This window comes from Cibotium barometz, chromosome 23 (assembly GCF_041138505.1).
Source record: "Cibotium barometz isolate CiBa-2024 chromosome 23, ASM4113850v1, whole genome shotgun sequence".
Lineage (NCBI taxonomy): Eukaryota > Viridiplantae > Streptophyta > Polypodiopsida > Cyatheales > Cibotiaceae > Cibotium > Cibotium barometz.
Genome location: NC_141068.1, coordinates 54,584,438 through 54,656,526, shown reverse-complemented (window position 1 = coordinate 54,656,526; position 72,089 = coordinate 54,584,438). Strand labels below are relative to the sequence as shown.

Below are 72,089 nucleotides of genomic sequence, written 5' to 3'. Positions count from 1 at the left end.
AAATGTGAGAGAAGTTGTGAAAAGGTGAGAAGTATCTACTGGGAGAGAATAAAGGGTAGCATGAGAAGATTTAGGATGTGTGGAGATATTCTAGGAAGAGGTGGAGAGAATCAAGCAAAAGAGGTGGAGTGAATCAAGGAGAGATCAGTGGGATTAGATGCTTGGATGTAAACTCTATAAATTGAGGCATTGGCCTAATGAGAATTTGCTAGTTTTTTATTATCCATGCCTACATTAAGCTATCAGTTAATTGCTCACTAATCACATCTTAATCATCTAATCTCTTTAATGATGATTCTTCTAGCATTTGATCCACCATAGCTCATCACATTGCTGCAAATTAAACACGGTATCAGAGCCGAGCCTAAAATCCATCAAATTTTTTAGCCCATTATCTTGCTAATCACTTAGCTAATTAGGATTAGTAGATAATTAAGTTTTTTTTACCTCTTTTTCAAAGATCTCTCTACACCCCCAGCTAGTGGAGGGGCTTGATCTAGGAACATAGCCACCTTGCCCACGATTCAGCCCATCCAATCGGCGCGCCAAACCGCTGCTCATAGCTGCTGCTGTTGAAATTCACGAATCTGCAGGTGCCTTTTTCTCTGAAGAAAATGGAGATCTTGTCTACACCAGGTACAATGGCTCTAATTCCTCTTGGCCCTAGGGGTTTTCAAGGGTGCTCTACAAGTTGGTGAAGATAATTTTTTATTTGATTAAGTCTACAGTGAGATCCAACCTCTTCATAAAATCTGTAGGTGACTTTGGTAAAACAGAGATTAAGCATTCAATGTTTGGTCAAATCTTGTGTTTCTTGGCTTCATCCTCTACTAGACTAATCGCTATTGATGGCCTTGAAAGGATTTGAGCTCATTTGAACTCTAAGGCCCCAGATCTGGACTCCCCGCATACTCTGTTTTTCGCACACAAAATAGAGGATTAATTTGCTAATCAATTTGATTAATCAACACTAATCACTATATTTTGGTACAATTGAGGGTTCACATTAACCATTGGGTATTTGATACAATCTCTATAACTTCAGATTGCAATTCGGAGATGGTTTGATACTCCAACCATTCCGTACAAATTTGTTACCCTTGGTTTAATGTAATTTTTGGTGAATTTATGCTGCTAAATCTGTTGTAATCATCACCTAAACACCAGATTGAGTTGTAAAAGGGTAGACACTGCCCTTGAATCTTGAAATTAGATCAAGGTAAGACCCCCTTCACATCATCATGAGTACGGCACAAGAGATAGCTAAATTTAATGGGGAGCTATTTTACACATGGTAGACAAAAACCATGTATTTGCTCGTGAGGAAAAATCTGTGGGGGCTAGTTGAGGGAAGAGATGAATGCCCAGAGGTAAGAGGGAAAAATGAGTGGAAGAGAAAGAATGAGAAAGCATTAGGACTTATCGCACTTAGTTTAAATGATGAAAGCATTCATCACATCACAGGGATACAATGGGCAAAAGATGCATGGGATGAACTCAATAAATTATTTGGCACTCAAGCAAAAAAATTCAAAAATAAATTTGTTAATGCAATTCTACAAATTGGATATGAAGGAAAGTGAACCTTTAATCACACACTTGAACAAATATAAAAGCATTAAGCAACAACTGTCGGCCATTGGCAAAAAGGTAGAAGATGATGAGGCACTAGCAGTGCTTCTGAAGAGTGTGGACAAAGGTGAATATGAAAACATTGTAGCACAATTAAAGAATGTACCTGAATTGAAGCTGCACGAGATAGAAGGAGCTCTACTAGAGCAAGAGACCAGAGTCAAAGAGAAGAAATGGCTAGACTCAACAGCTGTGGAGAAGAAAAAGCATTCTTCACCCGAGGAGGATTCTCTCGAGGACGAGGACGAGGACGAGGAAGAGGCAGAGTAGGAGGAAGGACCTTCACTTGCCACAACTGTGGAAAGCCAAGACACATGGCAAGAGATTGCTACAGCAAACCCAATTGGAGAAGGAATGACATCGGCAAACTTCATGGAGGCTCCTAGGGAAGTGGAGTCAGATCATCTTTTCTGAGAGAGAGAGAGAGAGAGAGAGAGAGAGAGAAACCCCACAACCCAATGTAACCTGCCCCAACAGAGTAAAACCACCTCTGAGCCACCGATGATGTAGGCCATGTGGTAGATGTATGTGTGAGCACTTTAGTCAAGGTCATGGGCACTTGTAGTAGCCTTGGACGCATAGAGAGAGAGAGTGTCAAGGACTATGAGTTTAGGGACTTGAGGCACTGGTCGGGGCACTGGTCGCGGACTATCAAGTAAGAGGGAAACTTGTTGGTATAGGGTCCAGGTGTGCTAAGAGTATTCACTTGAGGGGAGGTGTTAAAATATACAAGTGAATAGGGTGTGTGCAAGAACAAGCCCTTAGCAAGAGGCTCTAAAAGAGAATTTGTAAATGTGAGAGAAGCTGTGAAAAGGTGAGAAGTATCTACTGGGAGAGAATAAAGGGTAGCATGAGAAGATTTAGGAGGTGTGGAGATATTCTGGGAAGAGGTGGAGAGAATCAAGCAAAAGAGGTGGAGTGAATCAAGGAGAGATGTAAACTCTATAAATTGAGGCATTGGCCTAATGAGAATTTGCTGGTTTTTGATTATCCATGCCAACATTAAGCTATCAGTTAATTGCTCACTAATCACTAATCATGTCTTAATTATCATCTAATCTCTTTTCTAATGATAATGATTCTAGCATTTGATCCACCATAGCTCATCACACTGCTGCAAATTTAACACTATTCTCCCTATGACTCCACATAATTCAAGCCACATGATGGGTAGATCCATCCCTTCCTAATTATTTTCTAAATATCGTACTCATTCATAATTTCTCTGTTATGTTCCTACTAGCTACAGTCTTATCGTCTTGATAAATAAAAATTGGTAACCTATTGGGGATATAGCTAGCCATGGCCTAATATCTTCAAAATCTAAGAGCAATACGGTCTTAATAGTCTCATCCCATTCCCAATCATAATGATATGATATTTGTATGACATAAATTAATCTCTTTTCTAATTGGAAGTATGTAACTAATAAAGTATAGGCTCTATTGCAAAGGGTTCCCAATGCTCTATCTACTCTAAATTCACTTCTAAACTTTCTCCACGCACTTTTGTTGACCAATTCTTCCTACTGAAATCAAGTATTTCTAATTATACATCATTGGGAAGATGTGGAAAATAGTTGGCTAGAATCCTCATTATAATCACACATACTAAACTACCCCTTGCTAAAGCATTGCTATAGGATTCTCGACAGACACACCAAAAATGACCCATAAATATTATACTCCTAGTAGCCAGCCAAGTGTATTAGGTTGTTACACTATATAAGGGTTAATTAGGTAATAATTATCATTTACTCATGCATTGATATAACACTCCTTTGTAGTCCTTAAATACTATTTTGCCTTCCTAGATACTCTATAATGCTAACATTATCATTTAAGCACTAAGGATAACCCCATGCTACTCAAATAATACACAACCTACGTTTATGGAGCGTTTATGCAATGAACAGGCTTCCTTTACAAATAAAATACTACCAAATCAATTCATTTAAAGTTCAAATTTCATGCACATATTATAAATCATAAAATAAACACTTCATCTTCTCTTATCAACATCTAATCACTTCTAAATTTTCAATTATTAACCCTCCAACATAGAAGTGATTAAGCCCTTTTACAAAGCAAGTACAAACTAAATCTAATCAAGATAAAACTTTTCAAGCCACAAGAACTCACCAAAATAAACACTTTACCTTCAAAAAGTATGTGGAAATTCATTACCTAACTCTACTTATTAATCCTCCACTAAACCACTAGTTAACCCCATTTGACAAAGAAAGTATCATCAATTTAAACTCTATCATTCTCAAACCTTTACCAACTCCATAACTCATTGAAACATTAACTTTTCATGTTTTATTGCCCCCATGAATTCTTTATCTATCTCTACTTATTAAGGCTCTATGCAAAATGTAATTAATCCCATTTTACACTACAAGTACATGCTATATTTTTTTCTATAGAAATCCTTTTACACAATGAAACTTCATGAAAAATAAAGCCTAGTTTCTTTTCAAACCCTCCCTAAATGTTATAAAGATAACTAATTATTAATTTTCTATAAAAAAAAGTCTAAATATTAAGGAAATTATATATTATTTTTTAGAAAAAACATATATGTGGTTAAACTTCACCCAATTAAGAATCCATAAGAGTAAAACATACAATATTTGTTTATTTGATGTCATTTACTAGGTATGACTATTTACCTTTAAAAATCCCAAAAATAGGTAAAACTATAATTTCTACTAGTAAACCACCACTAATCATTTCCATAATTTTTTACTATTAAAGCATGTTTGAAATCATGACTAAACATATCTCTTAGCTGATCAATTAATGCACTTTTCTTGATTAATTATAGATTTATTACATAATTTTTAAATTAATCTTTAATTAGTAAAACTCATCCAAAAAGTACCAAAAACTCAACATAGTGCTTTCTCATTAAACTATTTCTCTATTTTAAATGAAAAGTTCCAAATGATTAATATAATTAGTACTTCCTTCATTAATCTAGGTGCACCCATAAATCACAAAAAATGATTAAAGTGATCACTAATCATGTTTAGTTTGCCATCAAACACTTGTATTCACTACTTTATAACATAATTCTCTTTGGTAATCATCAGCCCACTAATTATGCATTAAAACTCTTAATAAATACTAATTACTACTATTTCTTGCATAAGGACACAATGGAATACCTCAAAGATGAGTTGTTTCAATTGCTCTGAGACCAAGGAATGTGTTGATGTGGCTCTCTAAGCTTCTCCTCCCCACTGCTTTCCATAATTATTTCATCCAACAAATAGCTCTCAAATGATCAAACACTCCTCTCTTGAATCCATTACTTATCTTTAATTTAAAAACATAATTAATATTGCTAATAACTTTTCCTACATGTCTCAAAACATAGAATAGACACTTCCATTACGTTTGTCATGACCTAAAACCCTAATATTGTGAATATCTCCTTGCACTATTCTTACATATCTAACTCCATCTACCTCTCTTCCAAAATGGTGCTACACTCAAATTTGTAATTTCCTTGAACTTGAAGGACACCACAATAAAAATGCACCCTTTCATGACTCAAATGTCTAGCCACCCAAAAATGGTCATTTCTCACTCATTTATAGCCTCTACTTTGAGATATTTACTAAATCTACTCACTTTTATGGTTCCTACACTCTTGTCAAGCTTAACAACACATTCTTGGGCTCCCATCAATTTATTAAAAATAAAAAAAATTGACTGAAAATACATCAAAATTGGCCATAAATGACCCATACATCTTAAAAATAGGTGTAAAACCTAAAATAAATCTAGATTTTGAAAATTCTCAAACTGGCTAAAAATTTACTAAAAGAAGCCCACTTTCGAACTTTGACATAAAAAATGCTAAAACTAAGAAAATTTGTCGAACATTGCTAAAAACATATGACAAAATAAAGCCCAAATTTGACAGTCATCACACATGCTTGGGTGATTTTTGATTTGGGTTTACACATGGCACCCTTGCATGCAAATATGGAGGTGTACTAGAGTTGCTATATGACATCCATATAGGTCGACTTGGAGGCGTTCTTGAGTTGCCTTAGGATATGGATGACGTTTCCATATGCATTCACCACCATGAGCATCATCTATGTGGAGTTTTGGGATGGTTTGATGCTACAAGGTCATGATTTTGGTGTTGGTGATACATCCGACGACATGGCAATGATGATTATGATGGTCTTTCATGGGAGACACTTCACAAGTTATGGAGCAAGAGGATTGGATCCTTTGAGGACACATGTCGAGCATGCTTACACATACCATTTCCATATGCGCTCACCATAGGCATGACCTATGTGGAGTTTTGAGATGGTTGGATGACGCATGGTCATGATTTCGGTGATACACATGGCTACATGGCAAATGATGAGATCATGATGGTCGTTCATGAGAGGCATTTCACGAGTTATGAAGCGAGAGGATTGGATCCTTTTAGGACACATGTCGAGCATCCTTACACATATACCGTCTATGTACTAGAGTTTGCATGTCAAGCATGCTTACACATATATTGTTTTTGCAGTGGAGTTCCCATGGGCCATAATAGCTTCTACGACTCAGCCTATGACATCTACTGGCCACTATCATCCCATTGATTTCCATACTCCTATTTTGACCCATTTATTATATTACGATGCGAATGATGATGATGATTTTTCATGCACACACACGTGATGATATTGATACATGTGCACATGGTGATTCTCATGCACATGATGATATTGGTACATGTGCACATGGTGTTACACATGCACATGATGATATTGTTACCCATACACATGGTGATGATGTTGACACATGCACATGATACACATGTTGATGATGCATGTGGTATTGATATATGTGTGCTAGGTCATGTGGACATGATCTCGAGGGTAGGGATGACATTGAACACATCGGGCATCGTAGACAATGATACACCTAGTATGGCTACCTACTTCTCTAGAGATCATAGTGATGCATTAGATGATCGTGAGGGCTAACTCGAGGATTTTGAATATTCGATTAGTGATGTATCCATTAGTGATGTATCCATTACACATGAGGTTAAAGATAATCCATAGGATACACATGAGCATATGATGAACCATTGCACACGAGGTTAGAGATACTCCACACACGATACCCACATGAGAATATGATGGACCATGAGGAGCATAGACTTGAGGTTCTTATGTGATGGATCATGAGGAGCATAGGCTTGAGGTTCTTATGTTAGATTTGTTGCGCTATTCCTCTAAAGTTTCCTTACATGGGGATATCTGTGGTTTGACCACTACTCCTAGCTATTATAGCATACTTGGCAGCCTTATTGTAGTCCATATTTTCCTTAATGTGATGTGTTGGGCTCCATGTCAACAAAATACCCATTGCTATAGAGGATTTTCCTAGTCCACTAAGTATGTGTGATTGTTACTACTCTCCATTCGTTGTAGCCATGGTGTTGCTAAATATGAGCCACCTCTATGGAATCCTTCACTGGAGTATACTGGCTACTTATCAATCATAGCATCCTTTCTCACTTGCATCTCATACGAAGTGGGGTTATAGCATGTATAACCTTTTTTCTCAATAAAATATCCAATAATAAAGATACATTTTCTTAGGAGTGCACCTATACTTTTAGTGTGCCAAATCTAGTTTTTTCAACCCTATTGAACTTTTACAGGCATCATGCGATGAGAAGAAATGTTGCAATGGAGGTTTTGTTCATAATAATTTCTATGGTTCTTTAGCCAAAAAAATTTAGTGAGGTATTCCTTTCTTGTTCAACACTCCAGGCATCATGTGATGATGAGAAGAAATGTTGCAGTGGGCGTTTTACATGTTGGGAGTAATTAGGGTGGATATTAATGGATTAGGCTTAACATGTTGGCATAATCTAAGTAGGAAAAATTAATTAAAACTAATGACAATACAAGGGAGTTCACACACACACATAAGTTCATTAGATGGAGAGCCATTGAATAGGCTAGATTACATCATCATTAGTCATAGCTTAATTGAATCTTTGTATAATCATGCCCTAAATTATCTCCCCTGATTCTAGGTCCATATCCCCTTAAATTGAGGTCCATTTAATGTTGATATTAAATACTTATGTGTACTCCACTTTCCCACCTGAAGTAGACGCATGTGTCTAGTGAATTATTTAGCCAAGTTAATGCCTTGCTATACTTTACAATGCATCCTAACATTTACTAGTATGACTTTGATTTAGCCTTAGCAACATTTCTTCTCTAAGGTGCATACCCCCTCTCATTTCTAACACTCCCCCTTAAGTGATGAATTCATATCATCATCATACATGTACTGGTCTCTACACTTTTATTCATTTACTAGAGTGGTCCATCTCAGTTTGCTTCTTGGCTTACAATGTTTGCTTTGACTTGAGACTTTACACTTTAGGTGGGAATAGGTTTACATGCCCTCGCTACATTATTTTAAAAAATATTTTCTGAGTCTCGACTTCCTTCTTGGGAAGTCTTCTCCTTCTCCTCTCCTTCTCTTCAGACATCATGTTTGCTTCATCTCGGAGTTGATGCTAGCAATCCTTTGCTATATGTCTCACCTTACCACACCTTCATCTTGATCTTGCTTTTCGCTCCTTCTCCTTTGTGGAATAATGCTTGTTCTCCCATTCTAGGTGCAATTTTAGCTTTGATACTTTGATCTTCCTCCATGAATATACCTTTTTATGCCTTCAAGCTTTGGGTCGAGAAGAGTATTCCCAAACTCCTAACTTGGCATGCCCTTCAATGGCATCTTCTTCTTCTATAGGGGAGCCAACACTTGCTACTTATTGCATGATACTCTTTATTTTTTGATCATGTGCTCGAAAAGATCCATTTACTTTCATGTCCAAACCAAATTTTAAGGCTGATTTTAAAGTTCTTTCACTTTTCCCCAATTACTTTTTTCAATGCATCCCATGCCCCTTTGGAATTCTCCTCCGACACAGTATGGTGTCTAAATGCATCACTTAGCGCTAATACAATGAGGAATAGAGATTTTTTTAAGTGATACAATAGATAGCACACTCATGTGCTATAATAAACAGAGCTTTGATGAATGTTTTAAAACTGTTAAGACGAGCGTTGTTTGCTAAGGAGTAAACTCACAATTGATAAACTGTATGAAAAAGAGACTGATTGTTAATCTATATAGACTTCTATACGCGAGGCGACCATGACATGACTGTGTAGGTCTACGATCATAGCCAGTGCCACCATAGCAATCTAGACTTAAAGCATAAAGATAAACATTGGATCCCTACAATGTCAGGACAAGCATCCAAGGGTAAAGTCTACCTACTTCATATGTGGATCATTGTGGGATAATGGTCCAATGTAGAATGTACCTAATTTGGCAGTGTACCAAATCCAATCTACAATATCTCTAAACCATCTTTTCCTATGTTAATACAAAGATGTCGTGCACACCCAAGCTACTCAGCCATGGCTGCTCCTCATAATAGGAACCGTACAAACATGAGCTAACGACAATAGAATATAAGGAGCCAACATTAATATGTAAAAACCCCTCATTTCCACCTTCCCATGTGAATACAAAGATGTCATGCATCCAAGCTACTCAACCATGGGTGCTCCTCATGGGAACCATACAAACATGAGCTGGCAACAATACAATATAAGGAGACAACATTAATATCTAACAACCCCTCATTTCCAAGTACCCTTTATCACTTATTTTCTAATATCTATTAATATACATTTGGAATCTAAAATTTTTAATTTTTATAAGGATTAAAAAGATCATGTTCACATGTATTTTTTAGAGGTGTAGGAAATGGATCTCAAATTTACCATTGTTTATGTATAGTTTATTTCCTGATCAAATTAGCACTGCTAGAATTTATGATCAAATAGTTATATACCTGTATATACCTAGATAAATCTAGGAACATGCACCTTATGAGATTGTTAGAGCTTTTGGATACAAGCTTCCATGGAGATGGTGGTAATAAGAAAGACCTAATACTATACTAATTAATAATGTGATTAATACTACTTTAAACTAGGGATACCTAAATACAAACGTGATGAATAGCCTAAACTAATTAAGCTTTTAACTCAAGCATAATTAAGTTACAAGATTGAGACTTGTACTCATAAAGAGGCTTGAGAGCTTGCTTGGTTCTATTGATTGAAAATGACCCCTTTTATATAAGGTAGGTACAACAAAGCTTAGATAGTTCATGTGGGATAACTTGACTAGGTGGTTTGGTACTCTAGCATCACTCATTTCAACACCCCTCCCCTTGATGCTGGATTGGGTACAATTTTTACGCTTTCACTCTTCCTCTCTCTCCCCTTGTGCTAAGCTCCTTTGGCATTATAGTTACTTTGGCTATGAATTTCAACTTGAGTGCATCATATGGCCTCAAAGGCTGATTACATCACACTTTTTGTAGAGGCAAGAGGGGTGAAAAAATACAATGGTACTTTCTCTAGAAGAATACGTCTTCTGCTAGGGCATCTTGACCTCGATGTAATTTGCCTGCTTCTTTTTGTGATAGAAATCTTATTCTAGGTGACCAATTTTTCTATAGTAATCACAAAAAAGGTTTGGTTTATCTTTATTCCTACATTCATTCTTGGTATAACCAAGTTTTTCACAGTGACAACATCTTGAAAGTTGAGATGTTGATTGATTTGTCCTTTAAAATCTCCCACCCTTTGTATAGAGTGCTTGCTCACTTGAATGTGATTTGGAGTGCTTGCTCACTTGAATGTGGTTTAGATTATTCTTTATCCTTGAATTTTGATTCATGTTCAAGCAACAACGATGATTCTATATCATGAATTTTAGTGTTGGGCACATTTTTAAGTGTTGCAAACAAGTGATTCATATGGTTCTTTGTCAACACTCTTTAACAGAACAGTAATAGATTCATCTTCTTCAATAACTTTCTTCAATGCACTAAGATACTGCTTGATACCTTTGAATTTGTTTATGTGTTGTGCTATAGTCTCAGTATCCTTCTTGTCAATTTTATAAAATTGCATGAGAAGGTTTATCTTTGAGCTTTTTAAGTTGGTGCTGAAAAACTTGTTAAGCTCCTGCCATGCCAACTTGGCATCCTTGATGCCAACAATGTGACTAATCACATCATCACCAAGATTTTGAGTGATAAGACCCAATGCTTTGTTGTTTTGAAGTGGCTCAACCTCCACTTCTTCATTCTCAATTAGGTACCAAAGTCCCCCCTCGCATAAGCAAGTACATGGTCTTGCTTTGCCATGTTTAAAACCCATCACCATTAAATATTGAAACAACTTCTACATGCTCCATAATGAGAAGGTCTTACTAACAAGCTTTTTTTTTGCTTTGTTAGCAATGTCTAATCTCGTACAAGATTTGTCGTCAAAAACCTTTTATTTTCTTACAATGATTTGATGCAAACTTTTGCAAGTTTGATATGCAATGAGAAGGTCGGGAAGGTCTTTGCACATGATAATGATTCACGAGCTAGTGTCTAGTCTTGGTATAATTTTCTTGCAATTTGTTGGAATTGTGTCTAACGCAAGAGAGAAATTAAAAATGCATTGAAGATAAGGTAACCACTCCCCTAACTTAGAGACAACCCATATTTTTAATTTTCAGCTCTGAAAACTTTGATTTCTACTAATCTTTCACTAATGATAATGATTAAGTTATAAAACTACTGATTAACATCAAAAAAAATTTTGAGGATCCAATTGAGCTCATCAAGGAGATTTTGATGTGGTTTTTGATGGGGATGAAAGCCTTTGATAAGGTGAAGTGTCCCAAGTAAGAACTTTAACTCAATTAGCTATGCAATCTTAGCCACTCTCTTGAGTAAAGGATAAGGTTGGGATTAAGTGATTAATGATAGCTAATAAATTGAGATTAATGCAAATGATGCTAGAGGAGGTGAATGCTGAGGTATAGGGAGCAAGAGACTTGGCTCTAATACCATGTTAAAGCTTGTGGATTCAAGCTCCCATGGAGATGGTGGTGATAAGAAAGACCTAATCCTATACTAACTAATAATGTGATTAATGCTAATCTAAACTAGGAAGGATGGTACATAAACACAAACATGATGAATACCCTAAACTAATTAAGCTTTAGACTCAAGCACAATTAGGTTACAAGATTAAGACTTGTACTCATAAAGAGGCTTGAGAGCTTGCTTGATTCCATTGATTGTTGAAAATGACCCTTTTACATAAGGGAGGTACAAGAAATCTTAAATAGCTCATGTGGGATAACTTGACTAATTGACTTGGCACTCTAGCGCATCACTCATTTTAACAATAAGAAAGTGCAAGTTATAACCTATTGATAGTCCACCCACAAGACAATATAACCATCAACTACATTATGCATAGTATAAACTAGATACTACGACATCCCCACTAATGTCATCAATGCCCAATAGGGGGTGTAGAACTTGTATCAATATATGCTCCCACACACACACATAAGCATACATTCATTACGAAGGTTTGCATATTGAGTTTTTTGTCAAACTTCGAAGATGGAGGACAGACTCAATCATAATGAAGTCTAGCACAAAGGGAATATACTAAATAGAAAGAATTAGTACAATGAAAAAGTAGTTGATAGGGCATAAGCATCGCTAAAGATAGAAAGAATTAACACAATATCAACTGGCCGCAACTTGGAGACAAAAACTTCACAATGTGAAATTTGCAGGCCTACGAATATAGCCAAAATATATACCTATATGAATCCAGGAACATGCTCATATTCACCTTATAAGAAAGTGCAAGTTATAACCTCATGGTAGCCCATCCACAATACAATATAACCATCAACTCCATTATGCATAGTATAGATACTATGGCATCCCCACTAACATCATCAATGTCCAATAGTGGGTGTAGAACTTGGTATCAATGTATGCTCCCACACACACGCATAAGAGCATACATTCATATGAAGGTCTACGTGCTGAGTTTCTGTCAAGCTCCGGAGATGCAAGGAAGACTCAGTCATAATGAAACCACTAGCACTAAGGGAATATAACAAATAGAAAGAACTATTACAATAAAAATGTAGTTGATTGGACATATACACCACTAAAGATAGAAAGAATTAACATAATATCAACTGGCTGCAACTTGGATGAAAACTTCACAATGTGAAATTTTTATGTCTGCTAATACGACAAAAATGTATACCTAGATGAATCCAAGAACATGCCCAAATTCACCTTATAAGAAAGTGCAAGTTATAACCTTATAGTAGTCCATCCACAAGACAATATAACCAAGTATGGACTAGATACTACGACATCCCCACTAACGTCATCAATGCCCAGTAGTGGGTGTAGAACTTGGTATCAATATATGCTCCCACACACACACACACACACACACATAAGAGCATACATTCATACAAAGATCTACGTACTGAGAGTTTCTATCAAACTCAAGAGATGTATGGTAGACTCAATCATAATGAAGCCTAGCACGAAGGGAATATAACAAATAGAAAGAATAATTATAACAAAAAGGTAGTGGATAGGACATATGCACCGCCAAAAATAGAAAGAATTAACGCAATATCAACTAGCCCCACAACTTGGACGAAAACTTCACAATGTGAAGTTTGCATGTCCCTTATACGGGAAAAATATATACCTAGATGAATCCAAGAACATGCCCAAATTCACCTTATAAGAAAGTCCAAGTTATAACGTCACACCCACAACACAATATAACCATCTACTCCATTATGCATAGTATGGACTAGATACTACAACATCCCCACTAACGTCATCAGTGCCCAATAGTGGGTGTTTTACTTGGTATCAATATATGCTCCCACACACATAACCCTCCTCCTCCTCCCCCCCCCCCCCCCCCCCCCCCCACACACACACACACACATAAGAGAATTCGTTCATACGAAGGTCTGCATGCTGGATTTTTGTCAAACTCCACGACGCAAGGCAAACTTAGTCATAATGAATCCTAGCACTAAGGGAATATAGCAAATAGAAATAATTATTACAAGGTAGTTGATAGAGAATATGCCTTATCAACAAGGTAGTTGATAGGGCATATGTCCTATGAACAAGGTAGTTGATAGGGCATATGCAAAGATAGAAAGAATTAACACAATATCAACTGGCCATAACTTGGATAAAAACTTCACAATGTGAAATTTGCATGTCCCCTAATATGGAAAAAATATATACCTAGATGAATCCAAGAACATGCCCAAATTCACCTTATAAGAAAGTGCAAGTTATAACCTCATGGTAGTCCATCCACACGACAATATAACCATCAACTTCATTATGCATAGTATGGACTAGATACTACACAAAAGGTAGTTAATAGGACATATGCACCACTAAAGATAGAAAGAATTAACACACATCAACTCCATTATGCATAATATGGACTAGATACTACACAAAAAGGTAGTTGATAGGGCATATGCACCACTAAAGATAGAGAGAATTAACACAATATCAACTAGCCAAAACTTGGACAAAAACTTCACAATGTGAAATTCGCATGTATGCTAATATGGCAAAAAATTTTACCTAGATGAATCCAAGAACATGCCCAAATTCACGTTACAAGAAAGTGCAAGTTATACCCTCATGGTATTCCATCCACACTACAATATAACCATCAACTCCATTATGCATAGTATCGACTCGATACTACAATATCCCCACTAATGTCATCAGTGCCCAATAGTGGGTGTAGAACTTGGTATCAATATATGCTCCTGCACCCCCCCCCCCCACACACACACACATAAGAGTATATATTTATACGAAGGTCTGCATAATGAGTTTCTCTCAAACTCCAAAGATGGAGGACATGCATAATGAGTTTCTCTCAAACTCCAAAGATGGAGGACAAACTCAATCATAATGATGCCTAACAATTATAACAAATAGAATGAATTATTAGAACAAAAAGGTAGTTGATAGAACATTCTCACCACTAAAGTTAGTGGTGCATACGCCCTATCAACTATCTTTTTTGTTGTAATAATTCTTTCTATTTGTTATATTCCCTTAGTGCTAGGCTTCATTATGATTGAGTCTACCCTGCATCTGCGGAGTTTGAGAGACACAGAATGCAGACCTTAGTATGAATGTATGCTCTTATGTGCGTGTGTGTGTGTATGTGGGATTTGTGTGTTTGGGAGCATATATTGATACCAAGTTCTACACCCACTATTGTGCACTGATGACGTTAGTGGGGATGTCTTAGTATCTAGTCCATACTATGCATAATGGAGTTGATAGTTATATTGTCTTGTGGATGGAATACCATGAGGTTATAACTTGCACTTTCTTGTAATGTGAATTTGGGCATATTCTTAGATTGGTTAAGGTATATATTTTTCTGTCTTAGCAGACATGTAAATCACATTGTGAAGTTTTGGTCCAAGTTGCGGCCTGTTGATATTGTGTTAATTCTTTTTATCTTTAAACTTCACAATGTGAAATTTGCATGTCTGCTAATACAACAAAAATATATACCTAGATGAATCCAAGAACATGCCCAAATTCACCTTATATAACTTTTTAATGCCACTTGCATAGACTTGTTGTAAATGTCAACTGACACAGTTCTACATCCCAATTTTCCTCAATGGGGAATCTTGAGTACAAAATCTCCTAATGTGTAGCAAGTCAACGGATTAAAATTTACCCCAATAGGTATATATTGGACTGAATGTTGATGGAAAGCTATAGCAACTCAAAAAGATCAATTTGAAGTCCTTCCCGTGAAAGAACTCAGGAAAAGGTTTCTGAACAAGATAGTGAGCATGAACAAAAATAGGCACCCTTGGAAGAACCCTCATAGGTTGGTACCAGTATTGTGTTTATGCATAAACCATAGTCTTAAGTTATTTTTTTCTTTGCTCCTCATACTCTATGTTCTGCTTGGAAACAGCACAAGCAGCTTCTGCCGCCTCAGAATAACCTTTGCCCTCAAGCTCCTTGAGAAAAGTCTCCACCTCTTTCTGGTCAATTTTGTATGGCGAAAAGGCATGAGATGGAAAAGAATGAGATGACACATCCTCTTTGTACGCAATCAATGCATTGTTGATGGCACTTCCAATCTGCCCATATTGTTTGCAAAACTTGGGAGTAACCTGTAAACAAGAAGGTTTAATGATTAATTTCCTATCTACCATTTTCCCAATGTTAGCCTGGTGTAGACAGGCTGTGGCACAATTGCACCTGATTCTTCTATTCAAAGGCAGATCATAATTTAATAATGAGGTTTACTTTTGAGTGATGTGGATGCAGTAGATCATGGTAGACCAGAACCTGCAAGACAAACATGAAATGCTGATCATTTTGCTCGATGGAACAGGCAATTGAGTATCATCATTGTGATGGCATGCATTGTTAAATTGTTAAGTTGTAAGCGTGGTTAAAGGTAGTGACCTTAGAGTCAAAAGATATATAATCAAAACACAATGTAGAAGGCTCTATGAGCCAAATTGTTAAGTTGGAAGCATGGTTAAAGGTAGTGACCTTGGAGTCAAAACACAATCAAAATTCAAGGTAGAAAGCTCTATGAGCCAAGTAATGATGCTGTGTGATATAGTGTGATTGAGCAGTAGAGTACTTGACAGAATGTAGGAGAATACCTGGCCACTACAGTTTGGTCCTGCCCCGATGCCAATCGTTGGAATGCTTAGGGCAGACGTAATGGCTGCTGCAACTACAGATGGAAGACACTCGAGGACAACACTAAAACACCCGGATGCTTGCAAAGCTAGTGCATTCTCAAGAACCTTAAAATATCAAGAGAAACCTGTGAGTAAAAATTGAGATGAATTTATAAAGACTACTGAAAAGACCACAAGAACAAATTACCGTGATTGCAGCAGAAGATGTTTGACCTTGTGGACGGAACCCGCCAAGGGCACTTATTGCTTGTGGAGTTAATCCAACATGCCCCATTACAGCAATTCCAGCCTCAACAATTGCTTTGGCAGCTGCTACACGGGAACCATATCCTCCCTCAAGCTTCACTGCATCCATCCCACCCTCCTTAAGCATCTGAGTTGCACTTTCAACAGCCTGCGTAGAACATGAAAAACAAAGCCGAAAACTTTTATTCTAGCGAGACTAAAAACGCAGCCTGAAGGTAGAACGGGGTGGGGCAGGGGGATAACCAACCATAGGAAAAGTGTGAGCTCGCATCATATGTCCTCTATATGACCTTGCATCATATTCCTGGGAATGTATTACCCCCTCTGAGTTGAATGCTCTAATGTTTTGGTGTCAAAAAAAGTGTTTGATAACTACTAGCCGCTGAGCATCAATCCCACCCAATATGGAACGTTTTTTTCCACAAAAGAAGATCCTTCTATTAGTTAAAAGAAAATCCACCAGGAGGTGTAATACAAGTTACAACCCTGTCCTTGACAGTAAAGGAACTGAAAACAGTGAAGGGGAGCTCCCTCCATGGCTGGCCGCTCTCAGCACGAGGCTACATCAAAGGGGAGGGGGCACCCCAAATGGAAGTTCCATGGTAAATTTCAAATAAAGCATCATCAATAAATCCAAGTTAGGTCATCCACCAAACATACAGGAGGATCTACTTAACGAATGTTGCCTTTCTGGCCAATATAGTTACATCAACAGAAAAAGTTGGTATATGCAAGTAAGCCTTGATGAGATTAAACTTTACAATAAGTTGAGGGATTGCAAACCTGTGAAGTGCTTCGTTCATAGCTTCCAAAAGGAAGATCACCAACAAGAAGGGGTCGTCTTGCACCTCTTGCCACAGCTCGACAATGTAGAAGCATATCATCCATAGTCACTGGCAAGGTAGTATCATGACCATGCACCACCATCCCTGCATGTCATTAAAAAAAGACTATTTGATTAGTAAGCTTTATTTTAACTGCCAACATGCACGGAGATCCACTGCATTTCATGGGTTCACTACCGAGGATTCCACAGACGCGTGCACTATTCACCAAATAGCCCCTCAAGCATGAGGTCCAGTGAACCTGCTGCCCTGGCTGCAGAGTACTTGGACAGGAGTCACTACATCCTCGACACTCACCATGTAACATTTGCACTCAAAGATCATATTTCGATTTTCATTTAGTAATAATTTTTAGGGGATGCCATCACATCGTGTATCACAAATTGTCTACATATTGTATTATTTTGGTCTCATAGGCCTTGCCTGACACACATTGGAAAATATGTATTTCTTTCTCATGTAATCCAGCTGAGATCAAACATTAGCCTCTCAACAAGTACCCCACACCAAAAATACTAGTCTAATACACAAGAATCTCGGGGGATCGCGCGCCGTGGGGGGGGGGGGGGGGGGGGGGAGGAGAAAGAAAGAAAGTTATATTAAATGTCTACAAAAGACCCAAAGGATCTATGATACCAAAAAGTGTTACAATAGTTCCGTCGTCCACGAGGTAATTGAATCATGGAAAAGAGAGTGAAAATCAAATGGCTAGCTACATATACAATAGTGATCATGTTCATGTAAGGAGGGAAGATACTGTTAGAAGTCATCTCCTGTCTATTTTTATACACCAGGGCCTTTGTTGTGGGTGTGCCCGCCCTTATGAGGTGTTTTCTCATTTTTCCCCACTCTCCGTATTTTTCCCCTATTCTTTCCCATTTTTCTGTGGCTTGGGAGGCAGCCCTGAGATGGCAGGAGGACCCAGTAGCTGGCCGACTGATGGCACTGGTCCACGACTCCATTTATGTTATGGCCGACTGCTCACAACTGGCCGACTGGCTGCATATGCTGGTCGTGGAGTTTCAGGACCAGTCGGCTGCCTTTAGCACAGGCCAACTGGGTATATGGGGCCATATAAAATGGCCCCCAGCCCCCCATTCCATTTTGTACTATTTCCAGGATCTTCTTGTGTATATAGAGCAGAGTTACACGCCTCTATCTCTCACACTCTTGTGCTGTGATTTTCTGCACTGCGTTTTGCTCTTGTGTTCCCAGATCTGGTCATCATCTCCGCTGCGTATTCTGACATGGTATCAGAGCCTAGGCTCTAGATAGTTCTTGGGATTTGTGTGAGCAAGAGAGGGACTGCTGTGTTGCTAATTGGTGGACCGTACGGGACTGTTCGGGAAGAGGAGAAGCAAGAGGACGGCGGGCTGATTTGCTGGACAACCACTTGCAAGTGTTAGTTCTTCTTTGTTCCCACCCACCCACCCTTTTTAGAGTACATCCCCGCAATGGCAGATCTGTTTGAGATGGCCGAGAGGCATGTGAAGATCCCGACACTCCCCATGTTCCCAGTGGACCGTCAGTTGGACGGGAGCAACTACGACATATGGAAGGTTATGATGCAATCTGTTCTGGAGTCTTACGACCTTGCTGATTTCATCATCATCGGGGTTCCACGGCCAGAGGCAGAGGAAGGGGAGTTACCGTCGATCCGAAAGGACCGGGAGGCTCAGACACAGATGTGGGATCGTGTCAACGCCAGGGTCCGTTCGTTTATCTTTCTCAACTACACACTGCAGGTAATCAATCATGTAAAGCATATGACGCTGACCAGAGGTATATGGCAGCATTTGGCCTCTCTTTACAATAGGGTATCGCCCATGAAGAGGATTTCCTTGGAAGTACAGATGCGGGTTATGAGCCCTGCAAAGTCGTCGACGATGCGGGAGCATATTAACAAGCTGCAGGCTCTTCAGCAGGAAGTTCTTCAGGTTGGGAAGGAGATATCGTCAGAGGACATGGCCATAACGTTGCTGTCGCACTTGCCCTCTCAGTACTCAGCATTTTACTCGTCTTTGATTACCAGTGGCAGGCTCAGCACCATCACGTATCTCCTGTCTATTTTTATACACCAGGGCCTTTGTTGTGGGTGTGCCCGCCCTTATGAGGTGTTTTCTCATTTTTCCCCACTCTCCGTATTTTTTTCCATTTTTCTGTGGCTTGGGAGGCAGCCCTGAGATGGCAGGAGGACCCAGTAGCTGGCCGACTGATGGCACTGGTCCACGACTCCATTTATGTTATGGCCGACTGCTCACAGCTGGCCGACTGGCTGCATATGCTGGTCATGGAGTTTCAAGACCAGTCGGCTGCCTTTAGCACAGGCTGACTGGGTATATGGGGCCATATAAAATGGCCCCCAACCCCCCATATTTGGTCAACAAATAACCCTTGTATCTAATCAAACTTGCATATTGTTCCAAGAAGAAATGGTGGTTTGGAAATCTTGAAACCTCCGCTAGTCCTCCACTTCTTAGGGGCCCAAACCTGATTTTCATTTGCTAATGGCTCTACACATGTATTAGAAGTTTTCAAAGATATCCAAGTTTATATGGCTTTGTTGGATCTAATCTGATCATGTTTTTGTATATATCTTCAGTGAGCTTGCAAAGTAAGAAAGCTCACAATATGTTTTTGTATAAGGTAGTGGGCGGGGCTGGACCTGATAACTTTCTAGAAAATTTATGAAATATAGTGGGGGAGTTCTATTTCCGGGATCTTCTTGTGTATATAGAGCAGAGTTACACGCCTCTATCTCTCACACTCTTGTGCTGTGATTTTCTGCACTGCGTTTTGCTCTTGTGTTCCCAGATCTAGTCATCACCTCCACAGCGTATTCTGACAGATACTCCTATCAATACAAAACATAAAAGTATCCATCTCGCTAATATAAGATACAAAATACCATCTGTGGTATGATTACTGTATGGGGGAGACCTCCCTAATTTCATATATCTCGCTTGGTCTGTAAGTGGAGCACGCAGCTAGCCCGGGGGACTAGGCACATGCGAATTTAAACATTAAACGTGGCTAAATCCCACATTTAAGCTAAAAATAGAGATTTCCACATGGACACCATGCTGGTACCGACCCCCCCCCCTCCCCCTTGGATATCTTTACTACCAAGGAACATTTCAAGTGTACAAACTTTGGGGGCTCACCCAATCACTGGGGTTCTTGCCAGATTATCATAGTACATCAATGATATTGGCATTAGAACTGCACACAAGAGAAGCTATCTACGGTGGATCAAAGATGTCCATGGTGTGATTGTGTGTACACACACACACACAGAGAAGGGAGTTAAAGAGAGAAAGACAATGCTCAGTGCTTGCACAGTACAATGATGATTTGATTGATTATCAAATGTTACACCAAGTACATGCGTTTTGTTGGTTACAACCTTATCTTTTGACTCGGTCAAACTCATTAGAGCAATGACAAATGGTGTAGCCTACGACATCACTCCTTACACACTCACACACATAATATCTAGCCTTATGAGGAGGTTCATTCACACACACACACACACACACACATACACTAAGAGGTGGTTCACACACATCAACAGTACACACAAACAAGGGTATACACACACATGACGCTCCCAAATACCCAACAAATCCCCCCTCAAAGCAAAGGTGGGAATGTGATGAGGAACCTTCAATAGTCAGGAATACACATGCTCCATCTTTGGTCCAAACTTAGCGTGTTCCCAGTTGCGGGCGTAGGGAGGTTGGTAAGCTTGGCTCAGAGGCTAGTGAGCTTGGCCTCAACATGCTCAAAGGCTCAACACTAGCATGGCGCAGAGGCTTATCATGCTTGGCTCAGAGGTTCATGTTGCATGCATGGAAGCCTTGCTATACTGATCCACAGTCCTATGCCTGATTAAGAACAAGATGCTGAATAGGCATGACTAAGAGAGAGAGAAATGAAATGATATATTAACGTCCCTAAGAGGCCATAGTGGCCTATGAGACCAAAACTGAGAGTACATCTAAAGTTGGTGTCTCATCAAAGAGAACAACTAAATGAGACTAAAAAGTACAATAAACTGATTGTCCTACAGTTAAAAGAACAGAACTGTAAGACTCCGAGATGATACTGAGTAGAAAATACTGGAAAATACTAAAAAATGTATATCAGGTAGATCCATGTATGCTGATCAGGTGAAGTGTTGCCCTCTCCTTAGATCAAGTATCTCCGCCATGGGGCTGTCTAGAATGGAGAGGTCGTAGAAGCGAGGTAGGCGCCTCCGATGCCGAGCAATAATGGCTCTGATCTGGCGATGGTGAGGATGCCATGGTCGGGATCCTGGTGGGCGTGGCCGACAAGCACGACATAAGATAACTGCTCTATCACTGGTGACTCCCTAGGAGCGTGGTCGGTGCCCTAATGGCCCAATGGAGGAGGTATCAGGAGGTGTGTGGGCTGGGTTGCTGGTGCTGGTGCTGGTGCCGAAGAAATCTGTCAGGGTATGAGAAAGAAAGAAAGAAGAAAGTTGTATTAACGTCTTCAAAAGGCCAAAATGACCTATGAGACCAAAAGGTTACATCATATCCATGAGGTACATAATCCTGGGTACAAAATAGTAATCAAGAAAGATAACAAAAATCTAGAACTTTAAAATTTGATCTAGGTACATGAGCAAAGAGCTCTCATATCACCCTAATACATCCCTCATGGGCTGCTGTAACATGGTGCTCAAGGTGGTAAAACTGAGCTGGCGCGAGAAGGTCCTGCGATGATGGGAGATGATGGCCCGGATCTTCCTGTGGTGGCGTGGCCGTGGGCGAGGGCCATGGGGTCTGGGGCGTCGAGCTCTGCATAACTCAATGGCTCTGTCGAGTGTCACACCTCTCGACCGAGCTCCTACACTAGCCTGTGGTCTGGGTATGATGGGTGGATCGGCCCTCGGAGTGCTGGTATGGAAGAAGTCAATGAGAGCTCTCTGTGCTGGTCCTCGAGCAAGTACAGCTGATCTGGATCTCACTAAGGACTCCTTGTGTCTACGGAGTTCTAGTAGAAAAAGTCCCAGGCATCTCTGATCCAGGAAGTCCGTGATCCTAGAAAGTGGTCCGAACCCAGCTCGGAAGAGGCAGTGGAACCTCCCCGAATCTCATAGTACACCGGGCATCAGCATATGTAATGGTCCTCTATCTCGGGCTCTGTGTGACAGAGCTGGCATATCATGTCTTCTAGTGTGGCCACCCTAGGCCCATATCTACCAATCTCCACTCTTAGCTGGTGGGACGAGGTGCAGATCTGGCCGATCTCTTATCTCACCCCAAAGGATAGGTGTATGTCCATGTAGCAAGGATGGATGATGAACCCATCCTCTGGCAGGCATAGGAGGTTATTTCTGTAGAAGGCCATCTTTGTCCCCGGTGGACGACCAGGTGAACTCCATGTCCTCTGAGTATCCAGTCTGACAATGTCCTTCCTGATAACCCTGTTCCCTCTCCTCCTGTGGTATAAGCTAGGACCCCAGATGGGGGCACCATACAGTAGTGCAGGTGTAACTAGAGTATCAAATAGCCAAAGCTTCGTCCTCGGCTCCTGAAATTGTATCTGTGAGCATTGCCTCTCTAGCGAGCCAAAGGGCTGCATATCCCCTCGTCAATCTAGCGTCGGCCGCCTTCCGCATTGAGAACTGAGGTCCAACAAAAGTGATACCAAGGTATAAATATGAGGTAACATACTCCATAGGTTCTCCACTGTATGTAAACTGTACTGCAGATCTAGTTATCCACTGTGAAGAGGTGTTAAAGATCATGACCTTGGTCTTTCCAAGGTTCACAGTAAGGTCCTGGTCCTCGCAAAAGGCCCGTAATGCATCCAAAGGCCTCTGCAACCCCTCTAGTGAATCAGAAATAAGAACAATATTATCTGCATACAAGAGGATCGGTATCAAGGCTCCTGCCAAATGTGCTCCTGGTCCTCCTTGTCTGTCTATGTAATCCGAGATCTCGTCAATGTATAGACCAAATAGAGTAGGAGACAAGGGGCAGCCCTGCTTCACCCCAATAGTGTTGTGTATGATCTCTGAGTCACCTCCTAGAGCCCGTACTCTGCCTGTGAGACTGACTCATAGAGTGTAATGATCCCCCACAACATCTCTGCTAGCACTCCCATATCCTGCAGTCTCTTGATCGGTCTGGCCCGTGGGACAGTGTCAAAAGCTTTGCGGAAATCCACAAAGTAGCAGTATATCCATTGTCCGTGAGCTCTCCCCTCCTCAATGATCCCCCGTAGTGTAAAGATATGATCTAGTGTGGAGTGCCCTCTCCCGAAGCCTGCCTGCCCCGGTGCTCTGAGTCTCTGCTCCTTGGACCGTCCACTAGGCTCATGCTCCAAAATCGAACCATAAATCTTGGCCAAGGTGTGACCAATCATGATAGTCCTATAGTTGTTCGGGTCCATGGGGTCACCTGCTTTCAAGATAGGTACAATAGTATTCGATGACCAGCTGACGAGGAAGCCTTCACATAAAGCCCTGTTAAACATGTGAACCAGTAAAGGGGCTAGCATGTCTCTAGCATGGGAGAAATGCTCAGTGAGGAGTCCATCATGATCATGTGCTCTCCCAGTCTGCATCCTGTCAATAGCATCTCTCACCACGCTAAGGTGAAAGAAGGAAGAGTGTGGGGGACGAGGTTCGGGTGGATGTGGGGGAGGTGGTTGCTCGGGGACATGGTAGAGAGAGGTGGCATAGATGTGCTAGGTGCTGGGTGAAGTAATCGGAGTTGGAAGGCGATGATCCTGGAAGATCCTCCAGGCCTCCTTACAGTCCCTTCCAAGAAATAGTTGGTATATCTCCTGCTCAAGCCTTGCTAGGTAGGCTCTCTTCTTTCTCCGTGTGAGACGTCGAAAGATCACTCGCACCTGCTGGTGAGTGGTGCAATCTCCCGATGTAGACGGGCTCGGGTATCACGACATTCCTCGTCGTACCAACTATTCTGTGGGACAGTCCCTCTTGGTGTAGGGGTGGCTCTGGAGTGTGGGAAGGCGGCTGCAGCGGACGTATGGAGGGTGGCTGAGATGTGTAGTAAGCTCATCAAGTGGGATGTGGGGGTCGAGGTCGGAGAGGATGCAGTAGACGTGATCAGAATAGATGAAAGAGGTCTCTCTGGTGAAGTGGTATCTCGGACGGTGATGGGGCAAAGCAGGTGGTTGCATGGTGTATCAACATGTGAGTGAGAAGGCCAGGTATGCATGGTCAGCTGCAACGTCGATGGGGCGAGGAGAGATGGTAAACTCCGAAATGAGTGGCATCAAAGAGAGGGATCCCATTAGGTAGTCCACTGTACTAGCTCCATGTCCGAAGGGGTAGAAGGTGAAGGAGTTGGATCTAGGCCATCTAGCCAGGCCATTATAAATGGCTAGCCTTGAGCCCCGCCGAGGGCTAAGAGATACTCTCCATAGTCTGTGCGGGTTGCTGTATCCTGTGATGTCCGCTCCAGATCTGTACCCATCGTGTCAATCTCTTGGTGCATGGGATCATCTGTCTCAAAGAAGGGTACCTGTGCACCTGTGGTGCGGGCATTGAAGTCTCCAGCCAAGAGGATGTCCCCTAGACTGGAAAACTTCATAATGTTACCATAAAGGGGCAGGTACGGGGACTCTCCATGGGTGGCATATTTAGAATTGGAGGGTGCAAAGTAACACACTGCAAGGTAGATGTCTCGGGCCCTCTCTGTTTGGATCCTCACCCACAAAAACCGTGCGGCCTCATCCTGTCCGACCACCTGTATCACATGTTGAAGCTCCTCCCTGCATAATAAAGCCACCCCTCCCGACCCCCGGGTACCCCCTACTCTGCGTGGGTGTGGGCGGTGAACAAACTCCCATCTATATCCTCTCACCTTTGGAAGCCGACTCCCCTGGCACTGATGAGTCTCTGGGTATAAGACCAAGTCTCTCTCTCTAAATGTCTCCTCGAACAGACCTGCATCTGTCCTCAAGGCGCCATTGCAGTTCCAAATCGCAATCTCTAGCTTGGTCTCATACGTCTCGCACCGTCATTGGGCACGTCGCTCGGTGATGATCACCCTCCCATCTCTATACACTGCCCATTTCCCTGCCTTCCGTGCATCCAAGATGCGTGGCATGCATTCCCTCCTGTGTGCCACCTGTGCTAGTGTGAGATTGTCTTCGAGGCAAGTCTTTTCTCCTTTTAGTGCCCGCCTTTTGGTAAGGAATACTTGCCTCGCCTCCAACCCCGCAAACTTGAGGATGAGTGCGCGTTCCTTGGTGGTGTCTTTGCCAATGTTTTCTGTGAACATGAGAGCAAAGTGAGCTAGTGCCACTTTCTTGACATACAGAAGGTTGAAACCACTGAGCCTTAACAATTTAAATCGCCCTTGTAAAACTTTAGTTATTGTAAAATTTCTGGCTTATTGAACCCCTCCTTTTGAACCCATGCATAGTTTATGCATTCTTGGGTGAAGTGGCTGGCCGCTATCCTGCTGTAATTTTTTTTTGATAATTAGCTGTTTTCTTGACATATACATCACTTGTACCATCAAACCTCTTGAAGGGTAATCAATTATTTCATATGAAGGGCAAAATCTTTCTTTGCTTTTATTTATGAAGGGCTCCATGCCTCGACGAAGGGGGTATCAGCGATTTCCAGCTTTCTGCATAGTGCTATGGCGTCCTCTTTCGGCGAGGCTCCTTCCTTCCATCCCACCACTCTCACATTCAATGCCCTAATCTTCCTTCTTTTCTCCTCTTCAAGTGTGTCATTGATGATGTTTGGGGATGATGGTGGGTTCCGTTGCTTCTTGGCAACCTCAATCCAGCTGCCTGCTTCTTCCACTTGTTTCTGTGTCTTCTTAATCACCTCGGCCCATGTGGTTGCCTCGTTTGCCTTCTTCTCCTCTTGTTCTTGGAGGGTCTTCAATTGCACTCTTAAGTGTATTCAGCTCATCATTGAGGGATAGTTGAATCTCTCCTTCTTCGAATTGGGAGAGAGAGAAGGGAGCACAGAGAGAGAAGCGGCGAGGCAGGTGGGAGAGAGGGAAGGTGTCACGTGCATCCCGCACTTGGATGCCACGTAGACATTTCTGTACAGAAGGTGCAGGACCTGGGATGGTGAATTGGTCCCATGTGAGCCCAATCCGGGACGAGTTAGCCAGCGATCCATCTCAGTCGTCCGAGGTCAGGTGTGCATTGTCCTGCACATGAGTCCAAGGTCAGGTGTGCACTGTCCTGCACATGAAACAGTGCCAGTCCGCGCTGTGAGTCTCCCTCTGGAATGATGTCAGTTGTTCTGTATGTTTGGTCTGCCACCAGATATCAGACAGCTGTGTAGATGTAGGTATGCAGCAGTTGTGGACACAGGGAAGGCTAAGGGCCACCCAAAAATGGGGCCGAGCAGCCCCAGGACATGCCCACCAGCCCAAGGAAGGGCTGGGCAGGATGTCGGCCAGCCCAAGAGGGCTTGGCCAAGCAGCCGACTGGCTCTTGGGCCAACCCAGCCAGTTGGCTAGCCATAGGGCAGCCTAGGACTGCAGGCGGCCAGTGCCCACGCGCTGCCCAGCAGCCTGCGCTGGACTGGACAGCAGCCCACAGGGGCAGCCAGGACAGTCCAGTGTGAAAGTGAACCAGCCGACTGCTCCTGATGAGAAGTATAAATAGTGGAGGCCATAATCCCAATGATTCATCTCATCATTCACCAGCAATACAAGGGGCCAAGACAGCCAAGGGCTTGCTAACGCAAAGGGGTGAAGGTTACTTTGCCGCAGTGAGGAAAACAGATACTGACAGAGTGATCTTAGCTAGTTGGTACTAGGAAGTTGAGGCCATTCCTTGGTGGACTCAGTGGACTCATGCCCACACCAGAGCAGGTACGGCAGCTTATGTGTGGGACGAGTTCATCCGCGACCTTAAGCAGCGGTTCCTACCGCCCCACTACCTTGAGCGACTCGAAGACGAGTTCAGGGGAGCGCATCAGAACGCGCAACCAGTCCTTCAGTTTGCCAATAAAATTTCGACTTTATGTCTGCAATCAGGCTTATCTGATACGGACAAGAAAGGACAGTTTTTGTATGGCCTGGACACGCAAATCCAATGGGAGGTGTGTATGTTTAGGCCAGCCACCTTTGAGGACGCACTCTCGCTTGCGCAGAGTGCAGAAATGAAACACAATGGTGGCAAGCCCAAGACTTCCCAGGGCTAACGCCTCGGGAGACAAAAGCCAGAACCAAACGGGGTCTTCCCCAGGACAGAGCCCGGGAGCCTCTGGCTCCAAGAACTCGAACAATGCGTCTAAGCTTACTCCAGACCACAAAGCGGAGGCAAGCAAGAAAGGTGGCAAGTTGAGTGCTGAGGAGCTTTCTCAATACAAGGAGGAGGGTAGATGTTTCTTTTGTCATACAAAAGGACATACTTCTTGGGATTGTCCGAAGAAGCCTCCAAAGGCCACCGCCGCCTCCACAGCTTCCGTGGTGAGCTCAGCTCCCACACAGACCCCAGCGGCTAACCCTAGTTCTTCAAACCCCGGTGCTTCAGTTGAAGCAATTATTAGCCGGGAGCTCGAAGATAAGCAAAAGGGCGTCCATGACCAAGAGTATGAGCGCAACGAATTGCTCAAGTCCTTTGGCTACATAGGTGGCCAGAGAATCGTTGTCTTGTTTGATAGCGGCAGCACGGAGGATGTGGTCACGGAACAGGCCACTAGGCGTGCCCGTTTCGAGGTGACTTCGGTGGACAAACAGGTTGAGGGTTTTAGCACAGGTATGACAACAAGCGTCAAGTATGAAGCTCTAGGTGCTAAGTTAGTTTGTGCGTGACTTTATGGTTGCCCCTCTTGTAGGAGCAGACATAATTTTGGGTATCCAGTGGTTTCACAAGTTTCTTCCTGATGTCAAGTGGGACAAGCACACGTTCCAGATCAATCGGAATGTGTCAAACACCCCGGTGACCATTAAGTGTGAGCCAGGAATTCCGAACTTTCCGCTCATAAGCCACTTGCAGGCTAAGCGAGCAGTCAGGAAAGGCACACAGTGTGCACCCCAGCTACATTTAACCACATGATGATGCGTATTTTCCGGGATTCGATTGGAAAGTGTGTGTTCATATTTCTGGACGACATACTCATATTTTCAGCTACAGTTGAGCAGCATGACATTGATGTGGAGAAAGTCCTTAAGTTGCTGGAAAGCAACGAGCTCTACGTCAATGAAAAGAAGTCAGAATTTTATCTGTTCCAGGTGCATTACTTGGGATATATAATTAGTGCTGAAGGCATTCGACTTGATCCGGCTAAAGTGGCCGAGATTGTTAACTGGGAAGTACCTCAGACAGCTTATGACATTAGATCATTTGTGGGTATATGCCAGGCATATTCCACCCACATCGACAAGTTTTCTGATGTCTCGGCAGATCTCACTGATTTGCTAAAGGGAGTGAAAACAAGAAGGCAAAAGATTCGAATGACTCCATGAGCGTTGGAGGCATTCCAGAACCTCAAGGTGGCTTTGTCAGAAGCGCCTTGTTTAGCCCTTGCCTCGTGAGACGAACCATTTCAAGTGATCACCGATGCGAGTAACATCGCAATCGGAGGTGTATTGCAACAGAATGGTCATCCAGTAGCTTACATGTCTCGTAAGTTACTGCCCGCCGAGAAGAACTACTCAGTCTATGATCGTGAACTCCTAGCAGTTATACAAGCCTTGAAACATTGGAAACATTTCCTGTATGGCCGTGACTTCAAGGTTCGCACTGAACATCAAGCATTGCGCTGGATTCAGACGATGCCAAGTGCACAGTGGAGTGATCGACAACACCGCTGGAGTCAGATATTCCAGCAGTTTGGTGGTATGATTGAGTACCTTCCAGGAAAGGCCAATCTAGTGGCCGATGCTTTGAGCAAGAAGGGACAAGTGTCTACGATTCAGACCACTAGACTTGACCTTGTTGGTACAGGACTAGAGGACATGAAGCACACGTACGCGGATTCCGAGGAATTCGATACTCAGTGGGAACAGGCATTGGATGCCACAGGACCATGCCATTTTCTGATACGCAATGGTTGGCTTTGCTACAAAGGCCGACTATGTGTCATGAAGTCATTCCGGGCAGCTCTTCTCCATGATGTCCATGACGCCATTACAGGTGGTCATAGGGACATGAATTCGACTCTGGAGAAATTAGAACGGCAATACTATTGGCCAAAGATGAGGTGATGTGTTTACATATGTACAACGCTGTGACATTTGTCAAAAGGTGAAAGCTCCTCGTGGAAAGAAGATAGGGTTGTTACAGCCCTTGCCAATTCCTGAGGGTCCTTTCCAGGACATTTCGATGGACTTTGTCACAAATCTGTCCCAGTCCGAGTAAGCGTAACACGCAGTGCTTAACTATTGTTGATAGGTTTAGCAAATTTGTTATGCTTATTCCTTGCAGGGCCAATGTGACTGCCGAGGATGTTGCCCAGCTATTCATTCAGCATTGATACCCGATTGGCGGAATTCCTAGGACCATAGTGTCAGACCGAGATGCCAAGTTTAACAGTCATTTTGGAGGGCATTGTTTGATAATTTTGGTACTAAGCTGAATTTTTCCAGTGCATTCCACCCACAGACAGACGACCAGACAGAGATATACAACCAGTTGGCCTTTGATGTGCTGAAGTGTTATGTCCACGATCAACAAGGTAAGTGGGAATCGTTTTTGCCTTTAGTTCAAGCTGTTTTGAATGACTCTTTTTCTTCAGCTATTGGCAGGACTCCATATGAGGCAGTGTTTGGAAGACCTTTCCAGTCGTTGTTAACCAGGACTTCGTCTTCAGTACCGGAGGCGAACAGAGTGACGGAGTCTTACCAAGAGATTGTAGAGTCAGTAAAGGACAGATTGGCTAAAGCACAAGAGGCCTATACTCGACAGGCCAATAAAGACTGAAGGGATATGAAGTTTTCGGAAGGAGATTGGGTTTATCTTCGGATAATGAAGCAAAGACTGAAACAGGTGGGCAAGCGATGCCCAAAGTTGTCTTTCAGGAGCTTCGGACCTTTTCCCATCCGGAAAAAGATTAATGAGATGTCTATGCAGTTAAAGCTACCTCCGAGTTGGACTATACACGATGTATTTCATGTCAGTTGGTTAAAGCCATATGCAAGTCCACCCCCTTCAGAGGTCAAAGACGAAGCGGAACCAAACATTGTGGATGAAGCAGAAGTAATGGTTCCAAAACAAATCCTTCTGCACCGTTTCAAGCATGGCTCAGGCCGAAGACTACGACAGTTCCTCACAAAGTTTCAGGACCGAGGAACTCATGAAGCGGTATGGCTCGACAAAGAGTTCTTCGAAGACTATCCGGCGTTATTGACGGATTATTTGGAGGCTATGCAACTTCCGTCAAGTTAAGCAGAAGGGGATGTCACGTGCATCCCACACTTGGATGCCACGTAGACATTTCTGTACAGAAGGTGCAGGACCTGGGATGGTGAACTGGTCCCATGTGAGCCCAATCCGGGACGAGTCAGCCAAGGATCCATCTCAGTCGTCCGAGGTCAGGTGTGCATTGTCCTGCACATGAGTCCAAGGTCAGGTGTGCACTGTCCTGCACATGAAACAGTGCCAGTCCGCGCTGTGAGTCTCCCTCTGGAATAATGTCAGTTGTTCTGTATGTTTGGTCTGCCACCAGATATCAGACAGCTGTGTAGATGTAGGTATGCAGCAGTTGTGGACACAGGGAAGGCTATGGGCCACCCAAAAATGGGGCCGAGCAGCCCCAGGACATGCCCATCAGCCCAAGGAAGGGCTGGGCAGGCTGTCGGCCAGCCCAAGGAGGGGCTGGGCAGGCTGTTGGCCAGCCCAAGAGGGCTTGGCCAAGCAGCCGACTGGCTCTTGGGCCAGCCCAGCCAATTGGCTAGCCATAGGGCAGCCTAGGACTGCAGGCGGCCAATGCCCACGCCCTGCCCAGCAGCCTGCGCTGGACTGGACAGCAGCCCACAGGGGCAGCCAGGACAGTCCAGTGTGAAAGCAAGGCATTTTCAGCATTTAATATTATTAAATCCAGTCGTGGAGGTAAAGTGAACCAGCCGACTGCTCCTGATGAGAAGTATAAATAGTGGAGGCCATAATCCCAATGATTCATCTCATCATTCACCAAGTGCTCAAGCAATCCAAGGGGCCAAGACAGCCAAGGGCTTGCTAACGCACAGGGGTGAAGGATTCAGGTCAAGGGCAGGGTATTCCCAGCCAAGAAAAGGTCCAAGATTGCTGTATTTTCTTTCAAATTTCTCATCATTCTAATAAAGCAAATACACCATCCGTGGTGGGGGCCCTACAGAGGGTAATTGGGACCCAATACTGTGTCCTCTCCACCTCTCCCTCTCTCTCTCTATTTTCTGCACTTCTCCTTTCAGTTTGTGCGTTAATTTCCATCGCGAAAAGAGTGCTGAATTCTGAGTTTTGAAGTTACCGATCTTTCTCTGAAGCTTCCGCATATTACAGAAGGGAGCGCAGAGAGAGAAGCGAAGAGAAAGAGGGCAAAGAGAGAGAAGGCGGGTGGGCAGAGAGAAGCGAAGCAGTTGGGGGAGAGAGAAGGGAGTGCAAAGAGAGAAGCGATGAGAAAGGGGGCAAAGAGAGAGAAAGCGAGAGAGAAGTAAAGCGGGTGGGAGAGAAAGAAAGAAAGAAAGAAAGATATATTAACGTCCTGTCGAGGCCAAAGCTGACCTATAGGACAGATCAGAATACATCTTTGGTTACAATCCACTTCGGGGTATCGGTTAAAGAAAAGTGCATGTGGGATCAAAAAGAAACTAACTTCAAAGCTCTCATGACTCATGAGAGTTACATGTTACAATGGTAAAATCACCATGTGCTTAATGTGATTAGATATGTATAAGTATCAAGTTCATGTCCTTCAAAAGGAGAGAGAAGGGAGCGCAGAGAGAGAAGCGAGCGAGAAGCAAAGCGGGTGGGAGAGAGAGAAGGGAGCGCAGAGAGAGAAGCGAAGAGAAAGGGGGCGAAGAGAGAGAGCAGGTGGGAGAGAGAGAAGGGAGCGCAGAGAAAGGGGGCGAAGAGAGAGAAGGCGGGTGGGAGAGAGAGAGAAGGAAGCGCAGAGAGAATCGAAGAGAGAGAGAGAGAGAGAGAGAGAGAGAGAGAGAGTTGTATTAACGTCTTCAAAAGGCCAAAATGACCTATGAGACCAAAAGGTTACATCATATCCATTAGGTCCATAATCTTGGGTACAAAATAGTAATAAAGAAAGATAACAAAAATCTAGAACTTTAAAATCTGATCTAGGTACATGAGCAGAGAGCTCTCATATCAAGGAGGTAAAACTGAGCAAGGAGGTAAAACTGAGCTGGGGAGATGATGGCCCGGATCTTCCTGTGGTGGCGTGGCCATGGCATATCTCATCATGGAATGGAAAATAAAACAGAAAGAAAACATAAATATAGCTATCTCACTGGGGTAATACAAAACTGTCCATGGAAACTCGTCATGGAATACTAAGAACATAAAAACATGGGAGCAACATCAGCTCCGAGTAGATGGTATACCACTCTCCAAAATGTCAAGCATGGGGCTGACGAGTATGGCCGAAAGGTCTCCCTCAGCTATGCCACATGGAAAGGTAGCTCGATGGCGGCGGAGCATGTCCTGGATCTGGAGCTGATGAGGTGATCGTGGCCGACGGGGGCATCGAGGGCGTCAGGCACACTGGAGTGCAAAGGCTCGGTCCGAGGTAACTCCTCTCAGGCGAGGTAGGTCCAGAGCAGCTCGTGGAGGGTCCACAAGAAACTAGTGATGGTTGGCTGCCGAGGGAGGGGGCGGGGTGGCTGGGACCTGTGTCTCAAGAAGGTGTCCCTGTGTCTGCGGAGCTCAAGCAAGAAGAGGCCCAGGCAACGCTGGTCCTGGAAGTCAATGATCTTGGAGAGTGGACCGAATCCCTCACAAAATAGACACCTCCCGCGGATCTCATAGTATACTGGGCAACGGCATATGTAATGCTCCTCCATCTCAACCTCTGTGTGGCATAGTCGGCAGATCCTCTCCTCTCTGGGTGTCCGTACGAGCTTCCCGGCTCTAAAGACACGCTCAACTCTACATGTCTCCACTCTGAGGTGGTGGGAAGAAACCCGTATTTGGCCAATCACAATCCGCATGGCATGGGACATGTGAACACTCAAGTAGCCTGACTGCTGGATGAATCCATTCTCAGTGAGTGTGAGGAAGTGGTCTCTGTAAAAGTGCATCTTCATGGGGAGCTCCGGAGGTGTGATCCATGTGCAATGTGTCTAGAGGCTAAGAAGATCTGACCGGATAACCCGGTTGGTATCCTCGTGAGACAGCTAGAAAAAAGGGGAGTCCAAACTGTATTGAAGGGGGGGTAGGCGGTCCATGCAGAGCCCATATACTGAGAACCAAGTGGAAACTAGTGCATACCATACTCCAGAGTGCCCCTCAAGTGCTAGCTATCTGGAGGACTCCAGGGCAAGCCTCGGGTACCTGTGGGGATCCATGTGACTGATGCGATGGAGGTATGTGACTGTCTTGAAGAGTGCCTCCACTACCATCGGGGCTGCAGCAAACTCTGCCTGGATCATTTGGTGTGGGACTGATGGTTTGCTGCGGATCATACGCGAGAAGATCATGACTTGGGGCCTCTCAACTCGCTACCAATCCTCATCGGATAAATTTGGCCCCCAGAAAGCTGCTCCATACATCAAGGCTGGTGTGACGAGGGTGTCAAAAAGCCAGCCCTTCGTCCTGGGCTGCCAGGAAGCACAAGGCTGCATATCCCCACGTCACTCTGGCATGTGCTGCGGGAAGCATGGTAAAGCGTGGGCCACTGAAAGTGACACCAAGGTAGACATAGGACGAGACAATCTCCACAAGATCCGCTCTATATGTGAAGCTCAATCTGGATGTGACGGGGCGAGAGGTATTGAAGACCATTACCTTGGTTTTACCAAGGTAAACAGAGAGGTCCCGCTGAGTGCAAAAGTCATGTAAGGCATCCAACTGTCTCTGAAGCCCTTTGGCTGAGTCTGAGGAGGACGATGTCATCTACATAAAGTAGTATGGGGATCAATATGCCTACCAATGTGGGACCAGCCCCGCCTAATCCATCAATGAAGCTCGAGATCTCATCAATGTAAAGGCCGAAAAGAGTGGGTGATAGAGGGCAGCCTTGTTTCACCCCAATAGTGCTGGAAATCTCCTGTGATGTACCTCCTAGGGCTCTCACTCGTCCGGTGACAAACTCATAGAGGGCGATGATGCTCCAAACCATGTCAAATGGGACTCCGATCTCCGGTAGACAGTGTAAGAGGTGGGCTCGGGGTGCAGCAGTAAATCCTCTGGTGTCGTGCTCTACCCTCCTCGATGATGGCACGGAGGGTGAAGATGTGGTCAAGGGTAGAGTAGCTCCTCCGGAAGCCAACCTGTCCCGAGGCTCTGCATCCCTGGCTCTCTGCAAATGAATTGAGCTCTGCCTCGAGCATTGATCCATAGAGTTTGGCCAATGTGTGGCCAATCATGATTGTCCTGTAGTTATTAGGATCAAGTGGATCTCCGGCTTTGAGGATGGGGGTGATGGTGTTGGTGGACCAAGAGGGTGGAAATCCTTCACAAAGGGCTCTATTGAACATGTAGGCTAGTAGGGGCGCTAGGGTATCATGGGCATGCAAGATGTACTCGGCAATGACTCCCTCATGAACTTGGGCTCGCCCATTGCGTAGTCTACGAATGGCCTTGAGGACCATGCTCTTTGTGAAGAAGGTGGAGGTGGTGGGGCGGGGGTCTCGTGGTGGGGGTAGGGGTGGCTTATGGGGGATATAATAGAGGAGGCATGCATAGGAGTGCCATGTGTCCAAGCAGGTGATAGGTGTGGGAGGGCGATGTTCTTGGAGTTTCCTCCATGCCTCTTTGCAGTTCGGCCCTAAGAAAAGTCGGTATAACTCATCCTCTTTCCGAGCATAGAACTCCCGTTTCTTGCGTTGGGCGAGCCATTGAGAAATCCGTTGCGCTTGACGCTTCGTGATTTGCCCAATCCGTACCTCATGCTTAAGACGGGAGCGTGTGGCCTGACATTCGTCATCATACCAACAATTCTGGGGCATGGAACCGCAAGGTGGCTTGGCGGTAGACCGCCGCGTGCAGATGCAAGAAGCTGTGTGGCGGATGTGTGGAGTATGGTGGTGAGTTGTGTTGTGAGAGAGAAAGAAAGAAAGAAAGAAAGAAAGATATATTAACGTCTACGAGAGGCCAAAGTCGGCCTATGAGACAAAAAATAATACAACTGTGTTCTTCCGGTCATCGGAAGAAAAGAAACAAAAGAAAAAGTGTGCATGTGTCTGGATACAACTGTGAATCATCATGGATCGGTGGAGCCCATATACAAACAATATAAGGGGGGTGGGGATGTGGATGGAGTGCTAAGGCAAGATGCATCTCTATATGCTAAAGGGGTAGTACAAGCATGCTATGCAGATCTATGTCTAACTCCATCCAGTGCCATAAGAGGGATATAAGATATCATACATCGCCGATGCTGAGGTTACGAATGGCATGAACATGTACCCTAAGTCTGAATGAAAGCGAGCTAGCCTCTCCTGTGTCTCCATCTGGTGTCTCATTCGGATAGCTGCTATCTCTCGGTGACGGAGTCGCGGTGCTCTATGTCCAGTCTGTCTAGGTCTCCTCCTGGCTTTCAATTCCTCTGCTCTCTGTGCGGTCACCCCACGTGGTACATCAGCTGGCACTGGCATAGCTCTCTGGAAGAAATCTGTGAGCTGGGACTTCTCCCACCCCTAGTGGGAGCGGGTGTCTGGAGGAGTCTCTCTCGAGAACTATGAAGCTCTAGTAGTAGTCTGCCAAGCTGTCGCTGGTCCGAGGCCTCCATCAACTGATGTAGTGAAGAGTGCTCCTCAAACAATCCTGCATATCTATCTTTGACCCCTTGGTGGGCTCTACATCTACATACAAAGTGATCCTCAGTCTCCACCTCCTCGCAGCACAATCTGCATATCCGCTCAGCTCTAGGAACCCGTGCCGCTCTCCCAGCCTCTATCCCTAGCTGATGTGATGAGACTCGTAGCTGTCCAATAGCAACGCGAGAGCTGTGTGGCATGTATACATCCATGTACCGCGGTCGATGTATAAACCCATCCCCTGAGATGCTCATAAAGTGGTCTCTGTAATACAGCATCTTCGGTGGTAGTGGGCTCTCTGGTGCTGTCCATGTCTCCTGTATGTAGTGCTGCCATATGTCCTGTCTCATCACTCTGTTCCTCTCATTGAGAGAGAGGTAACCCCGTGGAGCAGACTGATCATACTGAAAAGGTGGCAACCGCTCAATGTCTATACCATGATGTGAGAACCACTGTAGCATCTGTGCATACCAAGATCCAGTGTGTCCAGCCTCGGCCAGCTGTCTGGATGCCTCAAAAGCTCGGCGGGATAATCTCTCCATGGGCATCTCCCTCATCCTATATATAAAGGAGATCGTCTGGAACAATGCCTCCACTGCCATAGGTAGTGCAGCAAACTCAGCTCGAACAATGTCGTGCGGGACGGATGGTTTGCTGCGTATCATCCTCGAGAGCATCAAGATCTGTGGTCTCTCCAGCTGTACCCATGTGGAGGCTGCAAGCCCTGGTGCCCAAACCGCTGCTGCATACATCAAGGCTGGTGTCACTAATGTATCAAAGAGCCACCCCTTCGTGCGGGGTTCCTGAAAATGTGCCTGATGACACTGACACTCAAGGCCAGCAAGAGCTGCATACCCCCGAGTCACTCTGTCTCGGACTGCCGGAGCCATGGAGAAGCGTCCAGCTGAGCTAGTAAATGTGATGCCAAGGTAAACATAAGAGCTCACCACCTCGACCCGCCCTCTTGCTATTTGGTGTAGGGTTATTTGTATTATGGTACAAAAAGGTGACCGAATGATTGTACATCTTCAAGGCCCTTGGTCTACCCCGTAGGGGCGACTTCTGGCCTTCTACATGCTAATGCTGACTTCTAACTTCTGCAAAAGGTGAATAATGATGAAAGAGTGAATGCAAATGATGACTTGATGCTTATATAAATGCTGAAGTTGTTGGCCAGTCCACATCCCTGCTATCGGCCTCCATTCGAGGAAGCACCTTGTAAGGGTAAGTATTACTTTTTTGGAGTTGAAAACAAATAGCTTGCATATGGAATCTAAATTGCTAATCTAATCCTATGTTACAGAATGTGGTTGGAGCTTACAACTTTGATCCCTAGAGCTACTTTTTGGAAAAGCAACTTTTAGCTTTTTGGTCCGGCTCAGTCTCCTCTTGCCAGTGGTGCCCCTGGCTCGCGGTCAACCTAGTTTTGACTTTTTGCTTCTTGCTTTTTGATCAAAACTTGTGCTTTTTCTTAATCAAACCTTATGGACCCTACCCCCATGTCTTCTTCCACCTGTCTAGTGTCTAGGCATGGGTTTCATCATGTAAAATAGAGCTAGGAGGGCCAAATATTTACAGCTTTCCTCCAGCTTTGCCTGTTGTTGCAAACCACTCCATATGCTACACTAGCTATGGATCTGTGCACCTCCTTGGGACTATGCTTAGCGGCTGAGCCTGAATGCTCTAATACCAATGTTGCATGCACAGAAGCCTTGTTGTGCTGATCCACAGCCCTTAGCCTGATTAAGAACAAGATGCTAAATAAACATGATTAAGACAGAGGAGAGAAGAGAGAGAGAGAGAGAGCTGGTATCAGGGTTATATTTGTATTATGGTACAAAAAGGTGATTGAATGACTTTACATCTTCAAGGCCCTTGGCCTACCCCATAGGGGTGACCTCTGGCCTTCTACATGCTAATGTCTACTTCTAACTTCAACAAAAGGTGAATAATGATGAATGAATGAATGCAAATGATGACTTGATGCTTATATATATGCTGAAGTTGATGGCCGGTCCACATCCCTGCTACCTCTTCTGGACAAAATATATTCATAAAATGTTATATTAAATGTTGTGCTGACTTCAATGCTTGCCCACACTGCTGGTCAACTGAATGTTGCTCACCGCCTGCCTGCTAGGGTACCCTGCTGGCTGCCGACTACTATCTGAGAGCCTAATTATGGCTACCGACTGAGTTCCCATGCCCTCCATGATGCTTAACATGCTGATGATGATGATGATGATAAAATTTTTGAATATTCTTGTTAGGTTTTTAAGCATCATGACATGCCTTGATGTTGATGCTAATGCTGATGATGTTGCTTAATGCTAAGCCTTAACTGCTATCCTAAACAAGGATTATGTTGTTCATGCTAAGGTTTGCAATGGCACAGGTGTGTACGTGTTATGGTTGTTCTAGATGTTGAGCAATCTTGAAGTACTCTCGAATTATCCGATCCATATTCTTACCGACAACCAGAGTGCCTTGGTATTGGCTCGAACTTCATCCTTCCATGGCAAGACCAGGTCACCGACGACATCATTACACTAGAGTATTGCTTAGGTTACAATCCATTCACAAACTTATACATTTGCATTAGTGATGAAATGGGAGTATAAGAAGTGAACTTTAATGATACGACTGAAAAGTTGTTAAGGTAAATTGCCACATTCTCACTGACTTTTTGCTTTACCTCATCCCATTCCTTTTGCACGTCTGCTTTAAAGTTTGCAGGCTTGGTTCCCACCCTGAAGTCCTAGGTCGGCCTCATAATTGTTCCCTTCATTAGGTCCTTGGTTTCCTCTTCTCTCGACATGGCTCTGTCACCCCAGGAAAGTTTCTTCAAGAGAAATCTTGATCTAATACCACTATAAGCTCAATGGGGTGTGCCGTGACAGATTCCACCACGTATCCAAGAGATATAAATATAGAGAGAGGAGATAGAGAGAGGGAGAGAGAGAAGGGTTCAAGGAACTTTGCATAGAACACAACACCGAGCGGGGACCAAGCCCCGCCTTTCAGGAATAATCTACGGACACAATGGCCACGATCAATACAACAATGAATACAAAAGCATACAAATATGCCGATGTAGAATATCCAAGTCGATGTCGATGTTGAGACACGAGATCTGTGATGATGAGCACACCGCAAGGATGACCCACAAGAATCTCTCACCAGGCTAGTACCAGATCCAATATCCAAATCCAAGTCTAAATCCAGATCCAAGTCCAAATCCAAATCCAAGTCCAAATCCAAATCCAAGTCCAAATCCAAATCCAAGTCCAAGTCCAAATCCAAGTCCAAATCCAAGTCTAGATCGAAATCCAAAGATCTCCAAACTTGTAACAATACACGGTATATATTTGTAGCTGACAAGTTGTCATGTGCATAACATGCTCATGTATATTCTCAAGGCTAGTCTAGAGGAAGGCAACCAGAAAAAGCGCATAAGAGCCAGATAAGGCTAGGATTTGGAGCACAAGGTGCAGATGAGACAGTAGGATGGACTTGGAGCAAGACTTGGAGAACTTAGGGAATTCAGTTGATTGCAAGGAACATGGTGTCGGCTGTACCAAAAAGCGTCAGCTGCATCATGCGTTTCCAGTCATGGAGAGGCACAGCCCAACCAAGGTTTATGGAGGGTCCAGGGCCAGTCGGCTGGTCTGACAGCAATCGGCCAACCCAGCTTTGAGTCAAGAAACTATAAATAGCACCAAAGGCACATTGTGTTAGTCATTCAGTTCTTTAGGGATTGGATCCTTAGGGTCCTTAGAGTAGGGCATTGGTATCAGAGCATCAGGCTCAGCAATGCTAAACACTGATTCAGTCCCATATGGTAGTGTACTGGTCCAAGGTACAAGAAAGTACACGGATACGAAGCCCAAGGCAAGGAACACAGAATTGGGAAGAGCTCCCAGGAGATTTGTTGGTGGTGTTCCACAAAGCCAGAGGGGATGGCAGTCCTGTGAGAGCCAGATAGGTTCTCGGGCAACGGTCCCAAGGGAGGATTATCCTCCAACTGACCATTTTTCAATTTTTCCTAACTTAAAATTACTTAAAAATTATCCCCAAATGGTTTTAAGCACTCTAAACTAATCAAATATATTCATATAGTACAAAAAGGTACTCCTAAACTACAGCCCTTGGCTGCCTTGCATAAAAGGTGGTAAACACCAAAATCTGCCCTACTCTAAGGACCCTAAGGATCCAATCCCTAAAGAACAGAATGACTAACACAATGTGCCTTTGGTGCTATTTATAGGCTCTTGACTCAAAGCTGGGCTGGCCGACTGTTGTCGGACCAGCCGACTGGGCCTGGACCCTCCATAAACCTTGGTCGGGCTGCGCCTCTCCATGATTGGAAACGCATGATGCAGCCGACGCTTTTTGGTACAGCCGACGCCCTATTCCTTGCAGCCAACTGAATCCCCTAAGTCCTCCAAGTCCTGCTCCAAGTCCATCCTATTGTCTCATCTGCACCTTGTGCTCCAAATCCTAGCCTTATCTGGTTCTTATGCTCTTTTTCTGGTTGCCTTCCTCTGGACTAGCCCTGAGAATATACATGAGCATGTTATGCACATGACATCCCCCTCTGCTAAACTTGATGATGGGATTCCAACCTGTTCTTGGATGACTGTCATCATCCCAATCTTTCCCTGAAGTCCCTCTGTCATCCATCCATCCCTGGCAACCCTTTTCTCTGAAAGCTCGGCCCGGTCTCCAAAACCACTTTGTCACAGAATAAGATCTGTTCCCTCTAGTCCCCAATCCATTCTTGCCCTGACTCTGAACATTGTCTTGGTCTTCATTCCTGAGAAATGAGTCTGGCACTCTCACATCTGCGTTTTGCATCAGATTGTTTCCAGTGGTGTTTAGGGCTGAAAGAAGACCCCCAGAGCTTCCGCGTGTTACACGAGTGTATGATGTCCAATTGAAAAATGGATACCCAATCACGGAGTAGATACAACCTCTCGGCGAGTCAAGTCCACAAATGGCAGATACAAACGGCATAACACAATCCAACACAAGGCAACCATAAAATTCGGCCAGCACAGCTATAGAAATGCCGAGCCAACAATATAAACCATATATCTCCGTGTGGGTATTGTTTCTTCCCCAAAAAACATGGGTCTTCATGCAATAGAGCTGGTATAGCAAGTACAACTCTCCATTCAGTCGGTACAAGTACAATGGCTGGTATAGCAAGTACAATGATTGGTACAAGTACAATGGTTGGTACAGTAGGTACGATGGCTGGTACAGGCGGTACTTTGGCTAGTAGATTTTAGGAGTGAGATCCTTTGTATTTCAGGATAATCCCCCATTCCCAAAGCTTGTACGTTCTAAATATTTGGACGTCCTGGAGTCCACTAGACGCCTTTCATACTAGGAAATGTCTAGGCTGGTGACATTCTCCCCAATTTCTTAAAGTTGTCCGCAACTTTAAGCTTCAAGCCATACATCGAAGATATAATCATGTCCCATCAAGTGGGCGAGACCAAATAGTCTCAAAAATCCAATATAGCTAAAAGAATCCATGTCCCAAATAAATGGGCGAGACTAAATAAGTCTCCATAATACCAATATCAAAATCATGTCCCAAAATAAATGGGCGAGACAAAACAGTCCCATAAGTCTAGATCATAATCATGTGTCTCTCTCCAATACTCCAAGTTGAATCCAACTCCAAGAAGCAGTTACTCATTCCCCAATCCCCAGTGTCACGTCAAACGCATGCTACTCTCCACTGGCTTCCATGCTTACATATGCAAAGACCAAGCCAAGAAATAGAATATCGATTGACCGTGCACGCGGATGTAGAACGTCCAGTGGATCTGAGCGCAGACATCAAGCCCCTAACATACCAGATTCTAGTCTACTGACAATTGGCGAAGACAGAATCCCCTGCCAACAAGGTGTCAGTCCACATGACCCTTGGCGTAAACATAAGTCCCTTGCCAACAAGGTGTCAGTCCACATGACCCTTGGCGTAGAGTCTAGACATAAGTCCCCTGCCAACCAGGACTCATATCCACTCTACCACTTACACTCCGTGTTGGTACTCTAACCACACACCTTGGAGGAGAGGTGGGCTCAAGTGTGTAACATAAGATAAGAATCACTCACAAGCATAGATATCCCAGTGCTCCATAAACATTTCTGATACACATAGTTTATAGGCATTTCGGCCACCAATAGTTTTACAGGCATTTTGTCTGCCATTAGAAATCCTCGATCCATGAGATAATCATGAGTTCCATAAGTCCAATGCATCCCAAAGAAAGAAAGCCAAAAACATAATCCATCCCAATAAAGAGAGCCATAAACAAGGTTTCCCTGAAACCATCTCAAGGCAAACAATAATACCTTTCTCCTTGGATGGCTATACAAGGGTTAGTGAACATCAAAAACACTTCATAGTAAATAGCAAAAACACCAACTTTGCAAACTCAAAGTATACTTAGCTTTTCTTTGCCAGGTTGGTCATGAAGAAATATCTCCTCACCATATCCTTAAGATATCTCGAGATATATCTCCATATAGCTTGCATGTAAGGTTGATAATATAATCCACAATATCCATACGGAAAGGGTGCTAAACATGTGCACTTAAAGCCAACTCCATACTTCTTATAAAATTTTGTGAATTCTTAAATACTTAGATCAATGAGCTGTCTATTGCTCATGCTCTTGCTTCATAGGCTATGAAGCGGCTCGCCATGCTTACTTTTCTCTTCCTCATTGATAGAAGGAAGCCTTCGCTTCCAAGAAAGCCTATGCTCTGATACCAATGTAACTGTAACTTCCAGAGGGCCCAGGGGTCTCGCAAAACACTTGACCATTAATGCAATTAAATAATGGAATTGGCCACAACCTTAACACATATCCATCATCACTTTGCATAAAACGTAAAAGCTGGACAAAACATCCACAAATGCTGAAAATGGAGCTTCCACATGTGACATTGCATAGACGCCAGAATGGGCCGACCCCCCCCTCCTCCCCCTTGGAGTATTTTATCACCCAAGGAGAATAATATCATATACAAGCTGGGCATGGAGTGACAAACTCAACCACATGTCCAACAGATAAAGATATAGAGAGAGGGGAGAGAGAGAAGGAAATAGGAATCTTGCACAGTACACCACACCGAGCGGGAAACAAGCCCCATCCCCTTTCAGGAATTTATTCAAGAACAATCCACGGGCACGCTAGCTAGGATCAATACAATCAATGAATACAAAAAAAAAGATATGCCGATGTAGGATATCCAAGTCAATGTCGATGTCTATGTCTAAGCACGAGATCTCTGATGCCGAGCACACCACGGGGATGACCCACAAGTATCTCTCACCGAGCTAGTACTAGATCTAATATCCAAATCCAAATCCAAATCCGAGCCCAAGCCCAAGCTCGAGCCCAAGTCCAAGTCCAAGTCCAAATCGAAGTCCAAGAATCCCTCGCTCATCCCATGAGTAATCTCCACAACTTCTACAACCTTTTTGATGAAGAAAACCATGGAAAAGCTCTTTCTAGCAAAAAATTTGATATAAGACCTGTTTTAATGGTTTTAAAGTGATAAAAATCTCCAAAAAGCAATTTTTAGGGTTTTTGGAGCAATCTTAGGGTTCTTGAAATTTTCACTCCGTACATGTCTGTACAGTTCCATTCGGCTGTCCGGATCCATACAGTCGTATACGGACAGATGATGACATGGCACTACAGTCAATGAAGGCGCTCTGGAATCAACGGGAGCAAGGCTGTGCACTTCTGCATCCTGGATATCCATGACACAGCACCTCCTGTGAATGTAAACACATAACCGGTAGTAGACTTCCGGTTATCTGGATGACCGGCATAATCCGAATCCGTGTAACCATGCACTAATGCATCCTGTTTGCCAAAGCAAATGCACAAATCCTGTGTGCCCTTCAGGTATCTCATGACACCTTTCACTGCTTCCCAATGCTTCTTGCTAGGGTTAGCCATGTATCTAGAAACCACTCCCACTGCAAATGCAATGTCCGGCCTAGTAGCAACCATGGCATACATGAGACTGCCACAAGCTGAAGCATACGGAATCTTGGCCATATCAGCCCTGTCTCTATCTGACTGTGGGCTGTCCATAGCACTGAGTTTCACATATGGAGGCAAAGGAGTACTAGTCTTCTTCCCCCCGTCCATATTGAACCTCTGCAAGACTTTGCCAATGTATTCCTTCTGAGACAAATACAACACATGCTGATTTCTGTCCCGAAGTATCCGCATACCCAAAATGTGATTTGCATCACCCAAATCCTTCATATCAAAGGTTTGATGCAGCCTCTGCTTCAAGGCATCCATCTCTTTACGAGATTTCCCGGCAATCAACATATCATCAACATACAAAATGAGAATCAATAGACTGCCATCCAAAGCTTTCTTGGTGTATAAGCAGTGATCTATGTCACTTCTCCTGAATTTCTGAGATTTCATGAATGTATCAAATTTATGATACCATTCCCTTGGTGCCTGTTTGAGCCCATAAAGACTCTTTTTCAGCTTGCATACAAGCTTCTCCTTTCCACTTACTGCATAACCCTCTGGCTGCTGCATATATATCTCCTCATGGAGATCACCGTGAAGAAAAGCAGTCTTCACATCCATCTGAATCAAGTCCAGATCATCATGCGCAACCAAAGCCAACACAGCTCTAAGTGTGGTCATTTTGACCACTGGAGAGAAGATCTCACCATAGCTCTGATACCAGTTGATGGGAGAATTAGGGTTAGGTTAAGAGTTCATGTGGGAGACATACACAGAGAAGCAAGGGAGAGAGAGAGAGAGAGAGTTGTGGGGATAAGTCAACTCATGAGACAGTTAGGGTTTCACTTGTGGGAGACACACACAGAGAAGCAAGGGAGAGAGGATCTCCTCAAAGTCCACACCATATTCCTGCTTGAAGCCCTTAGCCACTAACCTGGCTTTGTATCTTGGCTTTGCATCTGGTGCAACTTTGAGCCTGTAAACCCACTTGCATGGCAAAACCTTCTTGCCTGCAGGTAAATGCACCAACTTCCATGTTCCATTTTTATGCAGAGAATCCATCTCTGACTTCATGGCACGCTCCCATAGAGCTTTGTCTGCCCTCTGTAAAGCCTCTTTATAACATGAGGGCTCCCCACAGTCAGTGAGCATCAAGTAGTCAACCCCTGGAACAAACCTGTCAGGGGCTCTGGAGGGTCTTGTGGACCTCCGTACCCAATGACCATCATTTGCAGGTTGCTGTCCAGCCTACATATCACCCATTGGTGGCTCCTGTTCCATGCCATAAGGCTGAAAAATCATGCCCGGTATCTCCTCTAACTGTGGTATATCCATAGGGATATCTTCTGCCATCTCTGGCTGTCCATTTGGACCATTTTCAGCACCATTTAAGGGCTGGTTTTCCTGCTGTAATGGCTGATTTACAGCCCTTTGTTGTTGTCCATGATGTCCATCATCATCAAAGATGACTCTGCTAGGCTCCTGTTGCCTTGCAGGCTCCTTATACATGCATGTTTCATCAAAAATGACATCATTGCTGCGTATGATCTTTCTATTCATGGGATCCCAAAGTCTATACCCCATTTCACCTCTGTCACCATATCCTAGGAATATGCATTTGTGAGACTTAGGATCAAGTTTGGTGCGCATTTCCCTGCGTATGTGCACGTACGCAACGCAACCAAACACTCTCAAGTGCTTGTATGACGGAGGCTTCCCTGTCCATACTTCTTTTGGCACTTTCCCACCAAGCCTCGTGTTAGGTGACCTATTTATAAGGTGAACGGCTGTCATAACAGCTTCAGTCCAAAAACCATGAGGTAATGCAGCATGTGAAAACATAGAACGGACCTTCTCCTGTATGGTCCTGTTCATCCTCTCTGCTGTCCCGTTTTGTGGAGGATCATAAGGAGTAGAGAGCTCCCTCTTGATGCCTTTAGCATCACAAAAGTCCTGAAACTGTTTGGACATATACTCTCCACCATTGTCGGAACGCAAAGCCTTCAGTGTTTTGCCAGTTTGATTCTCAACAAGAGCAACAAACTTCTCAAACACTGAGAATGTATCACTCTTCAAACGAAGAGGATAAACCCACACCTTGCGTGTGGCATCATCTATAAAAGACACAAAGTATTTTGCCCCTCCCAAAGAAAGCTGAGGCATCTCACATACATCTGTATGCACAAGCTCTAACTGAGCATCTTTCTGTCCAAGAGCTTTCTTGTGGGGGCACTGCAGTTGCCTGCCATATATACAATGCTCACAAAACTGAAAACTTGAAAACTTTAGAGAAGGCAAGTAACCCAAACGAGACAATTGCTCCATTCCTTTGACACTCATGTGTCCCAACCGGCTATGCCACATAGAAATTTCCAGCAGCTCGGTTGCATTTACATTAGCATGGTGACAAACACCTGCATGCATGAAGTAAAGAGTGTCCACCTTAGAGCCTCTGGCAACAACCAGTGAGCCCTTACTAATCTTCCACTTTCCACTACCAAATGTGGTAACATAATCAGCATCATCAAGCTGTCCAGTAGAAAGCAGATTCTTCTTGATCTCAGGCACATGCCTGACATCATGGAGCATAAGCTGTGAGCCATCTGAAAACACAAGCCTCACATCACCTCTGCCAAGAATCTTGCATGCATGGTTATCACCCAAATAAACCACTCCTTCATTGCCAGCAGTATACCTGACAAACAAGTCTCTGCAACCTGTGACATGAAAGGAGGCACCTGAATCAATGATCCATGAGTGCATACCATGACCACCTGTAAGAAGTGAATGGGCATCAAGTGAAGAAGTAAATAGGACCTCATCCTCACTGCCACCTGCATGTGACACATTGATTTCTTCAATCTTGACTCCACTCTTGTCCTTTGGCTTTACATCTTTGGCTTCATCTTTCTCTTTGTCTTTGCCTTTTCCCTTTTCCTTTTGATCATTTTTCCATTTGTAGCATTGCTTTTTAATGTGTCCCTTCTTGCCACAATAATGGCATTCCAAATCCTTTTTGGAGCGAGACTTGCTCCTTCCCCGTTCTTGGCTTTTTCCCCTTTGCTGGGATCTCCCACGTGCATTCATTGCATTGGACTTTCCAACAGAGTTGTTTTTCCTGTTCATCTCCTCTTGAAGGAGAGCACCCTCAACATCTGCATATGACAGCATAGCATGCGAATTGCTAGTGGCTGTCCTAAATGTGTCCCAACTCTCTAGCAAAGTGCATAACAAAAAAGTGGCTTTGAACTCATCGTCCATTGCCAACTTTTGATTTATAACTTGGCTGACAATACCATTAAACTCATTGAGATGGGCTGTCATAGATGCCCCTTCCTTCATCTGAAGACCTATGAGTTTCTTCAACCAATACACTTTGCTTGAGGCACTTTGTTGGGCATACAAGTCCTGCAATCTCTGCCACATTCCCCAAGCTGTCTTCTCTTCACGAATGCTGAAAAGTAATGAGTCTGACACAGACAACATGATAGTAGATCTTGCCAGCTCATCCATATCTTCCCACTCTTCAGCAGTAAGAGAAGCGGGCATTACACCCCTTTCTTTGATAGGCTTGTGCTGCTTTTTCTGGAGCAACACATTGTAGCACTGGGTTTGCCAAATATCATAATTATGCGAGCCTTCAAGCTTCTTGATGTGAAGCAATGAAGAGCTCTCACCTGTGGTTGCCATAGCAAAATGCAACCTGTCAATGCCTGACTCCCTGCAAAATGTGCAAACAGTGCACCAAAAGCACACAAAGTGCTCACAGTTATTCTCCCAAGCTTTATCTCCCACTGCGGAAGCACAAATGCAACTTTTCTCCCACTTTATGTGATGAAAACACCAAAATCTGGTTGCTGCAGATTTTGGACAGCACCTTAAATGTGCTCTTTTGCCCTTCCAATGTACTGTACAGCAGTACCAAGTGCTCACCAATGATGTACCAAACCTGTACCGACAATTTCAGCAGCTGAAATTGAACCTTTTGGTCACACAAAACAGTGTACAGCCATGCCAAAACATGCACAAAGCTGTGCCAAATCTGTACCAGCAGGTACAATAGCAATAAATGCTCTCCTGGCTATCCAAATGAGTGAAAATCAGATTTTTACAGTCCTGTATACTGCATCAGTCCCGAACAGAAATTGGGCAAAAGCCCCTTGACTGCAAGCTGATTTTTGAGGATTCAAGGCATAAATGTCTTGCCTGCTGCTTTGCCAAGCTCAACAAGCATACAAACTTGAAAAGCCCCTTGATTTAAGATCAATTTCTGATCATACATGGTACATTGACGCACATGAAGGCATCCAGAGTGTTCACGATGCTTCCCCCTGGCCACATATACATCAAATACATGAAAGTCCCTTGATTTACAGGCACATTGAGTGCTTGTAAGACATCAGCACATTATCCACAGCATCAAATGCGATTGCCTGCATGCAAATCAACCAAATCGGCACAAAAGCCCCTTGATTTACACTGCAATTTGCTGCAATTTTGCCCAAATGTGCGATTTTTCACATCATACAGCATGTATGAGTGCTTAATTGCACAATTACATCAAAAGCCCCAAATTTTGACAACCAATTTCCTGCAAATTGATCCTGATTTATCCTGATTGTGACCAATGTCACCCAATTTTGCCAATTTTGCTCAAAATTGAGCAATTCGACACCTGTATCTGCTCAATTGTTGATTGTACTTGCTCAATTGCAAATTCCCAAAAAAAAATTGAGGAAAATACCTTGTAATTTTTTGATTTTTCTCTGATTTGCAGGCGGGTTTGTTGTTGCAGGAAAGGGGGGTGATGATTTGGTGCTACTCTGCAGAAATCTGATGCTGGACAACCATGTCTGCTTGTGAGGGGTGATCTGTAGACGAGGATGGCATCACAAGGGTCGCATCAGCCTTCATCGCTTCATCCCTTAGCAGCTGACCAACCCGAGGGTCATTCATAGCAGATGAAGGCATCAGCATCAGCTGCCTTCGTCTTTCTGAAACATCCGGTGCTCTCACTGTAGGCAGCCTGAGCTTCCCTTCGCTAATCCTGCCATAGCCCGATTGGAGTGCCTTACGCTACGTGTGTTTTCGCTACACGCGTTGCTGCATTTTTTGGACCAATGCCTCAACGCCACGTGCTCGCCTGTGTTCGCTCGACTCCTGGTTTGACGCCTTGTAGCGCTACGAGTGATTCAACGCTCACTTCGCCGTCTCCGCCAGCAACACTAGAATTCGGTGGACGCCCGCCACCAACTTCGCTAATAATTCAACGCCTTCGCTAAGCTACCGCCGACTCGCTGTGTAGTGCTACGTCGCCTAGCGCCAGTGGGCAGCCCGCCTGGCTGCTGGGCAGCCCTCGCTTGGCTGCTGGGCAGCTGGGGCAGTCCACGCTACTGGCTGGGCAGCAGCTGAGCCAGCCCACGCCTACTAGCTGGGCAGAAAAAATTCATAAGGCGACCAGCATGACAGGGCTGAATACGACCAGAACAGAAGGACAGAAATCAGCAGGAGCCATCAAGGAGAAGAGGGAGGGACCAAAGCTCTGATACCAGTTATGCGATGGCCACTAGGCGCACAGTTTGCGCCCAGCACACGAGAACTAGCCCGCTGATAACTGCCGCGTTTGCCTCACGGAAGGTGTACCAGCGCCCGATTCAGCAATGGCACGTGAGCCTGTGCGGAGGAGGCCGTGCCATGCGTCGAAGTCTACTGCAAGCCTCCACGCTGGAAGCTATTCGTGAGGAAGCCTGCTCCGCCTACGATGCGCTGAGCTACGCCATGAACTTCGACGAAGGTAGTGTTGATTGGCTTGGCAGGTGTCTGCAGACTGCGACCAGGTGACAGGGGTGGCACAGCCAACAGGCGTGGCAAACAGCAGCAATGAAGGTGGCAACCGGCAGATTACAATAGGCGCAAGAGTTGGCGTTGCGGGCGGCAACGCTGGTGGTAGCCAACAAATATGCCATCAGCGGCGGCGGCACAGGTGGCTGGCTGGCGGCACAAGGGCTGAGATAGGCAGTGCTTGAACAGTCGACCTTGGGGTTGGCAGCGATCAGTCTGGTCCAACAGCTCTAGGCGACGCACACGTAGGTACTGAAGGCAACCGTACAGGTGGAGTTCTCCCTCAAGAAGATGGTGAGAGTTCTAAGCCTTGTTCATGAAGATCTTCGCTTCTCCCACGATGATGGCCATGCGTGATTGTGTCGGAATGGGCAGCGAAAATGAGACAAACTGCTATGAGAAAGAAAACGTAGAACTACAGGAGAGAGAAGCTGTATAAACTCTACTATATACACGAGATCCGATACAAGAATGGTGGGGGGGGAGGGGGGGGCAAGGTATATGTCACCAGCCTGGACATTTCCCAGTATGAAAGGGGTCTGGTGGACTCCAGGATGCCTAAATATTTGGAAAGTACAAGCTTTGGGAATGGGGGATTATCCTAGAATACAAAGGACCACACTCCTAAAATTTAGGAGAGTTGCTATTTTTGGCCGAACTCCGATGGAAATTCTGTTCGCGTCATTACATCTGGAATTGAGCAGATACCAAGAGTTGGCAAAGTGCCTATGACAGAATGTCTACCAGTTGGGATATTTTTAGAGAGAAAGTTTATGGAAGAACCCATCTATTAGATTGGGACATGTGGCAAGGAGGTGGACCAAAGTGAGACAAGTGGCCTGACACTTGTTAGAAAGTGGATCAAAGTGAGACAAGTGCCCTCACACTTGTCACTTCAGCTATTGTGTGGCTCTCCACTTGTCATCGTAGCCATCTCTTGCCATTTTAGCTCATGGGAGGCCCAAATCTATAAATTGGAGCCCTCTCTCTTCATTAATGGAGGCTCTCTTGCTGCACACTAGCCTCTACCACCGTTACAGGCTTCCCTAATGATGGCTACTCTCTTTCTCTCTCTCTTGAAGGCTGCCCATGAAGAATACTGGCTGTTGGGAACTGTTTTGGAGGCTTCCATCGTGAAGAAATACTGAAGGCAAGGGTATTTAATCATTTATTATGATTTCTAGCCATTGTACTTGTTGTACCAGCATTTGTACTTGTTGTACCTGCTGTACCAGCCCTTATACTGGCTGTACCAGCTTTTGTACTTGCTGTACCACCCATTGTACCGGTTGTACCAGCTTCTGTACTTGCTCTACCTACTGTACCAGCCACCGTACCGGCTGTACCAGCCATTGTACCTGTTGTACCGGCTGAATGGAGAGTTGTACTTGCTGTACCCTTTCTATTGCATGAAGACCCGTGGTTTTTGGGGAAGAATCAGTACCCACACGGAGGTATATGGATTATATTGTTGGCTCGGCATTTCTACAGCCTATGTTCCGGCTTGGTTGCCTCGTGTTGGGCTGTGTTATGGCATTTGTATATGGATAATCCGGCATCTCCCGTGGGGAGAGTAAGGCCCTCAAAGCTTGTACATGATATTATTCTCCTTGGGTAATAAAATACTCCAAGGGGGGGTCGGCCCATTCCGGCCTCTATGCGGTGTCACACGTGCAAGCTCCATTTTCAGCATTTGTGGATATTTTGTCCAGCTTTTATGTTTTATGCAAAGTGATGATGGATATGTGTTAAGGCTGTGGCCATGTTTAAATGTTTTAATATGCATTGATGGTATCAACAAGTGTGTGAAAGGCCCTAGTCTCCCGGGCGAGTTACATTGGTATCAGAGCATAGGCTTTCTTGGAAGAACCCATCAACAAGTGTGTGAAAGGCCCTAGTCTCCCGGGCGAGTTACATTGGTATCAGAGCATAGGCTTTCTTGGAAGCGGAGGCTTCCTTCTATCAATAAGGAAGAGAAAAGATCTCGAGTGGGGACCACACTTACCATCATTGCTATTAAGCATGGCCAGCCACTTCAGAGCCTATGAAGCAAGAGCATGAGCAATAGACAGCTTGGTCTAAGGATTTATGAATTCACAAAATTTATCTTGGAAGTATGGAGTTGGCTTTATGTGCACACGTTTAGCACTCTTTCCATATGGATATTGTGGATTATATTATCAAGCTTACAGGCAAGCTATATGGAGATATATCTTAGGATATCTTAAGGATATGGTGACGAGATATTTCTTCTGGCTTCATGACCAACCTGGCAAAGAAAAGCTAAGTATACTTTGAGTTTGCAAAGTTAGTGCTTTTGCTATGAAGTGTTTTTGATCTTCACTAACCCTTGTATAGCTATGCAAGGAGAAAGGTGTTGTTGTTTGCCTTGAGATGATTTCAGGGAAACATTGTTTATGGCTCCCTTTAATGGGATGAATTCTTTTCATGGCTCTCTTTATTGGGATGGATTATATCTATGGAGATTCAGCTTTGGATGTGAAATGGATGGATGAGGCCTACTTCGAGGATTACCCAGATCTTTTGAAGGCCTATCTGGAGGCTTTTCAGTTGTGGTCAACTGATTAGAAGCCGGGGGGAATGTCACAAACCCCTATATTCTAGGGACATGCGGATGCGTGTCAGGCCTAGAAACATGCGGATGCATGTATGTATTATACCTGGGCATGTGTATGGATCACATGAGTGGATGCATATGAGTCCAAGGACATGGCAGGACATTTGTGGACATATATTCTAGGGACATGCGGATGCGTGTCAGGCCTAGAAACATGCGGATGCATGTATGTATTATACCTGGGCATGTGTATGGATCATATGAGTGGATGCATATGAGTCCAAGGACATGGCAGGACATTTGTGGACTTTCGGGCGGTGCCCGTGTGGATTCCGGCCATGCACACATGGTGTGTTATGATGGCAGGCGGAATATTTTCAAGTAGCAGAAATGCTTATGGAACTCCAGGTTACCTATGCCTGCGAGTGATTGTTTTATCTTGTTACTTGAGCCCACCTCTCATCCAAGGTGTGTGGTCTGAGTACCAACACGGAGTGCAAGTGGTAAAGTGGACATGACGGGACTTATGTCTATGCCAAGGGTCATGTGGACCGATGTCTTGTTGGCAGGAGACTTATTTTGTCTCGCCCATTTACTTGGGACATTGATTATGATATCTGGACTTATGGGACTGTTTTGTCTCGCCCATTTACTTGGGACATGGATTATGATATCTGGACTTATGGGACTGATTTGTCTCGCCCATTTATCTTGGGACATGATTATGATATCTGGACTTATGGGACTGTTTTTGTCTCGCCCATTTATCTTGGGACATGATTTTGATATTGGTATTATGGAGACTTATTTAGTCTCGCCCATTTCTTTGGGACATGGATTCTTCAGTTATATTGGATTTTTGAGAGTGTCTCGTCTCGCCCAATCGATGGGACATGATTATATCTTGAATATATGACTTGAAGCTTAAAGTTGCGGACAACTTTTAAGAAGTTGGGGAGGATGTCACCAGCCTGGACATTTCCCAGTATGAAAGGGGTCTGGTGGACTCCAGGATGCCTAAATATTTGGAAAGTACAAGCTTTGGGAATGGGGGATTATCCTAGAATACAAAGGACCACACTCCTAAAATTTAGGAGAGTTGCTATTTTTGGCCGAACTCCGATGGAAATTCTGTTCGCGTCATTACATCTGGAATTGAGCAGATACCAAGAGTTGGCAAAGTGCCTATGACAGAATGTCTACCAGTTGGGATATTTTTAGAGAGAAAGTTTATGGAAGAACCCATCTATTAGATTGGGACATGTGGCAAGGAGGTGGACCAAAGTGAGACAAGTGGCCTGACACTTGTTAGAAAGTGGATCAAAGTGAGACAAGTGCCCTCACACTTGTCACTTCAGCTATTGTGTGGCTCTCCACTTGTCATCGTAGCCATCTCTTGCCATTTTAGCTCATGGGAGGCCCAAATCTATAAATTGGAGCCCTCTCTCTTCATTAATGGAGGCTCTCTTGCTGCACACTAGCCTCTACCACCGTTACAGGCTTCCCTAATGATGGCTACTCTCTTTCTCTCTCTCTTGAAGGCTGCCCATGAAGAATACTGGCTGTTGGGAACTGTTTTGGAGGCTTCCATCGTGAAGAAATACTGAAGGCAAGGGTATTTAATCATTTATTATGATTTCTAGCCATTGTACTTGTTGTACCAGCATTTGTACTTGTTGTACCTGCTGTACCAGCCCTTATACTGGCTGTACCAGCTTTTGTACTTGCTGTACCACCCATTGTACCGGTTGTACCAGCTTCTGTACTTGCTCTACCTACTGTACCAACCACCGTACCGGCTGTACCAGCCATTGTACCTGCTGTACCGGCTGAATGGAGAGTTGTACTTGCTGTACCCTTTCTATTGCATGAAGACCCGTGGTTTTTGGGGAAGAATCAGTACCCACACGGAGGTATATGGATTATATTGTTGGCTCGGCATTTCTACAGCCTATGTTCCGGCTTGGTTGCCTCGTGTTGGGCTGTGTTATGGCATTTGTATATGGATAATCCGGCATCTCCCGTGGGGAGAGTAAGGCCCTCAAAGCTTGTACATGATATTATTCTCCTTGGGTAATAAAATACTCCAAGGGGGGGTCGGCCCATTCCGGCCTCTATGCGGTGTCACACGTGCAAGCTCCATTTTCAGCATTTGTGGATATTTTGTCCAGCTTTTATGTTTTATGCAAAGTGATGATGGATATGTGTTAAGGCTGTGGCCATGTTTAAATGTTTTAATATGCATTGATGGTATCAACAAGTGTGTGAAAGGCCCTAGTCTCCCGGGCGAGTTACATTGGTATCAGAGCATAGGCTTTCTTGGAAGAACCCATCAACAAGTGTGTGAAAGGCCCTAGTCTCCCGGGCGAGTTACAGTATATACCACCCTGGGCTGCTGGTCGGCCATAGCAAAACAGGCTGACAGCAGCAAGACTACCCATGACTGGATAAAATCAAGTCGGCCAGCAACAAAATGGGCCACGATCGGCCAGCAAATCTACAACCGACAGCAGAACAAAACACACCCCCACAGGTCCTACAAACAAGGAAAATGGACAATGAGGAAAAATGGAGAGAAACCTAACACAGGCGAGCACACCCACAGCAAAGGCCCTCACTCCCTATATGGTACAGACAAGAGATGACTACTAACACCCCCTCTCAACTCTTGGATTTGGAACCAACCCCAGTGAGCTGGAGTGCGAACAGAGCATCTGCTGAGGTAGAGGCTTCGTGAAGAGGTCCGCCGCATTGTCCTTTGTCGCACAATAGATAAGCAAGATGTCACCAGCCAAAATCTTCTCGCAAACAAAGTGATATTGTATCTCTATATGCTTAGTCTGGGCATGGAAGACCGGGTTCAGAGCAATAGCTATACAGCTCTAGTTATAGCACTGGATGATCGTGGTTCCTTCTATGGAAACCAAGTAACCTCCGCAACCACACCCCCTCGCAAGCAGCACCACAAGCAACCTGGTACTCTGCCTCAGTAGAAGACAAGGCAATAGTTGGCTGCCTCTTGCTACTCCAAGAAATAGCTCCTGAGCCAAGGGTAAATCCGTAGCCTGATGTAGATCTCCTCATGTCTGGATCTCCTCCCCAATTAAAGTCACTCCAACCTCAGAGACTAACTCAATCCTTCGTTCGCCCTCCAGTGTCATAGAAGAGTCCAAGATTCTTCCTACCCTGCACATTCTGCAAGATCCGCAATCTTATGTCCCGATGAGTCTTCAAATGTGTCTGCATAAATGAGCTCAACAGCCCCACTGGAAAACTCAAGTCCAATCTAGTGTTCAGCAGCCAAATCAATGAACCAACAAGCTTTCAATACAAGGAGGCATCAACCTACTCACAAGGATCATGTAATGTAAGTTTGATATTTGGGTCCATCGGAGATGAAACAGGCTTGTAGTTCCCCATCCCAAAGGCCTCCAACAACTCATGAACATACCGCTGCTGAGAAACAAAGAACCCCCTCTGAGTCTACCAAATCTCCAATCCCAAAAAGAAATGGAGTAAGCCTAAATCCGTCATCTCAAACTCCTTTGACAATGCAGCCTTCGTCACAGCTATGTGCTCCACATGACCGCCAGTGAGAATAAGATCATCCACATAGAGGATAATCAAGGTGACCATACGGCTTTCCAGAAAGAGATACAAGTTCAAATCTACAACTGATCTCTAGAAACCCTTTCTAAGAAAGAAAGAATCAATCTTCTGATTCCAAGCCCTGGGAGCCTGTTTAAGACCATACAAGGCCTTCTGCAACCTGTAAACCATACCCTTTGATCCCGGAACCTCACAGCCTGGAGGCTGCTCAACATACACCTCCTCCTACATACCTCAGTCAGCAGAACCTGAATCTATCTTGTGTGCCGTCTCCTTGTGCTGTCTTAAGGCACTACCAGAAACCAGCACTAACCAATTTTCTTGAACCTTTACAAAGAAGAGACTTTCTTGTGGAGATATATACCCATCTCAGTGTGGGAGAATCTTGGGATTACCTTGTCTGGATTGGATTGAGAACAAAGAGCTATTTGTGGATACTTGGAAACATTAGTTGGATTCATTGGATTTCAGTACTAGCCCAATGTAAGACTCTTGTGGGTCATCCTTGTGGTGAGCTCGGCATCAGCTATCTTGTGCCTCGACATCGACCTCGGCCCGATCTCGACATCGACACTTTTGTTTGATATTGTATTCATTTGTTGTATTGGTCTTGGCTTGGAAAAGCCCGTGGATTGTTTCTGAAATAAATTCCTGAAGAGGGGGCGGGGCTTGTTCCCTGCTCAACGTGGTGTACTCTGTGAAACCACCCTATTCCCATCTCTCTCTCTCCCTTCTCTCTCTCTCTATCTTTATCTCTCGTACACGTGGTTGCATCTGTCACTGCACGCTCCGTTAGGCTTACAAGAACTGTCCAAATCGTGGTCATCCTAGCCGTTGGTGCAAAAGTGTCCTCATAGTCGATGCCAGGCCCCTGAGCATAGCCCTTTGAAACCGGCCTCTAGTAGAAACCAAAGTGCGGTAGACTAGCAGTCACCCAATCCAATTGTAGTCCAATTAATAAAATATTAAACAAGAGCTAGAGTGCTCCAAAACAAGAAAGAGAACGACACCTGTTGGCCCCAAAGCTTGGCGCCCCTTTCGGTATTTCTTTATTCAATTTCAATGGAAAAGATTTAGATGATTACAACATGGCCATTCATGGCTCGTATGTCTGCAAGTCCAATCTGCCAATCCTCAGGACCTCTTAGCATAGAGGTTACATAGCCTCGTGTCCCAAGAACACCACACTGTTATCTCCTCTAATCTGCTAAGTCTGTACATCCATGAGGCCTTAAATATGCATCTTACTGAACCATACACATAGCCATAAACTCAGCCATGAAAACAGTCCACAAACTCATCCAAATCAGCCCACAATCTTGTCCTATTTCCACCCTATGAACTGCCAAACCCTTCCTCTCGCAAAGGGCTAGAGAGAACCACTCTAGAACAGTCTTGAGCAAGTGAAAAGAGAGACTCCATAAGACATCACCTGCAGTCCCACTTGCTCACAAAGAGAGAAACTTACAGTCTTTATGTCACTTTCCACAAGAGAGAGAGGACACGAGGAAAATCCCCGTACTGTCCTGTCCTCTTGTCTTGTAGCCGGGGGAGAGAGAGAACCAGTGAGAGAACCTGCTGTCTAGCCTTGTGTTCCCTTCTCACAGTTCACGCTTCCCAACTGATAACCAGCTTCTTGCCAAAAGAAAAGGACAGAGAATAGGAAGAACCTGCAAAGCGCCTGTATGATCTGCAGTTCAGCAAACGTCCAGTTCTCCAAGAGCTAGAGAGAGAGAGAGAGAGAGAAAGAAAGAAAGAAAGAAAGATTTTATTAACGTCTTCCAAAAGACCGAACTCGGCCTATGAGACAAATCGGTATACCTGTATGGGGTATCCTCTGTCATCCCAACAAAATGAAAAAGTACTGAACTAAAAAGCTGAATCTGGGTGTGCAATAAGTACAATGAGTGGGGGAGGGGATGGAGCTCTACTACTAGGAGAATGCCAAGCTATATGCATGGAGTATACAATCATGATATGCAACCTAGCTAGCTCCATCCTGTACCATACTGGGGGGATAAAATGGTATACATCAATGAAGGGGGTGTCCACAGCTCCCTGAAGAACATGCCTGGGTGTGCTCTAAAGCGAGCCAGTCGCTCCGCACCCTCCCTATGAAACTGAGCTCTGATCTCTGTCATCTCTCTCTGGTATAGGCGTGGTGTCCGAAAGCCAGGTGTCCTCTGTCTCTTGCAAGCTCTGAGTGTCTCTGCTCTCTGGAGAGAGAGAAAAGAGGCCAATGTCTTTGTTATGTAGCACAGCACAGCAGCCAGTCTTTGAATTCTCCCCCATGAAACTAGTCGCCTGAATCTTCTGTAGTACAGCAGCCAGCCAAGGAAGGACCCAAGTATGAATCTTCAAATTTTTATCTTGCTCACCGACCACCATGCTCACACTTATGTTTACCAATTTCACAGAGTCATGACATACCCCCCTCTTGAAAAATGGCAAGCGTCCTCGATTGCAATCTGGTAATACAACAAGACATCCAAAGCGGAACCACACTGAAAACAAAGGCTGCCCAATACAGTAAGATATCAGCCATGTAATCCAACTAAAAGTGAAATGTACAATATGGCAAGATCAGCGTCCCAATCTCTCTAAGCCATGCATATGTAACAACATTCACTGCAAACTAATGGTGTAGTAATAGTCCAAGTTGTATACCACTGTGAACCATACACAACCACAACATCCAATGTGACTAGTACACATATATCATAGAAGTCCATAAGCAGATGTACTATCAACTGTCAGTACCTTCGGGTGAGACAAAAGCTACACCAGCGACCTCTACATGTCATCTGAGCCTGTCTGTATCAAGGAAGCGGAGGTGCTACCCCCTCTTGAGCATCAGGCAATGCTCCAGACCCATGCTCCGCTGAACTTAAATGAGCCGTAGCAAGAGTCGGCTCCAACTCAAAGGTATCGAGATAAAGTTGTAATACCTAAGGTGAATCTGCTAAGTCACCCTCCTCCATCCACTTCGTATCCATCAGTGAATAGTTCTTGAACTTCACAAGATAGCGACGGGAAACTTTACCTCGTACCTTTCTTTCCTTATATGCTAGTATCTGCTCTGAAATAAGAACCTTATATCTGCTCTGGAATAAGAGCCTCATCAAGTTCCTACTGAAGACGAGGTTTTGGTCAGTAGCGACTGGAATGGTCTTCCAAACGCTACTTCATAAGGAGTCCTGCCAATAGCTGAAGAAAAAGTTTCATACTGGCTGAAGCAAGCTGCAAAATAGAAAAACAGTGTTTTATGCCATTAAAATCAAGTGTTAATTGAAACATGAGGTTGAGAAAGGGGTTGAGGCAGCTGTTTTTCTACCAACCAACTAACTGGTTCTTTCAAAAAGGCCCATATATAGAAATTGTCGCCACCCCCCAAAAACAAGGCCGACCCTGTCAACTAGCTGTAGAGGATCCTAAGATGGGGACAAACACACTTTTTTAACCTCTAAGGGTAATCCCAAACCCTATCCTTATGTACAAAAGGAACGTAGATCTTGAAACACATTACTGCTGTAGACTGTGCTAAGCAGCATAGAACAGCTTGCACAAGCTAGTTGAAGTCGCATGACACTGGCAGGTTTTAACCTTGAGAATGTTTTTCTAGCAGCATTTGCTGGAATCTCACCAGCTAGGCTTCACACGCCCCAATCAGTGGAAAATTTGAGTCCACCAGTTCATCATTCTCATACAATAAGAGAGAGAGAAGCTGAACCAGAGTTTTGTGGTCATATCATGTCATCGTTTTGATGTGGCTCTTGGCCCATGGTATGACTAAGAATCTCTCTCTCTCTCTCTCTCTCTCTCTCTCACATGCACAAACCAAAAGTGGAAAGGTTTATCACTCACCGACTGAGTCTCCCACCAGGAGAATATCGATGCCAGCCTCGTCGACATGCACTGCAGAGGGATAGTCGTAGGCAGTGACCATGGTGAAGGGCTCTCGCCTGGCATACTTTGATGCGAGAGAGCGGAGGGTAACTCTCTTTGAAGGATTCTGAGGTTTAGGCCCCCCATAAACAGTCGACTCCGGCAAATTGGTATAAGCCCGGGTTTCCGGAAGGCTTCCTTCTCTGCGGAGGTAGGAGGCAACTGCGCGTGCAGTGAAGCGGAGGAGGGAGACCTCCCTCCGTGGCAGTGCAAGGCGAGGCATCTAGGTAGTATAAGTAAATTACAAATAAGGGACCAAAACCTGGCAGCATGCAAGCAGACGGGGGTAATAGAAGGCGTAGAGGTAGGTGGACATGGAAGGCGAGCAGGAGGGCTATTTCGTAGCAGGACGGCGTTGACGAAGGGTTACGGAAGTATTCAAATTAAAGTTCTCATCTTTCAAAACTTTGGGTTATAAAAATTAATGCTCTAGATTCAAATTAAAAGTTCTCATCTTTCAAACTTTAGGTTATCTATTACATATTAACATGGACAACCAAGGCACATGAAGAATTGAGAAAAAAGAAATTTTGGATTTCTAAAAAATAAGAGAAAAAAATGCTTTCAATTGACCCTTTGTATTTCGATTGACCCTTTGTATTACTGTTTCCATTCTTGCGTTTCGTTTCTTAATGTCTTTTACATACCGCAACAACGCACGGGTTGAGTACTAATAAAAATCAATGCTTTAACTTGAAAGATGGTGTTGATGAAGGCTTGCAAAGTATATATATATATATATATATATATTCAAGCTATAGCCATATTCATTAATTAGTGCCCACAAGAGGGCACTAATTAATGAATATCCTAAGCTTCAAAAGTAAGGGCTTACACTTCCTCCAGCCTCCCTACCTCACACATCGTAGCCTCCCCCCTTCTCTGCCTTGCGTTGGCCTATCCTGATCTTAGACACAGTGTTATGGGCTACCACACCTCCAAGAGGGAACTCAATGCATTCACCTAAGGGAAGAGCAATAGAACACAAATGTCGTAGGGCACTTACCAATGCTTCGAACTTGTGTCCCTTGAGGCCTCCAAGCTCACTTGAGAAGCTCCAATCCTCTAAGCTCCACCTCCATGCTATCACCGTAGAGTCGCTCGCACTGTCACATAAGGCAATCACTCTCTCTCACTCTTCAACACAAGCATGCAACATACAAGCATAGAAGAGGCACAAGTGCTAGAATGCTCTCTCTCAAGACATAAATAAGAGATCTCAATAACACAAAGGGCGATTGTGTCTATTCATTATGCCTTATATACAATTGGCCCTTATTCACACCTGGGCACCCAAAACTTACTTAACTAAGGCCTTGGGTGCCCAATATCTCATAATGTATAACTTTTATAGTGCCTTTGCATGACACTTATTAATGTCCTTTGTTAATCCAATTCTAGGAATAACAAGAGCTACCGCCATTATCTTACATCAAGGAGTCACGGGTAGATACACCAAAGGGTCATACATTCAAGATATGAAGCAATAGTGTCCAAAGCTACAACTTGGACGGGTGCCCGTAATGGTGTGACGGAGTATTTATGGTGATTCCCGCTTCAAGAGTGTGTGGTAGCAAGATAGGATGAAGTCCTAAGTGATGTAATTCATGGATATATTATGAGAGTAGTCATTATAATAGCATTAGGCATTCTTAGCTTGGTTGAATGTCTTACAGGGTTGTGATTGAGCCTCATAGTGCCAATCCTAAAACAGACCAAAATACAAAGCACCACAGAGGAGTACCGCTTCCCCTTTCAAGAGGAAGCTTCACATACTCTCTATATAGAAGAGTCATTTGAAACAGATTGTATGAATTATATGCTCGAGAAAGCACATGAGGAATTTGATAATTCCCTTATAAGATTAAAACAGTCTCTCAAAACCTCATTTGGAGGAATGCTCTTCTCTCATGATAAAGCCAGCATCACATCAGCACTTGCACCTTTAAGGGCTCAACCTAAGTTATACCAAAACATAAAGAACTTCATAAAACATGACTATAAGGATTTGCAAGTTTCCAAACATACCACATTCAGAATTGTCAGAGGGTCGTGTGCCAGTGTACGCATTGGGTACTCTTGAAAAATCTGAAAGCCAAAATGAGGATGAAAGTGAATGGGAGTATGAAACAGAAATGAGATATTTGAAGCCGAAACAATAACCGAAACACCCATCGTTCCTTTGGAATATTCTATCATGGTATGGTTTGGATTTCCCTACAGGCAATGATGTTAAGCGCAAACGTGCATTGATTAGCCCTCGAGCTAGTCATCATGGGTATCATTGGGACTAAACTCATCCCTACAAGCAATAGTCTTGCAAGAGGAGCCAATGGACAAAACATTGAAGTTCCATGTTATTTTAGATACACTACTCAAACATTTGATGGCAATATGGAATTTACATTCCATGTTACCCTAGATTCCCTTGATTATGATGTCGTCCTTGGTGAAACTTGGATAAGTGAATCGTTGTATTCACTAGATGAATCCATGCAAATAGTGGCTTTGAACACTCCTGTAGGCAATGTACAATTGCTATTACGAGAAGAAGAAACCTTGCACAAGAGCTGGAACTACCAATATATCTTACTAAAAAGATCCCTAGGATTTTGGTTGGATTGGAAATTTCAAATAAAATCACCACAACTCAAGCATAGCTTTATCCAACACGAGAACACAATCTCATGACCTTAGAGCTATGGGATGTATTAGGTCAACCAACACTCACGGCCCATCCTGAAAGAATAAACTTTACACAAGACTTGAACATGCCATGTTTGGGGTACTTTGAATATACAATGTATATTGAAACTAACCCCCTTACTTGCAAGTTTTTTATGGTTGAGTATGTGTTGGAAGAAGATTTGATCTTGGGGCATAAATGGACTATTGCTGCCCAAGCACCAATGTGCTTTGCTAGCGATAGAGTCTGATGGTCAAAAATAAAAAATTAACAATACCATACTGCAAGGAAGAGGATCTAATTTTAATGGATATCTATGATGCTGAACGCAAAAGGATACAAGCCTCTTCCACAAAAGCCCCTCTACAAAATGACCTACCATCTGCGTTAACGACTGACTCCGATAAAGCATCTACTCCTTCAACCCCATCCTCACCTATGAAGTTCGATGCCAAAACATCGCAACAATCATCAGCTATTCTTGAAGAAATTCCCAAAGCCAAACCATCTATCTCTAACAAGGAAATCAAAGGAAAGACCCCGAAGCCTATGCATCTTCATCGACAAACCTCACCAAAGGAGACAACTACATGCTCAAAGGGCTCGTCATCGATAGCCACTCCACAAGAGACTCTAACGTCATCATCATGCTTGCTTTCTGCATTCCGCATATGTCATGTGATTATCATTATCCATTTGGGGTGGTTGGGTGGGTTCTAGTTTCTTGATTGGTCTATGTGGTGCACTGAGCGAAGAGTAAGAACTTGTTTCATCCTCACTTAGTGATGTACTAGAACTTGTTTCATTCTTTGACTTTCTTTGGTTTGTCAGTTTTTCATTACGTTTACCCATGCAACGAGATTGAATTTTCTTTTGGGTTTTCATATCCTGTGTCGCACATATGGGTATTCAGGTTGTTGAAATATACAAGTGAATAGGGTGTGTGCGGGAACAAGCCCTTAGCAAGAGGCTTTAAAAGAGAATCTGTAAATGAGAGAGAAGCTGTGAAAAGGTGAGAAGTATCTACTGGGAGAGAATAAAGGGTAGCATGAGAAGATTTAGGATGTGTGGAGATATTATGGGAAGAGGTAGAGAGAATCAAGCAAAAGAGGTGGAGTGAATCAAGGAGAGATCAGTGGGATTAGATTTTTGGATGCTCGTTCAGCCGACCCCATGTCCTGGCTCCTAACGCATGGTCATGAAGCTCCTCCAGACCTTGCTCTGATCCACCTTTGTCCTCATGTGCTCCTAGCTGGTTCATAGTCTTTATCTGGCTGCCTCCTCTGGATCAGCACTTGAGAAGATACATGGCATTGATCATGCACATGACATACTCTTACCCGGACTGGGAGGCTGACAAAGTCCATCGATATGTCTTGGAAAGGTCCTTCGGAAATTGGTAAGGGTTGTAACAACCCTATCTTCTTCCCACGAGGAGCTTTCACTTTCTAACAAACGTCACACTATTGCACATGAGCGAACACATCTTGCCTCATTCTTGGCCAGTAATATTGCCTTTCTAACTTCGCCAAAGTCGAAATTCATGCCCCAGTGACCACCCATGATGGCGTCAATGAGAAGAGCTGCCTTGAACGACTTCATGACACAAAGCCGACCTTTGTAGAAAAGCCAACCATTGCGTATCAAAAAGTGGCATGGTCCTGTGGCATCCAATGCCTGCTCCCACTGTGTACCGAATTCCTCAGAATCCGCATACATGTGCTTCATGTCATCTAGTCTCGTACCAACAAGGTCAAGTCTAGTGGTCTGAATCAATGTCACTATTCCCTTCCTGCTCAAAGCATTGACCACTGGATTGGCCTTTCCTAGAAGATACTTGATCATACCACCAAATTGCTGAAAGAATTAGCTCCAGCAGTGCTGATGGTCACTCCACTATGCACTTGGCATTGTGTGACCGAGTAATTCTTTTTTGTAGGCAGTAACTTACGAGACATGTAAGCTATTAGATGGTCATTATGTTGTAACACACCCCCAATCGCGATGTTACTCGCATCGGTGATTACTTGGAATGGCTTGTCCCACGAGACAAGCGCTAGACAAGGTGGCTTCTGACAAAGCAACCTTGAGATTCTTGAATGCCCCAACGCTCGTGGAGTCATTGGGATCCGCTGCCTTCTAGTCTTGACACCCTTTAGCAGATCAGTAAGATCCGCCGAGAGGTCAAAAAATTTGTCTATGTGGGTGGAGTATGCCTAGCATATACCCCACAAAGGATCGAATGTCATATGCAGTCTGTGGTACTTTCCAATTGACAATCTCGGCCACCTTGGCCGGATCAAGTCGGATGCTCTTGTGTGTGTTATATGTGTGATTCTACCGCGATCTTCTTTCTACCTTTGGAAAATGCTAGCACAAAGGCACAAGTGTTCTACATTTTATAGGCAATTATTATTGATGAGAAATGAGAAATGAGACGAGAACTTTGTAATCCATTTCATATGTCATAATATGTCTTAAAAAACAAAGGAAAGTAAACTTTCCCCCCAAAAAAAGGGTCAAGTATGTTTCATGTATAACATACTTATATTTAACATACGTTTGCAAACGTTTGCTTGGGCAACCATACGAGTATGTTAAAAACTATGACACATAGTGATCGTTCACACGTAATGAAATTTTTTCCTTATCATTGTGGAGCATGTTATATCTACAAAAAAGCACGCTGGTCCTCTGCAATGTTCCACCGATGTGGCCAGGGGATTATCTCCCGGGTCAGTAGTACAGATCCTGTACAGTGTCAGCTCTGTACTCCCAAGGCATAAGCCCATTCAAACAAATCGCCAAACCACCGTGTATAACTATAGTTTTTTGCTTATTTTCTAGCATCGTTTTTCTGAGGAGAATCTGAGATTTTTGCTGCTCCAGATGCAATGGCTCTAATTCCTCTTGGCCCTAGGGGTTTTTGTTGAGATGTCGAGCTCATCTAGTGAGGCGATGGACATTGATGACCCACCTAGGGGATAGGCCCCACACTTACACCACTGGCATGGTTGGTGAGATCATGGGTGATATGTGGCCAGTGGGACGACAGGCTGTGTGACTGCCATTCTAAAGAGACTGGCATAGTTATAGCGCCAACTCATTTAGTTGGGTTCACACTATAGAGAACCCTAGTATGTATTTGGCTGAGTACCTTTTCATATTGTGTTTACTCTTATCTTTCTATATGGTGTGTTGAGTGTTGTGTGAAGAAGAAGAAGATTTTCAGCCTCTCACTTTGTGTGTTCTCGTTTAGGGTTTTGTGAGATTATGGCCAGCAGAGCAGCAACAACAACAGCCCCAGAATTCACAACAACAAAAACACGCAGGTGGAAGAGTCCAATTTAGAGGCAGGGGAGTCAAATAGGTCGTGGAAATTGGCAAAGGCAGTATAATGATACACGTGGATGCTTTTATTCTGGTAAGCCTGGACATGTGCAGGTAGATGGTTATAAGAAGCAGGCTGACATGCAAAATGGGAAATTGCAGCAAAACAACTATGAATTTTCGAGTAGAAACAATGAGGATAATGAAAGGTTGTTTGTTATGCATCATGTCGTTAATGCCATGTCTGAAAATGTTGAAGCAGCACATAAAGATGATGTATGGTACGTTGATTCAGGTGCTTCAAACCACATGACAAGTCATGGGGAGTGGTTCAAGGGGATGAAAAACCTTGAAAGACCAAGTTTTGTGGAAACAGGGGATAACATTGCTCATCAAATTGCCCATGTTGGAGATGTGCCATTGTCTATACAGTGCAGTGAGGATGGCAAAGTGAAGTACCTTGTAGATGTACTTCATGTTCCGAATATAACAAAGAATCTGGTTTCAGTTGGCCAGATGATTGAGCAGGGTTTGTAGGTTTGGTTTAACCCTGATGGTTGTTATATTGAAGACTTTAAGACAAGTGCAAGTTGGTTGCAAAAGACAATAGAGTGGGCAGAATGTTGAATGTAAACATGCCTGAAGTGAGTGCTACGATGTTTGCAAATGGTTCAGGAATTGTTACAGACACAGACATTTGGCATAAAAGAATTGGACATGTGAATGTGCAGAGAATTAAGTCTATGCAGACTAAAGGAATTGTGACAGGGCTGCCAAAGTTTAAAGTTGAAGGTATGCAGAAAATATGTGAAGCATGCCAATTTAGAAAGCAAACAAAGCATGTACTTCCACGTGACAGAAATGTGAGCAAAAATGCACTAGATGTTGTGCATTCAGATGTATGGGGTCCTACGAAGACCATGTCTATGGAAGGCTACAGGTATTATGTGACATATATTGATGACCTCACAAGGAAAGTGTGGGTATACTTCATGAAGGAGAAGGGTGAGGTGTTCACTCATTTTCAGAATTTCAGAGTTATAGTTGAAAAGCAAACAAGGAAACATGTAAAGTGCCTAAGGTCAGATGGAGGGGGAGAGTACTGCTCCAATGAGTTCTCTGAATTTTTGCAAAAGAATGGTATTCAGAGACAGTTTACATGTAGATACACTCCGCAGCAAAATGGAGTTGCTAAGCGAAAAAACAGGTACATTGCTGAGATTGCGCGAGCATTGATGGAAGAGAAGAATATGCTGCATAGCTATTGGGTCGAGGTTGTTTCCACAGCAATTTACATCATGAACAGGACTCCAACTGCAGCCATACATGATGTAACTCCAAAGGAGAGTACTGGGAAAAAACCTGATTTGTCAAATCTGAAATTCTTTGGATACATTGCATATGTGCATGTGCCAGATGAGCTGAGAACTAAGCTGGATCCAAAAGCTAAAAAATGTATGTTTATTGGATATTCCCTTGAGCAAAAGGGATACAGGTGTTCCTTGCTACACGTGAGTTGAGGGTAAGCAGGGATGTTGTTTTTGATGAGATGAGCAGCTAGTATGCTGCTGAAAAAGAAGCTATTGGGGCTGATGTGAGTGGAAATGTGGTTGCACAAAATGCAAGTCAACAATCATAGTCTTTGAGTGGACCAGGAGGGTCCTCATCTAGTGGTTCAGTTGATAGACCATGGAGTGGTAGGCTGCGTCATAATACCAGTCTTGCAAATGTGATTAGTATATCACATAAAGGCAAAGAGAAAGTGGTTGAGCCCCTTAGTATGCCTGACATTTCTACAGGGCATTCTCATGTTGATGGAGAGTCTAGTGGCTCAGAGATGAGCCTTGATGAGGATCTTGGGATACCAGGTATGAGAACACCTGGTGTAAAGAAGGCTATGGAAGCTACCATGAATGCAAAGCTGCGAAGATCTCGGAGAGTGAAGAATCCTGTGCAGAGGTTTACCTATGATGGTTATGTGGCACATCACTATGCATACATGGCAAAAGTTGTACAGGTTGTAGAGCCCACATGCATCGATGAGGCTATTGGAAATGTGTGTTGGGAGAAAGCTATGGATGAGGAGATGGATGCACTACATGGAAATGAGACTTGGGATTTATTGCAATTGCCTGAAGGCAAGAAAGCCATTGGATGCAAGTGGGTGTACAAAGTAAAACATAACAGTGGTGGAAGCATAAGCAGGTACAAGGCTAGATTGGTAGCCAAAGGATATGCGCAGACATATGGCATTGATTATGAGGAAACTTTCTTCCTAGCTGCCAAGATGGCAATAGTGAGAGTTGTGATAGCAGTGGCTGCGTCAAAGCAATGGTCTTTACATTAAATGGATGTAAAGAATGCATTCTTGCATGGGGATTTGCAGGAAGAGGTGTATATGTTGCAGCCACCTGGTTATGAGGATGTGAGTCACCCCCCCGAGCATGTTTGCAGGTTGAAGAAAGCCTTGTATGGCTTAAAACAAGCACCAAGAGCATGGTTTGACAAGATTTTTGAATATCTTGTCACTATTGGCTTTCATGTAGCCAATGCAGATTTCTCGCTGTATGTGAGACACAGTGATAGAGGGGTTTTGTGCTTGTTGTCATCTTTGTAGATGACTTGATCATTACGGGGGACCATAATGCAAAGATCTTTGATGTAAAGATCTTGCTTAGACAGAAGTTTGAGATGAAGGATCTTGGGGAGCTAAGATATTTCTTAGGCATATTGATCCATTCTCATCATTCCTACATTCATTTTCATCCATTCACATCATTCTTTCTCAAATTTCTCAAAATAAAATACGCTCAATATTCTTCTTTTTGAATAAAAGATTCATGGGATTTCCAAAATCAATTATACCCATATTTTTCCTCTTAGTATAAACACTAATCCATTTATCTAAATGAATCATTTCTATAATTCTCATAAATTGAATGATTCTATAAAATGTGTGCATAACCTTCTTTATTTTTTTGACTATTGAATAATGCTAAAAACTCCTCTTTTAGCATAAAAATATCTATGCCTAGAGTATGATGGGAATTCCTCTTTTTGCTTTATTAATTTTATACATAAAAATAAGATTTATCCTTTTTCTGGAAAATTTTGCCATAGCCTGCAATTTTTGAGAATTTCAATTTTCTAAACTTGATTAAATATTCACAATTGAAATATAATAGGAACTCCTCTTTTAAGCTAAAATTTTATTATGCATACATAGCATAATTATAAGCATAATTATGAAAAAATCTCTTGATTATTCTAAAATAACCATTCCTCATTTCTAAAAATGTTAGCATAACCCTCTTTCAATTTAGAATGAGTTAATATGATTTTTTAGACACATAATCAAGCTAAAAAGAATTAACCATCATTTTTACTAGATTAAAAATCATGAAAATATCTAATCTCTTTCTCTAGCTTATCATGCCTAGAGTTTTGATTAGGATAAAGAGATTATCATTGAGAATCATCCTTCTACCAAGGATCTAATCATAAAGATGATTAATAAAAAATATTATAATTAAGCATAAAAATTAGCATTAATCTAATTAAACATTATGAATCATTGGAGAGCTTGATTTCAAGAGAAAACCATTTCATTGAAAGCTTCTCAAGCATTAGAGGGGTTGAGAAGAATAAAATCATTGAGAAGAATAGAAAAAACCATTAAATTAGGGTTTACCTTTGATTTTGGCTTGATTCTTTGGATAGAAGTGAAGCCCACAAGCAAGTCCTTGGCCACCAAGAGGGGGGGTAATCTCCAAGAGAGGATGGAGAATAGAGAAGCTCCAAAGCTCCCAAGAGAAGAGGCAAATAGAGGGATAATAGAAATTACACTAAAAATGAAGATAATACTGGCATATTATTACTCAAAGATGAAAATACAAAGGAATGAGGATCTATTTATAGGTGAGGGAGGCCACCAACCAAGTCCAACTGGGATCTAGAGGCTTCTAGCTTCAGCTTGATCCATTTTGGACAAGTTTTGGACCAGTTCAGCTCACTTTATGATCCAGTTTGCAGGAGGAGAGAGGACAGATGAAATATCTTGATTTTTTTGAATTAAAAATGTCAAGTAATGAGGATAAAAAAGGTGCCTACTTGATGGGGCTCTCCCTTCTTTACTGAGGTGTAAAAAATTCATCATTTTTACTAAAATATCCAATTTTTACTAAAATGAGGGAAAGATGAAGAGGGATTTTCTTTTATTCTTTGTATTTTTGTCATCCCTCCCAACACTTGGATTAATCCTATTGGCCCCTTGGAACCTTATTTGGACCTTAATCACAAATTTCTGAAAATGTGGACCCTTAGGCTGTGGTCTCCAATACACATATTTAGTTAATTCCTAATGCACATTGGCAAATTAAATTTTAATTTTTGTTTCAAGGGAATCCATCTTAGATTTTAGGAGAAATTTTGTATCCAAAAATATCTCAATTTTGTATTACCTCTCTCTAGAATATTTTCTCTCTCAAGGGAAAACAATATTTTCTTGCATTCAAAATTAGGGGATGATTATAGAGACTAAAGGGAAGGTTCTTACACATTTACATCTCAAAAGCTGGGGAGGAGGAATCTTACAGTGATTGTGGCCTGGGTGTGGAGTAAATTTGGTTGACCTTGAGAGTCCCATGTGTCATAGGGACATTAAGTTATAATTAGCACTAGTGTCTACTAGTGCTAACTTTTGAGTAAAGCTGGCTAGTGTTGTCATTCCTAACCACAAATAGGCAAGTTTGACTTTCTAATCCTCTTCTTCTAGATCAACTACTTGAGCCATGTTGATAGAGATTTGCTTTCCTCTAAGTTTTTCTTACCTTTCCTTGGCTTCCTTTTGTGCTGTCTTTTTTTTATATCTTGTTTAGTTTTTGTTTTTCCTCCTTTTTAAGGTGAGTTGCCTTCCATGCATTCTATGTGAGTGGTCCATAGTAGCGTTGTAATTTCTACCATTGAAATAACCCGCCATTTCTATGTTGTCGAGTGTTTCGGTGTATACAACACCTTATGGCATCATTTTAGTCACTAGGAAGAGTCCCAATCCTCTGTATTTAAGCTTCTTTTTGTGGTTTTTTTTCTATAAAAAGGACCATTTTTCCCTCATTCGTCTCCTTATCTTTGAGTTGGTATCAAACCATTGCTTGTGCCTTAGTTTTTCTATAATCATGCCATACACAACTCTTAGACATGTTTCATCGAGTTTCTCAAGCTCCAAGACTCGATCACTTAAAACGTTCCTCCCAATGAGCCTTTCCTATATACTGCAACCCTTAAGCTTGGCACTAAGAATTCCATGGGTATAATCACTTTAGTTCCATATGTTAAGCTGAAGGGTGTTGTGTTAATGGCCACTTTGTATATTGTCCGATAAGCCCGCAATGCAGTCGGCAACTATTCCCAGTCGTTTGGTGACTCGCCTCTATGGTCTTGGTTAAGATGGCACATAGAGTCTTGTTAGTAATTTTTGATTGGTCATTAGCTTGGGGGTAATAGGGTGAAGATTTACGGTGTGTGACCAAGAATTCCTGTAGCAAGAATTGTACTACCTCATTTATTAAATGGGTGCCGTTTATCACTAAGATCAAGAGGATATCCAAATTGAGTATGTTGGCCCTGTGGGGATAGACAACCACCAAATAATCATGGGCCAGTAGACAGCTGCGCAGTCGGACAACCACAGGACAACCGCCCAGCCCGCCGAGCCAGAGCGACACTGTCG

The 72,089-nt window shown here is 43.5% G+C and overlaps 1 protein-coding gene across 1 annotated transcript; it reads right to left on the bottom strand.

Moving 5' to 3' along the window:
* Window positions 1-15,347: 15,347 nt before the first annotated feature.
* On the bottom strand, window positions 15,348-60,730 carry LOC147626105 (3-methyl-2-oxobutanoate hydroxymethyltransferase 1, mitochondrial-like). The gene is made up of 6 exons (XM_086817668.1): window positions 60,265-60,730; window positions 17,385-17,530; window positions 16,543-16,749; window positions 16,314-16,460; window positions 15,946-15,987; window positions 15,348-15,809 (listed from the first exon to the last, which is right to left on the bottom strand). The coding sequence occupies exons 1-6, from the start codon at window positions 60,566-60,568 to the stop codon at window positions 15,561-15,563; spliced, it is 1,095 nt and encodes a 364-aa protein (XP_086673794.1). The 5' UTR covers window positions 60,569-60,730; the 3' UTR covers window positions 15,348-15,560.
* Between the last annotated feature and the right edge of the window lie 11,359 nt (window positions 60,731-72,089).

Excerpts from the sequence above, each read along its gene's own strand:
- LOC147626105 (XM_086817668.1), bottom strand. The coding sequence starts at position 60,568 with ATGCCTCGCCTTGCACTGCCACGGAGGGAGGTCTCCCTCCTCCGCTTC. Across the intron at positions 17,531-60,264 it reads CCTGGTGGGAGACTCAGTCG|GGATGGTGGTGCATGGTCAT; the intron begins GTGAGTGATAAA and ends AATGACATGCAG. Across the intron at positions 15,810-15,945 it reads TGCATCCACATCACTCAAAA|GTTACTCCCAAGTTTTGCAA; the intron begins GTAAACCTCATT and ends TCTTGTTTACAG.